This window comes from Phoenix dactylifera, chromosome 9 (genome assembly GCF_009389715.1).
Source record: "Phoenix dactylifera cultivar Barhee BC4 chromosome 9, palm_55x_up_171113_PBpolish2nd_filt_p, whole genome shotgun sequence".
NCBI lineage: Eukaryota > Viridiplantae > Streptophyta > Magnoliopsida > Arecales > Arecaceae > Phoenix > Phoenix dactylifera.
In genome coordinates, this window is record NC_052400.1 from 12,899,426 (window position 1) to 12,970,875 (window position 71,450).

General features: G+C 40.1%; 6 protein-coding genes and 1 long non-coding RNA gene across 7 annotated transcripts; 2 read left to right on the plus strand and 5 right to left on the minus strand.

The window, feature by feature from the left end:
- Positions 1-10,579: 10,579 nt before the first annotated feature.
- Positions 10,580-11,644, minus strand: LOC120112050 (transcription factor HEC2-like). The gene has a single exon (XM_039130640.1). The coding sequence runs from the start codon at positions 11,481-11,483 to the stop codon at positions 10,755-10,757; it is 729 nt and encodes a 242-aa protein (XP_038986568.1). The 5' UTR covers positions 11,484-11,644; the 3' UTR covers positions 10,580-10,754.
- An 8,460-nt stretch (positions 11,645-20,104) lies between these two features.
- Positions 20,105-27,334, minus strand: LOC120111902 (probable BOI-related E3 ubiquitin-protein ligase 2). Its single transcript, XM_039130084.1, has 4 exons — positions 27,180-27,334; positions 26,963-27,048; positions 26,558-26,856; positions 20,105-20,775 (listed from the first exon to the last, which is right to left on the minus strand). Exons 1-4 carry the CDS (start codon positions 27,233-27,235, stop codon positions 20,248-20,250), a joined length of 969 nt encoding a protein of 322 aa, XP_038986012.1. The 5' UTR covers positions 27,236-27,334; the 3' UTR covers positions 20,105-20,247.
- Positions 27,335-28,796: 1,462 nt separating this feature from the next.
- LOC103701820 (selenoprotein K-like) lies at positions 28,797-34,252 on the minus strand. Its single transcript, XM_008784010.4, has 4 exons — positions 34,054-34,252; positions 29,793-29,896; positions 29,193-29,355; positions 28,797-29,110 (listed from the first exon to the last, which is right to left on the minus strand). Exons 1-4 carry the CDS (start codon positions 34,070-34,072, stop codon positions 29,073-29,075), a joined length of 324 nt encoding a protein of 107 aa, XP_008782232.1. The 5' UTR covers positions 34,073-34,252; the 3' UTR covers positions 28,797-29,072.
- On the minus strand, positions 29,989-33,935 carry LOC120111903. The gene is made up of 2 exons (XR_005513313.1): positions 32,796-33,935; positions 29,989-32,704 (listed from the first exon to the last, which is right to left on the minus strand). It is a non-coding gene; the product is annotated as an uncharacterized LOC120111903 (long non-coding RNA).
- Positions 34,253-37,714: 3,462 nt separating the features above from the next.
- Positions 37,715-39,222, plus strand: LOC103701904 (uncharacterized protein At3g17950-like). Its single transcript, XM_039130085.1, has 3 exons — positions 37,715-37,987; positions 38,217-38,366; positions 38,549-39,222. The coding sequence occupies exons 1-3, from the start codon at positions 37,976-37,978 to the stop codon at positions 39,071-39,073; spliced, it is 687 nt and encodes a 228-aa protein (XP_038986013.1). The 5' UTR covers positions 37,715-37,975; the 3' UTR covers positions 39,074-39,222.
- A 9,138-nt stretch (positions 39,223-48,360) lies between these two features.
- LOC103701821 (protein NODULATION SIGNALING PATHWAY 2-like) lies at positions 48,361-50,543 on the plus strand. Its single transcript, XM_008784011.4, has one exon. The coding sequence runs from the start codon at positions 48,660-48,662 to the stop codon at positions 50,190-50,192; it is 1,533 nt and encodes a 510-aa protein (XP_008782233.1). The 5' UTR covers positions 48,361-48,659; the 3' UTR covers positions 50,193-50,543.
- Positions 50,544-59,002: 8,459 nt separating this feature from the next.
- LOC103701822 (junctophilin-3-like) lies at positions 59,003-61,696 on the minus strand. Its single transcript, XM_008784012.4, has 3 exons — positions 60,787-61,696; positions 59,502-59,730; positions 59,003-59,419 (listed from the first exon to the last, which is right to left on the minus strand). The coding sequence occupies exons 1-3, from the start codon at positions 61,566-61,568 to the stop codon at positions 59,255-59,257; spliced, it is 1,176 nt and encodes a 391-aa protein (XP_008782234.2). The 5' UTR covers positions 61,569-61,696; the 3' UTR covers positions 59,003-59,254.
- Between the last annotated feature and the right edge of the window lie 9,754 nt (positions 61,697-71,450).

Below are 71,450 nucleotides of genomic sequence, written 5' to 3' on the forward strand. Positions count from 1 at the left end.
CGAGCGTCGAACGCAGGCGCGGCCGAGAGCGTCGTAGGCTCGGCCGGGGACGCCGCGGGGCCTGGCCGCGGACGCCTCCGCTCGCCGTCCTCCCCTCCACTCGCCGTCCTGCCTTCGTCGGAGAAGAGAGGAGGAGAAAGGGTGAAGAGTGGAGGGAGTGAAGAGTCGGGAAGGCTCTGGAAAAGAGAAGAAAAAAAAAAAAGAAAAAGAGGGAGAAAGAAAAAGAAAAAGAAAGAAAAAAAAAAGAAAAAAAAAGAAAAAAAAAAGAGAGAGAGAAGAGCCCCTTAACGGGTCCGGCCTAACGGGACGAATCGGGGTTCGGGTCCGAAACCCGTTAAGTTTAAAAAATTGAAATGGGTTAAGTAAACCCAATTAAACTGGACCCAATCTAGTTGGGTGAGCCCGGATGAGGGATTGAGTGGGATCTGAACCCAATTGAACCTGAACCGAGCTCAATTGAATGAAATGGGTTAAATTAAGCCCAATTGAGCTGGGTCTGAACCCCATTTAGGCAATAGCAATCCCAGCAGGCCCAATTAATTTTAAATTAGGCCCAGTAAATTGACAGAGGACCCAATTGGTTAGAAAAGGTTGGACCCAATTATAAACGAGGCCCAATCCTTCAATTAAAAACCCAATCGACCCATGTGGGCCCAATCTGGTGTTAAGTCGAACTCCAAAGGCTTCAAATTGGACTTAGGCTAAATCCTTGGATGGGATCCAAGCAAGTAAATTCATAGTGTGATGAACTAAGAAATTTTATAATAAATAAATGGGGAATAATGTAATCCCTATGATGTTGTTTAGGTGATTGAGGATTAGTCACCTGGACTTGAGCAATTTGGAAAGCGAATTGATGTAAGTAATCTGTCTTAATCCTATCGTAGATCTTGTATTACGTTTTATAAGATGAACCAGTGTTTTTATACAATTTGAATTGTATGCATGATTAGTGAAGAATGTAAGTAACATGTCCTAATCCTGTTATGGATCATGTTATGTTATTAATGTTTCCTAAGCATTTATTTTAAGTATATATGTTTCATGCATGATATGTTACAATGCATAAGTAACTTGCATGATTCCAGAAGCTATGGCTATGTATGCGACATGATGATACTGATATCATGCATGTAAGTTTGTAAAATCTTAGCTAGCCAAGAGGCACTGTAATGGCTCAAAGATGCTACTGATCGAATGCAACTGAGCTGGCCTTGCTAGTGGCCGAGAATAACTTTGCTGGCCTTGCTAGTGGCCGAGAATGACTAGCTGGCCCCGCCAGTGGCCGAATGGACTTCGCAGTAGCATCCGAGAGAATGGACCACAGCATGCCGGGGGCACGGGCTCAAAGATGCTAATGATCGAATGCAACTGAGCTGGCCTTGCTAGTGGCCGAGAATAACTTCGCTGGCCTTGCTAGTGGCCGAGAATGACTAGCTGGCCCCGCCAGTGGCCGAATGGACTTCGTAGTAGCATCCGAGAGAAAAAGGACCACGGCATGCCGGGGGGCACGGTTTCATATGCATATATTATGAAAATTTTGTGATTTGCACTACTGCTTTGTTTAAATTGCATACTTTATAAAATGATATTTGAAGCATGATCATGAGGCTCGTTTCAGAGATTGGGTATATGAGGCGGGTGCTTCCAAATCCTGCAGATGTGTTTTTGGGGAGAAGCAAAATCGGTGAGGGGTGAAGGACGCTTGCGTGAAGCCCCGGAACCGGCCAACATCTGGCAGGGGAGCCCCGTGTTTCCCCCTCATGTGGGCCCGATAGTCACGTGCCCTGCGCAGGCGGGCCGTGACATTTATGAACGTGCCTGACCAAAGCATACATTGTTTTACAACGGGTTTTGAATATATCGTTATGAAATATTGTATTTTGCTATAACCGATATCTCCTTTAAATTGCATACATATTATGCCATGAAGATGATTAGATAAATATGCATGTCAGCTTCTCAAACCCTGCATAAACATGGTTACCGTTATGTTCGATCCGGTAAGATTATGTAGGATTACTTACTGAGCCGTGTAGCTCATATCCGTTCATTTACTTTTTCTTTCAGATCCTCACCACTGATAGCTGCCAGAGACACGTTAATTTGGTATCAGGGCTTCTGGGGTAAAGCAAGTATACTTTTGTGTACATAAACTATGTAGAAGCTCTGTATTTGGGTACTGACCAGCATGTTGTACTAAGAATGCTTTCATATGAAAAGATTCGGTTGGTTTGACTACCCTATTACCCAGGTATGAGGCTGCGTGCTATTGCGGGTAGTAGTCGGCAATAGCACGGCCGTGTCACGGATCCGGATCCGGGGCGTGACATACTAGTGGTATCAGAGCAATAGGTTAACCATGAGTAAAAATTTTAAGCTTTAATAAGGAAATGGGTAGTTAAGTCTCATTTAGTGAGATTCCGCATAACCGGAAAGGAAAGAAAAGATTTTATTGGTCGTATCATCGGTCAGTCACGAAAATTGCTTGACACAAATATTTTGATAGGTGATAATGAGCAACAAAAAGAAAGAAGCTAGGGCTAATACAAAGCCATTCTAGGGGCATGATTGTGACAGGTATGGTATTAGAGCTTAAGATTTAAGACTACTAAGGATTTTGGTGTTTTGAATCAGAATGCTAACGAGCCATGCCAAAATAAGAAAAAGCTATTTTGAAGATTTCTCGACGGAGTAATTTGTATTTTGGATTATGATTAAATTAGATTTTGACCGATGTTAAGTGGAATACTAGCCATGGAATATTAAAGTACATTATGATTATTTATGTATCAGTATATAGGTGATATTGGAAGTTTAACTTGGTACTGGGTACTGTGGATGATACTTCTAGTTTGAAGTTAATTATTTTGATGGCAAGATAGAGTTTATTCATAAGTTGTTTCAGGCTTGGACAAGGAAAGGTTTTATATTCTTCGAGGATGAAATTTGTATGACAATTATGCATGAAACTATTATATAGAAAGAAAGTATATTTGAGAATGAGATTTAAGAGTTTCTCCTTGTTTACTTGGAATGTGAAATACTAGATCTTTGCAAATTATAATGCAAGATTAATATTTTGATTGGAAGTCATTTAGTAAATTCTGAAAATATTTTTCAATGTTGAAGAATATTTTAGGCTCAAATGTTCTACAATGGATAAAGTGCAGTAGTTTGTGATCCTGTGATAAATCAATTAAACAAATATTAGTTGATGTTTTGACAAAAAGAAAAAAAAAAAAAGAGAGAGAGAATGATGATGACATGGGGTCATTAGGAAATGCGAGTGGAATCAGCAATAGAATTGATACGGGAACATGCCCAATAGCACATGATGTTGCAGGAGTTTGTATTAGTGATCATGCTTGTAAGATTTGAAATAAATTATTTTATCTCTAATAGAGGGGCAATTACTAAATGCCTTCGTTTATCATTGAGAAGCAAGTTTAAATTGTTTTATGAGGAAGGTGAAAAAATTATGGATGATAATTCCACATATCATCGTCTAGTGGAAAGAGTACAATAGAAGAAGATTTTTAAATAGAGATCTTACAACAAAAGTATACATCCTTTTCTTTTAACGGGGATGTGAGATCCAGAATCACCTTCTAGCAATGCTAAAGTAGGGCAGATTATTGTTCATGCAATTTAAAGATACTTAATAAAAGATTGGGATATTGAGAAATAATTTTCAGAAGTTTACATAATTCCGAGCTTAAAATGTTCTAAGATGGCTTGAGGGCTAATCTCTTATTAGGAAAGAAGGCTTATTTTCAATAAATGAAGTTGTTTATGATCTAATCTTGTGATAGATCGGGTAATCGAGAGCAGTTGATACTTTGACAAAGAAACTTGATCTTCTTATTCAGAATTAAGATGTTGATTCTATGAATAATCTGGAGAGAGAGCTGTATAATCTTCACCCATGAGTTTTTCTATTATTGGTAACTCCCGGGAGAATCTTGGCATCTTAAATTTAGTATTAACGGATTGATGGTGCCTTGGTTGGGCTTAGACCTGAAATGTTCCCTACTCCTAGCTATGACATCTTCGATCTACCTATCTAAAAGGGGTTTGAAGTTTTGCTAGGATAAAAGTTGATCATAAAATTGTAGGCAAGGTTAAGAGAAGAAAGAAGATTATAGATTATGAAAAGTATTTGATGCTAATGCTCTCACCTATTTTTGTTAAGCCGATTACGATCTTTGTGTGGACTTAATCAAAAGCAATTAATTTCTCGGGCCAAGGATTATAGCATCTAAGGTGGGAAGATTAGTCTTCTTTTGAAAGAGATCAAAGAACTCCTACGTGTCATAGATGGAAAGGTTCAAGTTTTGAGGTGCCATGATTTTGCCAAAATCTTATCAGCAAGCATTTTAAGAGGGAGACTAATCGAGAACTAGAGGGTGACTCGATGGTTGAATACTTTTAAAGCCTGAACCTTAAGGTATAACTAATTTCGAGGACGAAATTATTTTAAGGGGGGTAGGATGTAATGTCCGGGCCCACAACCTACTAGGCCCAATAAGGAATAGGCCCAGTTGAGGTTTGGGCCCAAATTTTACTGTGGCAGTATAATTACGTGATTAGAAAAAAAAAAAAAACGAGGGGATAAGACCGACAGGGAAGGGTGACCCGCACCCCCTGCTGGCAGCCGATGCCGGCGCGCCGGAGACAAGGGGGGGCGGCGGCCAGTCCCGAGGTATGGAGGAAAGGAGACGATGGGACCTCTCAGAGGGGGGTTTCATCCTCTAAATAATCATTTAAGCCTCTGCCGGCAACCCCAAGTGAGAGACCCCCTAGAACACTGAACGAGAGAGAGAGGGTTTGCCAAACCTACTTCCGTCGCCGGAGAAGATGCCCGTGGCTTCTTCCAAAAGCTAGGTAAGCCCTCTACCTTCTCTCCTCCTGATTTATTTAGGATAACAAAGAAAGAATGAAAGCAAAGAAGATGAAGGGGGAGGGGGTTACCGTGCAGGGCCAGGGACGTCGCCAACAGCGTGAACGCTGCCGGCCTCGGCTCGGCCGCAGGTACAGGCCGCGGACCGGCTGCGAGCACGGACGAGCTCATTGGCCGCTGGAATCAGCCGCGGGCGCCGCCGGCCGTGGCGTGACCCCAAGCTCGGCCTCTCCCGAGCCCCCTCATCTTCTTCCTTGTGATGGGAAGGGGAGGAGATTAGAGTAGAAAAAGGGTTCGGGAGAGCCTTCGGGAGGGAGAAGAAGGGGAGGAGACAGTGGGTTCCGGTGGGGGGCCGAAGGGCCGGAGACTTGGGTTCGGCGAAAACAGAGAAGAAAAGAAAACGGGAAGAAAGGAAAGAAGGAAAGAAGGAAAGAAAGAAGAAAAGAGGGAGAGGGGACTCATCAGCTCGGCGTCGTGTGCGGTGGCCGCCGGCTTCGGCTGCGAGCACCGTCGACACGAGCGTCGACCGCAGGCGCGGCCGAGAGCGTCGTAGGCTCGGCCGGGGACGCCGCGGGGCCTGGCCGCGGACGCCTCCGCTCGCCGTCCTCCCCTCCGCTCGCCGTCCTGCCTTCGTCGGAGAAGAGAGGAGGAGAAAGGGTGAAGAGTGGAGGGAGTGAAGAGTCGGGAAGGCTCTGGAAAAGAGAAGAAAAAAAAAAAAGAAAAAGAGGGAGAAAGAAAAAGAAAAAGAAAGAAAAAAAAAAGAAAAAAAAGAAAAAAAAAAAGAGAGAGAGAAGAGCCCCTTAACGGGTCCGGCCTAACGGGACGAATCGGGGTTCGGGTCCGAAACCCGTTAAGCCTAAAAAATTGAAATGGGTTAAGTAAACCCAATTAAACTGGACCCAATCTAGTTGGGTGAGCCCGGATGAGGGATTGAGTGGGATCTGAACCCAATTGAACCTGAACCGAGCTCAATTGAATGAAATGGGTTAAATTAAGCCCAATTGAGCTGGGTCTGAACCCCATTTAGGCAATAGCAATCCCAGCAGGCCCAATTAATTTTAAATTAGGCCCAGTAAATTGACAGAGGACCCAATTGGTTAGAAAAGGTTGGACCCAATTATAAACGAGGCCCAATCCTTCAATTAAAAACCCAATCGACCCATGTGGGCCCAATCTGGTGTTAAGTCGAACTCCAAAGGCTTCAAATTGGACTTAGGCTAAATCCTTGGATGGGATCCAAGCAAGTAAATTCATAGTGTGATGAACTAAGAAATTTTATAATAAATAAATGGGGAATAATGTAATCCCTATGATGTTGTTTTAGGTGATTGAGGATTAGTCACCTGGACTTGAGCAATTTGGAAAGCGAATTGATGTAAGTAATCTGTCTTAATCCTATCGTAGATCTTGTATTACGTTTTATAAGATGAACCAGTGTTTTTATACAATTTGAATTGTATGCATGATTAGTGAAGAATGTAAGTAACATGTCCTAATCCTGTTATGGATCATGTTATGTTATTAATGTTTCCTAAGCATTTATTTTAAGTATATATGTTTCATGCATGATATGTTACAATGCATAAGTAACTTGCATGATTCCAGAAGCTATGGCTATGTATGCGACATGATGATACTGATATCATGCATGTAAGTTTGTAAAATCTTAGCTAGCCAAGAGGCACTGTAATGGCTCAAAGATGCTACTGATCGAATGCAACTGAGCTGGCCTTGCTAGTGGCCGAGAATAACTTCGCTGGCCTTGCTAGTGGCCGAGAATGACTAGCTGGCCCCGCCAGTGGCCGAATGGACTTCGCAGTAGCATCCGAGAGAATGGACCACAGCATGCCGGGGGCACGGGCTCAAAGATGCTACTGATCGAATGCAACTGAGCTGGCCTTGCTAGTGGCCGAGAATAACTTCGCTGGCCTTGCTAGTGGCCGAGAATGACTAGCTGGCCCCGCCAGTGGCCGAATGGACTTCGTAGTAGCATCCGAGAGAAAAAGGACCACGGCATGCCGGGGGGCACGGTTTCATATGCATATATTATGAAAATTTTGTGATTTGCACTACTGCTTTGTTTAAATTGCATACTTTATAAAATGATATTTGAAGCATGATCATGAGGCTCGTTTCAGAGATTGGGTATATGAGGCGGGTGCTTCCAAATCCTGCAGATGTGTTTTTGGGGAGAAGCAAAATCGGTGAGGGGTGAAGGACGCTTGCGTGAAGCCCCGGAACCGGCCAACATCTGGCAGGGGAGCCCCGTGTTTCCCCCTCATGTGGGCCCGATAGTCACGTGCCCTGCGCAGGCGGGCCGTGACATTTATGAACGTGCCTGACCAAAGCATACATTGTTTTACAACGGGTTTTGAATATATCGTTATGAAATGTTGTATTTTGCTATAACCGATATCTCCTTTAAATTGCATACATATTATGCCATGAAGATGATTAGATAAATATGCATGTCAGCTTCTCAAACCCTGCATAAACATGGTTACCGTTATGTTCGATCCGGTAAGATTATGTAGGATTACTTACTGAGCCGTGTAGCTCATATCCGTTCATTTACTTTTTCTTTCAGATCCTCACCACTGATAGCTGCCAGAGACACGTTAATTTGGTATCAGGGCTTCTGGGGTAAAGCAAGTATACTTTTGTGTACATAAACTATGTAGAAGCTCTGTATTTGGGTACTGACCAGCATGTTGTACTAAGAATGCTTTCATATGAAAAGATTCGGTTGGTTTGACTACCCTATTACCCAGGTATGAGGCTGCGTGCTATTGCGGGTAGTAGTCGGCAATAGCACGGCCGTGTCACGGATCCGGATCCGGGGCGTGACAAGCTAGGTTTGATATATAACCAAACAGCTGATCATCTCGTATATATCAACTCATGGTTCGTTATATCTTTAATTTTTTTATTTTATTTTAGCTCATTTTATCGAATAGGATGATAGCTTTTTTAGTTGCTGCAAAATGTCTTAAATAATTTTTTAAAATAAAATTAATAAATCATAATATATTTTTTTGAAATATTGGTTTACTTGATAACTAATTCAATCCGAGCTTGGCTGGTCCTGTTTGGTTCTGAGATCGACTAGTTTTATTCTCGTTCCAAAAATTCGAGAATCAGTTGAGATTATATTTGTTTTGAGTTGAAGCCTGCACTCAGCCAAAGTGTACCCTTATTGGACCAAATGAAGTCCTATGAATTCGTTCTGAATGCATATTTAATGAACGATATTCTTAGGAATTCTTAGTGTCTAAGATTGCTAGGCTCACGTTTTCTCGTATTGCTATCATTGACACTTTTTTTTGTAGTATCTTCTCGTTCAATTCCAAGGCCAGTGTCCACGCTACATCGCGGTGGTTGGAGCATTATGGTTAAAGATATGGTTGGCTATCTATTTTAGTATTTCTGCTTTAGAGTCATTAGTAAGGTTCCAACAAGTTGCAGTACTCTTCATGCTTACCTCGGTTGAGACATTTGCATAAGCTTCTCTTCTTTATGTTTCCATGACAAGCGATTCTGCTATGCATATCCCTATAATGGATTACATATATACAACAATTATAGAAATAATTACCAATATTTGTCTAAATAATAGAAAAACTAGCAAAGTTATTTGCTCAAGCCGCTGCTCAGTGTGCTCATAGAATATCATAAATTTTTAGCTTCTATGCAAATTTGTATATCAGAAATCTTAATTTTATTTAATAAATGGATCAGATATTAGCTACTTTTTTTTTGCATATTTATTGCTTTGTCAGGATAGAATAAACAAAGGTTGTTCTTCAAATTTTATGATATTTATATGTTCGGGCTCTCAAGGAGGGCTCTGGAGTCAAATATTGTCCATTATAAATACTATTTTGGTCCCATTTGGACTTCACTTAATTCATTTCAACGTTGAAGCAACACATAAGGTTGGCATGGGCACAAAGGAGGTGCTGCTGCTAATGCAAATTGAAGTAAACGATGAACGATGCACTTTGGGCAGCAGCACCCTGGACACTCGTCATTTGGGCTAAGCGCACTGCATGGTGAGCCTCAGCACTCAACACCCAATTTATCTCCACTAGGCTCATCATCTGGAGAGCAGCAGTTTACAGAGTGCTCGATGCCCGGGCCTGGCTCAAAATTTGATGAATGTCTGCACTCAGCATCCCAGACTGATGAGCCACCATCTAAAAACTTTTCCCAACAGGTGTGGATTGTTCTCATCTTTGATGAACTGGACTCGAACAAACATATCCGAGCAGTACCCGAACCGAACTTAATTTTTTTTTAAGTTGAATCCGAGTTATACATGGACTCGATCCGACCCGAATGACTTCTTAACCTGATTCTATTTTTTATTGGATTGGATCTGAGTTCAAAATTAGAACCTAAATAAGGATTCAGATTAGATCGGGAATACTCATGATCCGATTCGATCCGACCTATTTTCACTCCTAAATCTCATTCTAATCTCGAGATTCTAAGAAAAAATATTTCTAAAATCATTCTTCCTAATGTTCAATCCTTTCTTTAATAAAAATGTACTTTCAATATATTGGATCAATTTTTTATTTTAAATGAACAAAGAGAGTGAAACAATCAAAAGCGTAAACACGATCCCAAGAGAATCACAATCATGAATACTTTTTTTTTTTATTGCCCCTTTCAAGTGCATCCCACCCTCCCCAGCACTAGTGTATAAAAAATATTATAAAACACAAGCAAGGTGCGTGCCCTCTGGGCACAAAAGCAGCAGCAACAGTATCATCATGACATCACGGGTTCCATCTTATTATTCCCGCGAGAATCCAATTCATCGACCCCTCGGATTATCTTCACGTGGCGGGCGCGGAAACCGCCGACGTCACCTTCACCCTCGTGCTCACATCGCTGAGTCCAGCCGCACGTCAGACGTTCACGTGGAAACGCCATGCATCCTATGACGTGGAAATCTCCCCGTGAGTCTTGCACACGGGATGGTTGGTACCAGGTCAATGGTCGCTTTGCGATGGCTTTGGAAATTGGAATTGGAATTGGAGAAGGCAATTTAATGCAGTGGTCTGTTGTTGGTATGGAAGACTCACACGGTAGCATTATTAAGTAGGTGGAGGGAATAATAGAGGACGGCTCTACCTCCGCGACCAGGGTCAGATCCGCTACCCCTGGCCCTGCTCTAAGATCTCTAGTCTGCGGAAGGGATTTATAAGGCACGAGGTCGTCTCCTTTCCATTACGAGGGAGAGAGACCGAGAGGAAAACAATTGGGAGAGGCGACATAAGGGAAAAATCCAGAAGGTTAAGAACCAACAAATCAATCGGTCGGGCTTAGGATAACATAAAAAACTTGTTTCAGTAGAGAAAGATAGAGAGAGAGAGGAGGACGAGGAGGAGATGGTGGTGCTGGTGGAAAGAGAAAGTGCAATAATTAATTTTAACAGAATGTATTATATATTATAGTAACAAACACATCATTCTCAGGAAAAAAAAATTCTACAAGATTTCTAGGGAATAGGCAGTCATGCAACAAAAATGAGCGCGCACACACAGATATATATATATATATATATATATATATATATATATATATATATATAGAGAGAGAGAGAGAGAGAGAGAGAGAGAGAGAGAGAGAGAGAGATTGTTACTCTTTTTATAAGCGGCTCAAATATTAATTTGTTTCTAACAAGCTCACTAGCAGGCATTATGTATGTTGAACAAGAAGGACAAAAGGAGGCAGAGAGAGAGAGAGAGAGACTGATTTTCAGTTCAAACTTAACTCCCTTCAGCACTCTTGAAACATCAACGTTCCACATGCAATTTATCATTAACACAAATACCAGTTTTTATCCATCCATACCATTGCAAGTCGATCGGCATATGAACCCCTGATCTGGTTTCTCGCACCTCTTGTCGAAGCAGAAGTAGCTCCCACTCGAGAAACCTGTGACAGCCGGGGAAAACACCAAACTGGTGGTGCCGATCCCGAGGGTCCGCCGGTTCGCGGCTGCCGCGAGCTCCAGCGACTGGACCTGGTCCTTGAGGAATTTCATGTAGCGGATGGCCTCATCGAGCATGGAGGCAGTGTCCATCCTGGTCCCTCCAGGGACAAGCCGCTGCAGTATCCTAATCCGCTCGCTGATCCTCTCCCTCCGGTGCCTCGCCGCCACGCTTTGCGGGTCCTTGGATATCTTGACGTTGCGCCGCTTGGGCGGCTTCACGGACTCCGGGTCGATGTGGATGGGCTGCATCGCGGCTATGCGGAACATCATCTCCCTCACCGCCTCCGCGGACGCCCGCTTGCTCAACTCGGAGGGGCTGGTTCCTGCCGCCAGGGTGTTCGACGCCATAATAATGGGGTTACTGCAGGGTACAGAAGACGGCGCGCCGACGAGTAGCGACGAGGGTGGAGTGTTGTTGTTAGGCGCGTTGCAGAAAGCTGCCGGGGGACCACTCGCAAACTCGGCCAATGGTTGTGGAGGTTTCGAGAAGTCGGCCAGCTTCTCCATCTCCATCATCATGGCCATCAGGTCCATTTGGACATCTGGAGGAGAATCTATGAAGTCCAGATCCATTGGTTCCTAATGTCTCTTTCAGAAGAGAGAGAATAAGATAAATTGATAGAAGAGAGGAGTTAGAAAGATGAGGGACTGGAGGGCGGAGGGATGGGGGAAGTGAGGAGAAGAGGCCGGGGTGGACTTTGCAGTGGAAGCAGAGGCTCTTGCAGAGGAGGAGGGGGGGCCGGGGGACCTAAAGAGACGGGAAAAGGAAAAGGAAAAGAAAAAGAGAAGATTAACGCTGTCTTTCTTATCGTTCTTATGTTCCTATCTCTATATATCTCGCTAACCCAACAACAGTCCAGGCTCCAGCAGTGAGGCTTTATATAGCCATTCATCTGGTGTACCTTATTTTAAAATAATATAGAATATATATCCATGCGTACAGTAATTAAGCAAAGCAGAATGATATAGATTAGAATTTCCACTTTCTATTTTTAGAAATAATATTTTATTTCTTTTATTTATCTATCTGTTAATTTATTTACTCCTAAAATTGGTGGGCTCTTAAGTTTTTCATCCTTTGTTCATGAAATAGCTTGGATGCGGTCAATTTTGTTTTTCAGCCCGACCATCCAAAAAATTCTACAGCGTCAGCAGAAAGCCGGGAGTGGCAGCAGAGAGACCAGATCGAAAGCCGAGTAGAGAACTTGCTGCAATTGTTTGTGGGTCAACAATTAAATGGTTTAAATCAAGAAATGTTGCAATCACAAGTATATGTTTCATTCTTCGATCTCCCAGCATCAGTTGAAAAGGTTTGACACAAAAGGACGCTGGATCTCATCCTGCACTTCTCCTTCTAGCATCCTCAAGGACCGGGGATCCTTAAGGATTGAAGAGGATCCTAATCCTAGTTCATGTTTGATTAGGGGATAAATTAACTTGCAATAAATGCATGCGTTAGTTTACACCCTATCCCTCCTTGCTCCGGGATAAATTACTTTATCATATAAGATGGAGTAGTTTATTCCGGGTTGAATAAAAAATGTAGCTTTACTTAATTTTTGAAACCTCAACTTTATTCCTCGAATAAATACACCAACTCTTTAGTATTTGATTGATTAAAATAAAATAAGTGGAGTCAAACAGCCTCCGTTACATTTCACACTCCATTTATAACCTGCAAGGCTGTTAGTGATTGGACAATTGATGCCCTCGCTCAAGCCAGATTTGGAGCTATGCAACAAGTTTGGATAGAGATAACAATTTACATTTTGTAAAAATATTTTTGTTAATTAAAATTTATTGTGTATATTTATTTATATGAAAAGAAGCACAACATAGGTAAAAAGACAGACAAACAATAGCAAAAACAACCCATCAATAACAACATGCAACATCACAATTTGTAGTTCATAATTTTTTATGAATAAATTGTAAATATCATGAATAAACACAGAATAGTGGAATCATTTTTGACTAATTTATTCACCTAAAATAGTTACAAGAATTATTAATTCAACCAAGGAAAAAATGAGAATAATTTATATTTTTTGTGACTTAGAAAATATTGATACTATTCCTATGATATAAAGGGTTTACTCAGAGATACTCTTGAACATAGTATTGAAAATTTAACAGATTTTAGTAGAGGACAAGAAGCAGGTGTAATAGGTGATGAGCGTACATTTACTAATTCCATGTATGTTGAGGAACCTATATATTTATCTAATGATGACACAGCTCGGTATCGTAACTTGGTGAAAGATTGTGATCAAGAACTATATCCGGATTGTAAAAAATTAAGAAGATTTCTTTTCTTGTGCATTCATTTTATTTAAAATATTTGAATGGGTAGTCTAACAAGTCTTTCACTATGCCGCTTTAATTATTAAAGGATGCATTTCTGCAAGGTATTACTTTGCCATCATCTTCTTATGAAGCCAAGAAAGTAGTAAAAGAATTGGATCTTGGATACGAGAAGATACACAGTTATCCGATGACTGTATTTTATACCGTGGTAAAAATGTTAACCAAGAGTTGTGCCGAATATGTGGATCTTTATGATGGAAAAAATACAAAGAAGACGAGCATGAATTGTTGAATGAAGTGGATGCTGCATAAACTAAAAAAAGGGGGCCAAAATTTGGTCATGTGTTTCTCTCATAACTAGATTGAAAAGAATGTATGCATCACTGAAGATAGCTTTCTCGATGAGATGGTATGATGAAGGTCATACAAAGGATGAAATGTTAAAAAACCCAACAAATAGTTTTGCATGGAAAATATTTGATGATAGACATCACGAATTTGCTCGTTCGCAGTGTTAGGCTGGGTTTAGATACTAATAGGTTCAATCTATTCCGAACGATGAGTTCTACATACAATCTTTGGTTGGTTATTTTAATTCCATATAATTTGCCACCATGGATGTGTATGAAACAATCTTCACTCATTTTGTCAATGTTATCCAGGTTAGAAAGGCCTACGTAATGATATTAATATTTTTCTGCAGCCTTTAATAGAGAAATTAAAATATTTATGAGAGGGAATCGATGCATTTGATGTTTTTGTAGGCAAAATATTCAAATTGCAGGTAGCTTTTATCTGGACTATCAAATGATTTTTAAGCACGTGCTAAATTATTTGGTTGGAGCACTAAGGGACATATTGCATGTCTTTTTTGTGAGGAGCATTTTCTTTGATTTACCTTATGAAAAAAAAGCTCATATGCTCACCGAATTGATAGGCCCAGAGCGTTATAATCGAGTGAAAGATTATGGTGTTGGAGTTACCCCCACTTAGTTGTCTGTGGTGAGCTGCAGATATATCCAAGATGCCAGACAAAATAGTAGCACTGTAGAGTTTTATAATCTGAAGACGACGATGGAGGAGATGGGGCAGAGCCATCAAACAGAGATATAATCTTTGAGGGCTCAACTTGACTGGATTGCATCTATGTTGCATAGGTTTGTCCCTCTTAAGATAAGTAACTACATCCATTTGAGTATTTTTACATAATTATCATGTATTTTTGTATTAGCATAATGATATTCATATTCTTAACTTCTAAAATTTTTATCTTTTTCTTGTAGGTTTCTGATACTTTCTCTATTCGTAGAGATGATGATGAAGCCATCAACGCCAAATAGCTCTTAGACTATTTATTTCGGAGTTTTATATGTATATTTTTTATGTTTTTCAAAGCACATTGTAAATGTAAATTGACAATATAAATGTAATCATATTTGACAATATGAATATTTCGAATAATCTATTTGATTACGACATATATAATAATATGACTTTTGTTACGTATGTGTTTGGTGTATATATGTGTACAGAGTTTTAAATTTTTTAAAATAATTTTTTCAAAAAAAAACTCTTACGACGCTTAAAGCATCGTTATAATAAATATTAGCGACGCTTTTTAGCGTCGCTAATTAGGGACGCTTATAAGCATTGCTAAAAAAAGCGTCGCTAATTAGCGACGCTTATAAGCATTGCTAATGGCATCGGCGATTAGTGTCGGCAAATTAATTTTCAACGCACATATTGCTCATGCTTTTGCAATGTTTTATAAAGTGTTGGGAATAAAACTAACGATGCTTATAAGTATTGGTATATACAATAAAAAGTATCGGCACTGACTGATTTTCTTGTACTGCATGTTCCCATGTTCTTTCTATTTTTGTGAAGAAGAATTTTGCTTTCATTTCCTATATATGGACAATGTTAGCATTATGCCTTGCAATGAATTGTAGAATATTGTTCATATGCTATGCAATGTATACGCTTTAAGCCAGCATGACAGAGACTATGGATGTAAGAGATAAGACAGATCGAAATCCAATTTACGTCGAAGATTTATGGCTAAAAGAAATTTCCTGCTCTCTCTCTCTCTCTCTCTCTCTCTCTCATTTTGAAGACTGGATAGAAGAGAAGAACAATCTAAGAGGCAAATCAAATCCATAAAGAGACTTTTCGTTTTATTTTAGAATAATGGAAGGAGACTTTTCGATCACTCAAACGGAAATGATGGACGAATAACATATGTCAAACACTTCAGGGAGCACCTCCCAAGCTTCAAACATGCACGGATCCTCCTCCCAAACGAAGAGGGGTGACACCACGGGCTCTAGCTATTTTGTTTATCATCATTGGAGAATTTGTTCCTGCAGCTTACATTTCATAATTTAACGGGGGTAACTTCTGTCTGATTATCATCGTAAGTTTGTTGTTGTGTATCGGTAATCTGCTCCTTTAAATGACTTCACGATGCAAGAATAAAGGAAATGAGGTATCACAAATTGATGATCCATTATTTATCCTATAGTGAGAAGGAAACTAGGCAAACTTAAGGAATAAATCATTTAATTTTTGATGGTTAAAATGATTTGAATTTTCCACTCATTAAAAGAAGAAAACAGAGAAAATGACTTTCTCATGGTGTTTCCTATTGCAGATAATATATTTAACATTTCCATCGACCTAAGGATAGTCTGATGAGATTGTGAGTGGGTCAAGTGCAATTATGCATTCATGCGTTCATCCATGCAAGTGCTCCCATGCATGTCAATTTTAAGTCTCTTTCCGAGAGAGAGAGAGAGAGAGAGAGAGAGAGAGAGAGAGAGAGAGTTGTCTCTTTCTTTCCGTGTAATGTAGTAATAATATCGATGAAACGTAGCACTAAATTACAAAGAGCAAGGAGTGGACTAGTAAGCTTGGTGCAGCATCCAATGCGTAGCAGTTGTTAGGTAGGACGATGGTGCTGTTGCTGCGCTTTTCTCCACACTTCAATCCCAAAGAGAAACCCTTGATCCTCCCGGCCTTCAGACAGACACCTATTTCCCCTCTTGATGAGCCTCTTCTCCTATCCATTAATTGATCGAATGGGTAACATGGCATCCATAAAGAGACATGTTCTCTGCTACCCAGAACCACGGATTGGATGGATTCATGGATTCCAACTTCGCCCTTGCCCTTACTTAATTTATTCATTTTCTTCCCCCTCCCCATCACTTTCACAGCTTATCCTCTCCTCCTCCACCCCATATAATATACACGCCTGAAAAGGAAATAAAAGAAAGCCATAAAGTAACTGTAACCCTAGGAAGTAAGCTGCAAAAGAAAAATACTGTCTGGCCTGTTCTCTTTCCCTCCTCCCATCGGGACTTGAAGTAGCCAAGGCTGAAGTTGGTCCCCCACCTCTCTCCCTCCCTCCCCAACCCACCCCCCTCTTCATTTATATCATCTTTTTGGATTTATAAAAGCTTTTACATTTTTGTTGCATGCTATGCATCAACCTCTGAAGGCATCTTTTTTCATGTTACCCAGCGGCATGAGGAACAGTGGCACCAAAAGGCCGCGGTTCTTTGGGATGCTGGCTTCAATCCTTCGTGTTGCTCTTGTCACCAAGTACACCGCCAGCTTTTTTTTTTCTTCTGGTTGCATCTCTTTTCCTGTAAGCTATTACTGCTCTCTGTCGACTTCTGCTTTCCATAAAACCATTTGGTATTGGTTCTGTGACCATTGCAGCATAGTTTAATCATTCAATAGTTTGCTAGTAGTCTGGAGATATACTGTGTGCCATATAGTTTCCATATGATATCCGATTGCCACCTTTTGGTTTCACACCACATAAAAAATATAATATGTTCCCTCTCACTTTGTGCATGCATGCACATGCATGCAGATGTTTTCATGTCTTCATGCTGTTTGTCATGGCCGGCACACCTGCTCGATATGTCGATACCTGATCATATGGTCTAGATGCAAGGAGACAAAGCATCGTTTCAGCTTGAGCAATCGTTGTTACAGTGCCATCGGTGCCATCGGCTTGCAAGCAGGAGGAATACAGGTTCAAAGAGTATGGAAGTGAGTCCGAAGTCATGGAAGATAAGTGCACATGCTTTAATTTACATTCTAAGAGCATGTAGTTGTCGAAGATCAGATCTTATGCCAACATGTCTGATTAGCAACTCAATATCCTTGTAAACGATATGTCTGTTCACGTAGATCACCTCTTTTCTTTCCTTCCTTTGTTTAGCGCACAGTCGTAGTAATTCTAGTGCTTGAGAATGACTAAAATATATTAAGGTGACTACTGTTACTCTGTAATTCTCAAAATGTTTAATTACAAAATCATTCTAGAGTTCTATTTGTATATGATTTATTACTTTGGATTAGTGCGTGCAAGTTGATTTTTGTATGCTCAAACTAATATCGGTTGTTGTGGATTCCTTGACGGTAATGTTGCATGTAGACATTAGAGTTTAGGTCCCTTGGCACGCCAAGGCTTGGGCATCAAGCACAAGGTGTCAATCCCAAAACTTTTTCATGAGGGCCTTGTTGGCTGTTCTAGTTCAGTAGAACAGGCTGTTTGTTTTTCTATATAGCTAGACCCTGTTGTGAAGTATGGACGGTTTCATTTTGCTAGTTTTCTGTGTTGAGCATTGCTGGAAATCTTGATGTTTGATGTCATTTAGTGTGCACACATTCAGTAACTTCGCTGGAATGAAATTGCAGTAAAGAAACCTAACGATGTCGGAATATGAGGGGTCAAGGGAAGAAAATACTTCATAAGATTTTGATAATGCTGTTAGTTTTTTCTTGCTTTGTGGATGGCAGCTGCTAGAGCAATTAAACAAGAATTGAATAAAAAAATGACAGTGAGCAATGGAAGGTTTTGCTTAAGTGCTTATTAACGCTATTAATGATAAGTTTCTTAAATGTTTGTGTCAGATTCTTATCATACACCTGTATACTTATGAAGTTCTATTATTGTCACTTATGAGATTTATGGAGAGTTGAACTTTTCTATTAATGAGTTTAATCCTCTATTTTCATATTAAAGTGGGTATTTATTCTTTTTAGTGATTCGTCAAGGATGTTGCTATTGAAATTAGTCTGCAGAATATTACTTTTTTTTTTCTCATATCCTTAAGTTAATTAGGAAGTATAAGTGAAAAACATGTATCCTTAAGTTAATTGGGCAGTATCTTAAAATATAATTTTTCTTACTTATTCTCGTATCTCCTTTTCCCCCTCCTGCCGAGTTAGATACTTGGAAAGTTTCTTTTGGAAAGTTGGTTCCACAAGAACTTACTTTGGGAAAGCAATTAGGTTGAATAAAATAAGCATGGCTAGTAAGTACGATGTAAATAAGTTTACATCGGTGTGAAGGTCACTCAAGAGTGCATGTGGTGCCTAATACCAATAGTAGCATTTTATAAACTTGTTTGATTCATCACACATATGACCTTCATCTATCATGGCGCCGGTTAATTGTTGCTCATATATTGGTTGCTTCGCCGAATAAATTTGCATGTAAACTTGAAAAGAAATTTTCTGCAGGTGGCACGTTGTGCAACTAAGATGGGTATCGCGATTTTGATGTGCCGACCTAATTTCAAATGAATCTGCATTTTTTTTAGCTAGTCATATACATTATTTTATTGGTAAGCAGTCATATACATTATTTACATATATACAAGCTTGCATAAAGATTTATGAAGTACAAATATGCCACGATTGTCCGGTTTATCAAGGATTTCCATGTCATTCTTCCCAAATTTGGCACATGTATCATGGGTAGGTGACAATGCTACACAAAGAGATACTTTTTGCTGATAGCATAGAAGGCAAGTTGTTATAGTATATGGTTAAGCTTTGGGTTGGAAGATGACTAGGTTGCTTTTAGAAGATGGGGTCAGTGGGAGAATTTATTTCAGATTCCTCCACTTTCTGGTTGGCTAACTAATCAAATTTCTCAGATTTTGTTGAATTTGTGGCAGATGAGGGGATGATGTCATCTTGCTCTTTCACCAGCTAGTCTGCAAGATTTGTTTTAGGTGGGCGATGGGAAGGAAAACTAGTGGGTGAGAGTCAAGGGGCTTGACACCATTTCATAAGTTTCGTGAGAGATTAGCATTTGCAGATTTGTTCCGTGACCAATTGAACTTGATGGAATTTTGTTGCTTGGCAACATCATTTCCAGTACCATTGCTTGGCGCAAGATGGAATTTTGTTGGTCTCAAGATTCAAAAACAAATACTTTACGCTACCTAAGGTGGCACTATGCTAGAGGGAACTCGGCCACGGCCATCAGTTGGATCTGAAGGGCCCAAGAGGTAATGGTTGCGTCCACCCTTTGCTCCGAGACATCTCGGTATTGGTGAGAGATGGAGGAGCCTTGCAGGCCAAGCATATTTTCCGTGAAGCCAATAGAGCTGCAGACTGGGTGGCTGATTATGTAGCCAATCACTTTGGCAATACTCTGTAGGCTCAAGATGGGAAGCTGCCCGTGGCACTCCGAAGTTTTTTTTTGATTTTATTAGGTGCATCCATAGTCGTCTAGTATGATCTACCCGTCTTAGTAGCCAAAAATTATAAAATAAAAAAATAAAATAAAGCACTATGCTCTCTGTCTCTTAAAATTTTATGCAGTACTTTGGGCCTCATGGGGCAACTATAGTATTGACATGCAACAAATTTAGGATTAGGTAAAGGATGCTTCAAATATACATGAGTTTGGACCCATGATAGCAGGTATATGTAAACATTTTTTCGAATATAGAATTTCAAACTAAAACAGAAAGCGAAGGCTTGAAAATAATTATTGGAAGCCAAAATGAAACAAACAGATTATGGGAAAGTTGGACTACAATGGCACATCAAAAACACATTACAGTATGGCATTGAAGTCCAAGAATGGTGAATGTATTGCATATTCATTGAAAGTTCTTTAATTTAAGTCTCAGAGATATTCACAGCAACCAGTCAATGATGATCAAGGGTAAAGCTAATGGATGAAATGGAGTTCCATCACAACAATATATCATTACATATAAATCTCCATGCCTAGAAGCTTTGAGGACTGACACAGAGGGCAGAAACTGAGCCTACTCTCGCACTCCTTGCACAGGCAAAGATGTCGGCAGGGCAACAAAAGCATGCATGCTTCATTGCCTTTGCATATCTTACAAGCCATCGACTCCTTCAAATCCTTGTTCTCCTTGCACATAAGCTGAAAATTGACGACCCGACCATTGCAGCAAGAGGCTGTGTCATCTACCTCACTATCGCCGCACCCTTCTTTGTTATCCCTGCTCTGGGCATACACCTGATCGAGACTATACTTGAGGTGAGAAATCGTATTCTCGTTGTACTTAGCACGATGCTGCCATGTGCCAATTTCCATGGCTAACTGTTTCATCTGTTCCTCAAGCTCCATGTTCCTCTTATTAATCTCCTCGACTTCTGCTTCTTTTTCGCGTATTTTCCTGAGGATGTTGTCCTCAACATTAGCCAATGACTGGAATTGTTTTGCCTGAAGCTTTTCCAATATCAATTGCCTCAGACGTTCAACCTATGCCACATATGAGAAAAATAAGTACCAGTTTCTTCTGTCCATGTTTAAGAACTACCTCTGCAGGAAAACTATTTCCAAGAACAAGATATAGTGAAAGTTGGGATGATTACTGTACGCAGCAGCAGGAAAATGGTATGCCCTTTCAAGATAGCATAAAATTATAGAAAATTTTATCCCCAACATAGGTAGGAACGGAAACAATAAAAACAAGGAGTTTTTTACTTTTTTTCATCAAATCCTTAGCAAGCAAGACTAACAAATCAGTTTAGCCTAAGAAAATGAATGCAAATAATGTCGGTGTGCAAGAAAAGGCAAATTGTTCACTAAATGCCCTCTAAAAGAAGCTTTAATTACAGAAAATTTATCTCCATCTTAAGCAGAATTGAGAACAATAAAATCAAGGAGTTCAATTTATTACATCCTAGTCATGCATTAACAAATGAATCTAGCACAATAAACTAGACATGAATAATGTCAGTATACAAGAAAAGACCAATAGTTCATTAATTTTTCAGAAAACAAATTTTACTCAATGCAGACAACTTGGATGGGCTGAGTGGTTCAGGGATTCCGGGTTTAAACATGACCTTTGTATTATGCGTTGGGTGACAAGTTGGGCAGGTTGACCCTTTGACCTGCCTCTCTGAACACTATTTTTGCAATTACAGCAGCACCTGGGGGGGGGGGAAGAGGGGGGTTATTTAATGGTAGTTCATGCAAGGAATGTCAGCTAGCTGACTCATGACTATGATTATTATTATTCTGGGTTAGGATGATGAGTTGGGCCCCTTGAAAAAATTGACAAGCTTGTCTGCAAGGCGTTGACATCCTTAGGCAGGGCTTGAAGCATCTTAGTGTGGGTAGTGCGCTGCTGGAAGTTAAATTGCGTTAATTGATTTTTCTATATGTTTCTAGCCCTAATTGCTTTCGAACCAGAAGAGAAGAGGAGGAAGAGAACAAGAAAGCATTAATCTACTTCCATTCTCCTTCAATTTACCGCCTTAGATCTACATTCCTCCTCCCTCAACCCATGTTGTCTGGTGGCTGGCACTCTCCAATGCCCAGCAGACATATGGATATGAAATGAAAGGGCTGTAGCCATGAGAGTATCATTGTCATGACTCCAATGAGCTGGCTGCTTTTTGAGATAGCAACAGGCATTGCAAGCAGAGCATCACCAAAGCAGATGGCTCAAGAGAAAATGCCATAATGAATCAATGGAAGAAGTATGAGCAAAAAGCTATGGGGAAAGTGGGGTTTTTCTAGAGTTTATTTTTATTTTTTTAACCCAACCAGGAGTTGAACTGAAACTATTTGACTGGTTTGACTGATCAAATTGTCTAATTCAACGATGTAGAATGGGTTTTGTAATGTTTTGGAACCAAACCTCACCTAACCCATGATTATTGATAGGTGATGCTTTGAATGGGCTGACTTGTTCAACCCAAGATACACACACACACACACCAGCTATACTACTGTCATACTTTGAGAAAAAAAAGTTTGAATGGGATCTATTCCATGATCCAAAGTAAATCCACAAGCCCCAAAATAAAACAAAAGGGGAAGAGTATAGATATAAAATAATAAGTTATTAATTTTTCTTTTTCGTGTATATATGACCTGTTGCAGACTTGCAGATGTCCCTACCCCTTCATATAGAAGTCTAGTGATTTATGCTCTAAGAAAACTAGACCTAATCTTTAGCATTCACTTAGCAAAACTATCCACAGCCATTAAAACAAAATTATGACTAGACGACAATAAAGACATCCCCGAACCCATTTTAGCCCTTTCAAATCATGATAATTTATAAAAAATAAATCCACATGTTGCACCTTACAATTGCAAAGTTGCATGGGTAAAGAGTAAAGTTAAAACGCGTTTAAGAGTATTGTCCCAAATGTTTTTCATGCAAAACCAACAACAGCCTTTTAAAATGGAAATATGAAATCTACTTGACCATGGCCTAAAATGTAGAAATGATACATTTTGGTAATCTCCCACCTATACATCAAGGGGACACAGAAAGCTATCAAAATTATCCATCAATGTTCCTACATCTTGGATCAATTGCATGAGCCACTTATCAAATACTCTTTGTCACCATTGACAATGAGGAAGCAACAGAGGCTCTCAAGACACATGAGATAGGGTAGATGGGAGAGGGCAAACAAAAGAGAGAGTGCGTATCAATTATTGACCACAATATTCCTCCTTTTTTTTTTTTTTTGGAAATCATGATGATCAACCTCCAGGAAGAAAGGTAAGACCATTTCTTTATACTCCAGGTCTATCCTTTGTTTTACTTTTGTTTTCTCCAACTTCATACTCTGCCTCTTATTCTTTTCTTTTCCCTTAAGAATTCATCTTCCTCCGAGTTGTTCTCCTTATCCAAAAGCTCTTCTTTGAATTTATATGTGAAGCTAAACATTACAATAAGTTATTACATAATTTTAACTCTAACTACCCACCTAAATACCTAGGCATTTCTTCTACATGGACACCCAGCCAGTTTGACAACAAAATTCGATAGTGCACTATGATAAATGCGACACCCTTACCAAATTCCAAGTAACATACATGTTTAGCAACCATGGACCACATTACTTGCAAACTCGTCTAAGTACTCAACACATCAAAATAACCCTTAACTGTAGGGGCTAACAGATATGACTTTTTCCCGATCCCCCACACATAACATTATCGCATGCACACAATCACATTCTATATCTTGTTGTTTACTAAGCATCTTGTGCATGAGATCAAATATTAAATTCATGGAATTCTTTTATGTAATCATCCATCTATACATTCCACTCTTTTTTTTTTTTTTTTTTTTGCTAAATCAAAAAGGGAAGGGGGAAGGCAGGGACGAGCCCACCCCCGCATAGCAGCCCCCATTGAGCTCCCACCCCGCCAGGAGAATGTTCGATGTGGGCAGAAATGACCGTGTGTTGGGCACTCCGGCCGGTTTTATTCATACCCTCCCCACCCGTGGGCCCGACTCGGATATCCCTCTGGGCTCCGGCACGAATCCTCTGTGTGAGTACGTCACACCTGGCACTACCGAGGCTACCAGCAGACCAGTAGCCCTTCCAAACCCTGTGTCCGAGCAGGGAACATCCGATCTCCATAATTTAATCGACGCCCGCGCGTTTCGAACTCGAAACCACTTGGTTGGAAGTAAGGCCCCGTTCCACTGAGCTACCACCTCAGTGGCTACATTCCATTCTTGAAGGGAAAAAAACTTGTAAGAGGTTTTCTCGTAATTAGGGTTGGGTCGGGCCAAACTAGGTCATGTTTCTATGTAGCTCGAGCTGAGCCTGAAATAATTATTCAGGCTGCGAACTAGGCAAAGGCCAGAAAACCTTTTCCAAAATTAGGTTCGAGCTTAAATTCAAGCTTGGCTGGAAGCCCAAACGAGCCTAACTTGAATTGGACCCGAGCTCGAACCTGATAAAGAGGATCCAATCCTAGCTAAGAAATTCGAAGACGGGGTTGGCCTTGATAATAGAGGCTGAAGCCCTTGGGGGGGTGTCAAGGCGAGCGGCAATGAAGAGGTAGGAGAGGAAGAGAAGGGTGAGTGGGGGTAGAGAATGGACAGGAAGCGGGAGAGGGTGGGGGAGTAAAGGCAGATGGGACCAACATTGACAATGTGGGGAATGGGTGGAACTGCGAAGGTAAGGGGAGAGAGAGAGAACTTGAGATCGAGAGAGGAGAGAGGCGAGAGAGAAAGATCGGGAGATCGAGAGAGAGGATATATAAAGGATCGAGAGATTAGGAGAGAGGAAGAGAAAGAGAGAAAGGTGAGAGAAAGAGATTAGGAGATTGAGAGAAGGGAATGGACAAAGGTAAGGAGAGAGAAGATAGGAATCGGCTGGCTCGAGCCGAGCCTAGGCTGGGACAAGTGATGACTTGAGCCTAGCCAAAAATTCGATCAGTTTTTAGGCTCAAACTCAACTTGAACTTCCTCGAGCCAGACCCAAAGCCCAATTGGAGACCAACCTAGCTTGACCCAAGGTGGGCCCAACCCGACAGGCCTTAGGCTGGCCCAAGTACATTTCCAGTCTATTTGTAATAGACAAAGAGAACTATGTTCTTTCTTGGACATTTTTGTACATTGACATCTCAATTGGTGCTTGTCCCATTTCATGCTACTATTTCTTCACTACACCAATAGGCATTTTGCTTCCTTCAACTTAGTCTTGACAGATTTCACCATTTTAATTTAGCCATGTATTACCTATTAAAATAATCCATCACTTCCATTATCTAATCAAAGGTTATCGATGGAATCAACCCCTTATCGAACTTGGCAACCTCCAATTGCACTGTTTTGGATTATACTATTTACTATCCCATATATGTATCTACTTCTCTGCAATGCCCTTATAAAATAGTCGACCATTGTAGGTTGATCATACCATACTTCTAATGATACCATTAAAGATTATTATTTGGAGAGCAAGATTTTGAAGAATTGAAAAGATCTTCTTGAAAGCCATGATCCATTTGAGTTATCAATGTATAGAGCAGGCTCTGAATATCTTCCACCCTTTTAAGTAGGTTTGAGAGATTATAATTTCATTAATCTAATCAACAATGTTTGTGATCCTTGTATTTGTCTAACTTATGTTGCCACCTTACGATAATTAACTTTGTTGTCTAAACAAACTTCAACCACTTCCTCAAGAGGATCTCAAATCACAAAAGACTTGCTGACACTCTTAAATATGACCAAAGATGATGGGATCTTAAATTGAAGGCATGTGTCCCCTTGTCATTCCACTTCTCCATTGGATGATCAGTCTTGGATTTCCATCAGCAATAACATTAATGTCATTCACAATTAAAAGTGGAATAAAGAACAAAAGTAGGAGAAGCAAGACCGCAATTTGGAAATGGTCTAAAGAAAACATTTGGCTACCCCCAAAGCAAAGTGTAAACATAATCAAGCCTGACAAAGAGGATTAGCATCTTAAATAGAATGTATAAAACATCTCAAATAGAATGCATAAAACATATCTAATGATGGTTAGAAGGAGAATGATTTGATGCTTATAGATAAAACAACATGCTGGAAGAAGTTTCCCACATACAAGTCTTTCAATACCTGTTCAAGGAGAAAGTTTGTCATGCATGTTTGGTACAGAACAAGACCAGAGCCTTATCTTAATCGCATTCATTATGGGTTTGGCCCAAGAAGGTTCACTTTCCCTTTTGTACTTGATTCTTGCATGAAGAGCATAATAATATTCCAAGTTCATGGGATAAACAATACAGATTTGTTTTCTCAGTTTTCCTCATTCTGTTGTGGGTTTTATTGCTTAAGACATCACAGTTTTGGACCCACTACTCCTATTAGACCACCTTTTGTGTTTTGTATGGACTCAAAGTAAGCATACAAACAACACAAAGTGGACAGCACATCCAATAAGCAAGAAAGAATACTTGGAAGAAAATAATATGTAATCATAATAACTGGATAGAGGCGATTGAATCAACTTTCTCCCAATTCTCTCAAAAAGAAGCAAGCTTTTCCCTCCTAGTATTCGAAAAAGGGGGAGGGGGGGGCGGGGGGGTTGTAAAGAAGAAGCAAACTTTATGTCAAACCACAGCAAACAAAACATATAAATTTAACTTAAGAGAGGAAGCCCATCACAACACAAGACAATATCCTTCAGTTTAGTTTTATCTTCATAAGTGTTAATGAAAAAATAGCAACAGAAAACTAGAGAGGACTTTCAATATCACAGAGCCGTAGAAGCACGCTAACCTCGATCTTGATGAAGCGGTCCATCTCGGCGTCCACCCTCTCAATCTCTCGATTAATGTCCTCATCAATCATAGGAAGGAGCAGCGGTGAATCCCCAGAGGAAGCCGCCACCCTCCGATCATCCAATGACAACCCCAACCCAGTGGACACCGACCCGGTCTGCAGGAAATCGATGGACGATATCTGCGAGTTCTCCAGGAGGTCCTGCTCCTTGACCTTTTTCCTCCTCGGCTCCCACCAGTTCGATCCCCCATCAGCCGTCGGAACGGAGCCCGGGGCGAGTCCCATGACATGAACGACTACAAAAATAAGATTTTTAAGAAAGACTCAGGCCAGTAGGAAAACGTGGATGAATCGAAACCCTAGCGATTGGGGGAAATGGCGGGATCAGGGGAGAGACATTACAGGGAGGTTGGGATTGATCGGGGCGGCTCGTGGGGCACAAGAAGGCGATCGGTGCGGTGGTCTGGCCATCGGCAGGCGCAAAATTCCTGCTTTATTCCACGGATTGGTTAGGTTTCTTGAGAAAAAGAGAGGGAACGGCAGAATAGAAAGAGAAAAGGGGAGGAAGCGAGATGGGAGAGGAGATAGAGTTTTGAAATTTGAGAGGATTACATTATACCTGTAGGGATTGGGCGGCGGCTGCTGGAGGTGATGCTGCTGGGTGAAGAAAGCCATGGCCAGAGAACGCGGAGAGCCGCGGAGGGGGTAGGGGAGGGGCGGGGGTGAGAGAGAGAGAGAGAGAGAGAGAGAGAGTGAGGAATTGGATTCTAAATAGGATGAGGAAGGAGCTGTATGGTTCGGACAGCAAACATGCGGTGTTCGTAAGCGCGTTGTGCGTGATTGCGGGGTGAAAAGGCTGCAGATGTGGGGCCCACGTATCCAATTTGGACGGCTGACAAGCATCTGGATGCTTAATTTGTATGGGGAAGCCGTGGGGGCAATCCTTAGTTTGTCGTATATTTTGACGCTTTCATCTAATAATTCATTTTACCTAGCTTTCATGATAGGAACAACATTTGCCAAAAAAAAAAAAAAAAATTATCGTCACATTTTCCTTGCATAATTGATTCTCTAAATTTCTCTCCACAAACAAATCAATTAAGAATACTCCAAATATCTAAAAAAATTTCAATATTAATATATTACAATATTTCTTGACAAAATGTTTGCAACTATTTAAAGAAATTTCATGCTGTTACAAAGGGTGTTCTTTTTTTCTTTTCTTTTTTTTGCTGTTTTCGTTACTTGCTTCTTCCATACTTGTTTTAACATGAATTTATATATAAATACTTCAAAAAACTTTAGTTTAAAAGATATTAGTTTGAGTTCTTTGGGCTATCCGACGAACTGTCCTTTTTTTTTTTCTGAATTTGGGATCACTCCCAAATTGTCGAATTTTTCAATGGTTTCAATTCTTTCACACTGCTTTTTCCTTGTGTGCCCCAACAATCTCATCAATCTCTGTCAGGTATTGAACTGATGAGTTTATGGCCATACAAAGTACTGCAGGCAGTTTCAATCAAGCAGGCATAAACTAGCTGCAAATATTGAAACGCCTAAGCATATAATCAGAACAAGAACAAAGACATCCATCACATAAAAAACTCACCCAATGATCGAGGAAAGAATGCTGCCATGCATACTTCAACTTAATAATTCATCTTTTAGAAAGGGGTGATGAAGTTGTTAAATAGTTGACGTATAATCGTAGCTGGGGAGGAACAAAAGATAATAAACAGACACAAATAACTATAAACAGCTCACATTCCTAAGAAACAATGGATGATTCGAACAACTCGAGCTATCATGGAGTATTTCTTGAACGCTTTTCCTATCACAGCCTTGAATCTGAAGACTTCCAGTTGATAACAAAATCAATGACCCATCCTGATATCAAATATTATTACCAATGTCCAACTATTGATTCAACCACAGAGCCTCATCCACTATTAGGTGAAAGATAAATGCTAGTAATTTACCTCCTCAGGGCTGAGTTGAATTCAGTACCAGTTAATTGTTAACTAAATTAAAAATTAAAACAATTGATACCATTAAGGAATCTGTTGGACAATGAATGTATGATGTGGGAAACCTAACACGTTAGAATCCCTCTGTAACAGAATGGACCAGCTGATCGTTCACAACAAGAAGTAGCATTCACAACCTCCGGGGGAAAAATTGGGCAGTTGGAAAGCTAGCTTCTATTCCACACATCATTAGTGCTTTTCAGGGAATCTCCAGATGAATGTAGAATTGGATTGTAGAAATACTCCAGACAAGGTCAAATTTTCCACACATCAATCTTGTTTTGCGTGATCTGAGTTGTATTAGAATTTTACACTAGAAATACTCCATATAAAACCAAAAACCATAACATGCTACATAACCACAGCCTGAATTACAAGTTGCCGTGACAAGCAGAGCCATTTCGAACATATTGTCTTGATACAGAGCAAAGCAGAAAGTCTATTTCAGCAGGTGACATATGAACCAGAAAGGGGTACTCTTGTATTTAGCCTCCACAGCAGGATCCACATGCAGGAAGAGAACCTGAAATTCAAAGTTGATGATCACATAGTTTGAATTACAAGCACAAAAAATTACTAGTAAACAATAACAACAATCGGCTCACTATGATCATTTGATCTGAGATCAGCCAATGTACGTGGCCCACGAGGACCACCACCACCACCATATGGACCCCTTCCATGACTACCTCCAGGGCCTCCACCAGGGCCACCATCCCATTTCTTACTAGAGCCTGACCCTTTCTTGTATTCATTTGATTTTTCCATCTGCAAGACCAGAAGCATCCGTATCAGAAAAAGCTAAAGCCGAACCAGACATTGAAGAGGGAAGATTTCCAACAACCGTGATTCTAATTATGAGTCTTTTGACTTGCTAAGGAAGAAGGGCTTTTTTTGTCAATTTTTGGATGAAAATTCAATCCGAGAGGATCAAGATTTGCCGTACTGGCCGATACCCACATTGATACCAAACCAGTACACAGTCTCATATCGTCCCAGTATTTGGTACGCCTCATCGTCTTGTACCGTACCGCATGCTAGCACTCGGTACGCCTTGCCGTCTTATACCGTACTGTGTACCGACACTATAATAGGATGGTACTAGTATGGGATCCGGCATCAAGATGGCAAACCTTGGAGAGGATTGTCCATTTAATGACTCGAACGATAGAAGAACCATGAACCAAGGCTTATCAAGCACATACCGAGAACATTGTGACAAAGAATACACCAATGAAATTCACAATAGCCCAGAAGAAATCTGATATTATGCTCAACCTCCAAACAGTCCGCTTTTGTTTCACAACACCTGTAGTACATGTGCAAAACAATCTGAGGCTATATAACAATGACCAGCAATGCATATTTTAAAAACTTTTCACATCATCATCATTTTTTAAAAAAAAAAAAATATTTACTACACACTTCAAGAGGCTAGAATCTTCCCATGTTTTGGTAAAATATTTACACAGATCATATCAATATCATTCGAAAAGATAGTTCCCAGTTGAACATAATGGTTACAGAAAAGTGATGTTATATGACAATACAAAATAATTAATTACTGTCAAAAGTGTCTTGTTCACAAATAATTGTTTATAAAATAACAAAAAAATCCATGCCTCCACCATTCTAATATTTTAATTGGCTCAACAATACGAGTTGGATTAACTAAATGCAAGCCCTGATAAGAAAATTGAAATCAAGAGGTAATTCACCATATTCAAACATTGCTTTTCAATGATAAGGATACAAACACTCAACTCTTACAAATCATAGTTGTCAAATAGCCGAGGCGACTATAGGCGATAGACTAGCCTATAGCCTAGGCGGTCACCTAGGCACCTAGGTGATCGCCTAGGCACGGACTCAGCACAAATTCACTCAATCATTCTATGATCAAGTACTTCATTTTCACAATTGGATTTTTAAATATACCTTAAATTATACTGTTGTAAACATAAACAATTAAGTCTCTCTCAAAAAATACTAGAATTTGACTTTTACTCGATTTATTATAAATATAAAAGAAATAATAACATATATTTTTGTTGTTTTAGCTCAGCTGGTGGAGTTTCGTGAGCTTCCTGAGCCATCTGTCTTGCTCGAGATTGGAGTTAGAAGTTGCAATTGTTGAATGAAAGGTCTTTTTGTGATTACTTTAATTTATTATTTTAACATTATAATTTTTATTGAAGCCTAGTTCAAGTTTCTTGCTCCCTTATCACTATACATGTGTCATACAAAAAAAAGATTGCAAGAGAATACTTTATATGGGATATGTTTTCGTATACATATTTAGTTACATATATGTATGAATTCTAGTTATATATACACAAAAATATGTATATAGGTGCGTGGATGTTTTTTGTTTTAACCTATACTTTATTTATATATACAAATTATCATTAAATTTGTTCATATGCATTCATCCACAGTACATAGTCACACATGTATATATAATGTCGATATAGTTACATTTATATAAGCAATCTAATTCATTTAAGTTTATAGATTGAACCAGTACAATGTGTGCCCAGATCTCACAAACCTATTCAACACTGACATTCCTGAAAACTAAACCATCTTTAATTTATAAAGAATATACCTGTATAACATAGCAAAAATCATCTATACTGAAATCTAAAGGTAAATTTTCCCGTGAAGAAATCAGTTCCCATTATGTAGTCATGTTCTGGGCCAAAATTGAAATATTTTAGGTCTAACTATGTTGGCAGGAGGGTGACAACTAGTGCACTTGATGAAGTCTTTGGCAGTTGGTACCAAGGACCCGCATGCAAACCCCACCCTCACCCCAATTTTGGCTAGGATTACTCCCGTCCTGGTTCTTGTTTAAAAAATAAACAAATAAATGAATTACTCCTTACTTAAAAACCTTCTTAGATGCCTCATCTCTGAATGGCCAGCCAATCCAAGAGATTCAGTGTGCTTTATTTTATTGTCCACATCACCAGTTTTCTATAGATTGGTCATCCAGAACTAGTACTCTATCAAACTGATGACAATTTAACTTACTTAAAAGAGCCACAAACCAGACTAACCTATTTCATCCTATACAGAAACCTAGAGGAAAATCAGACCCCATGTATAAAGCTAGAAGCAAAACAGATGCATCAATGAAGATTGAACTTGGTCTAGGTTGGGCTACAGATTTGTTGTATTCTGAATCAGAAGGGCTGACGTATAAAATCAAACAACGGGCATTATGGTTGTCTTCTACATGATATGCACCATTCACCAACTTTCACCTTTCCAAGGTGGATAGCTTGCCCTAGGAGTACCACTTCTCTCAACCAAGACAGCTATTCAAAGACATTCCAATGACCAAAGATAAAGCCACCACTGTGGGACCCGAATGCACATTAGATTATTTTTTGGCAACTTTGGGCTTCAGAGTAATTTAGAGGAAGTACTTTTTGACATTGGCTTGGCAACCCTAGAGCTTAGATTTATAAAGTATTTAGATTTATGTATGCTAAATTGTCATGGAGGATGATGTAAAATATAATTCTTTTATGCTAGGAAAAAAAATAGAAACATATGTACATGCACATGTTCATCCTATACATATATTGTTTCAACAAGAAACCACCAAAACAATAGGCCTACAAGATCCCAGACAATGCAATATATTTTAAATGAAATTTGATTTAATATGTTTAGTTGTTTGTTTCGCAATTTCTTGTTTTACTTATCTTTAAATTTTTGGATTTTTTCTTGTATGAAACTATTAAAACTAGAGCTCAGACTACCCAGAATGCTGAAATTACCCAAATTGAAACCCACTTGACTCTTTGAAACTGAAAGTAAAACTGAATCTTCAATCTTGAAGAGATCATTATCATCAAACCACTTCTAGGAACAAAATGCAACTAAATTATACGATACATAAATGAAAAAATAAATAACTCGAAGAATGATTAAGCATATGATATAGCTGAATGAAAAGCAATCAAAGAGGTGGTTCCATGACACCTCATTATGGAAAGAAATTGCTAGTAGTACATCCTTTTCTTGCCACCCAGTTTAGTAAGACCATTTTCATAATCATTGAATCCCCCATAAGCATACTCGGAGAAGAATAGAGTTCACAATACTTGCAAGATTAATATATGAATTAAATTTCAATTTGGACCCTTGGAAAACCTTGATTTCCTCGATGATAAATGTAGTTCCCTATATCGTACCATACTTTCTTTCTTCCATGTAGACTCTTCATATGTCCAGGGGGATCTTGATGGCTGCTCCACATTACATTTGCTTACACTACATGACCAATAATGGAAGGTTCTAAATGGCTCAAAGTTGCCTGTTAAGAATTTAAAATGATGATGCCAGAATGAAACTAGACTGTAAAATGTCCCGAGCTTTGATAGCAACCTCTATCCACTAAGCTGACACCCCGCCGATGAAATAACTCATCTCGGTTTTTTGGTTTGCCAACAATTACAGGACAGAATTCCTTGACAACATCCACAGACCATCCAATTACAAATTAATCACAATTTCACCATTTAATTTATCCGATAAAACGGTAAATCGCTTATTGTATTAAGAAATTGACGAGAAAGAATAAACTTCACAGCTTCACATTTCCTTAACCCTCACTGGCATAGGGAACAACTTCCTTACATGTAAGGATGACTTCTAAAACCAGACAAATGCCTACAGGTCCTAAGTTGCCAAAGGAGCAGAAACCATCTTTCAACACTAATTATTCATATCACCTTGTAATTTAATATGCAAGGAAACTATAAATGCAAATCCGCATCTGCATGCATATACATGTGGGAAAAACATCAGTAAATCTTTTGTCTGGCTCGAGCATGATGTTACCACTATATAGCATGGGAGGTTAACAAGACATCAACAATGTACCAAAAAAATAGATCTACAATCTCTTTTTTACAACGATCGCACGTTCCCTTGGAAAGCGGAATTAAAATCAATGAAAGAATCAAATAGCATATCTTCAAGATGGGGTTTTCTAACTTTCTATTACCATAACCTTTTCCATCATTCTCCGTCCATATTTAGAGGGAACAAATTTTTCAATAATAACGCAATACGAGCAAAAACGACCATCACTAACTCCGTGCAGATTTATGATCATAACGATTAAAGGCACCAGCAATGGACGGATAAGAAGCATCATGACCAAAAACTTAGAAAAGAAAACATATATATAAATCCACAAAAATCAAGTCTCCGAATCGCAAACATCGGTCTCAAACCCTAACAAAGATGTTGATCAACAAAAGAATTAAGCAATTCGCGAACAATTATCCCAATCAAAACGAAAGAAACCCAAATTTACATCAGGAACAAGATTTCTTATGGAAATCGATGATTGTAGTGGCAATCCGTAGGGAATCACAAGTCAGATTCGATTTTCCGAAAACCAATTTGGCCAAAAATGAAGCTTTTTGAAGAAACAAACCATACCATTCTCGACGTAAGCCATGGTTGGCTCTCCCCAAGGTCTCCGGATAAGTCTTTTCCGCGGAAGAAACGGAGAATTTAGCGGAAGGGTCGATCTCCGAGGCCCTTTTAATTACCGACGACTTCGCAAAACTTCCACGCCCGGGAAGGGGGAAAACTTAGGAAAGGCCAGCTCGGCCCGGCCAACCTGACCCCGGTTCGCCGAGAGTTCTCCTTCCCCTGATTTGTTTTACTATTAGACTGTTGACTTATTTTTCTTATTATTTTATACCCCACACTGTATGATACCTATCCATGGAGAAATTGAAAGTAAAACATGATCAAATTATAAATTCTCACCATAAGCCAATCTATATCTTCACTTCTTTTTTTTTTGGTACACTATCTCCACTTTTTTGCATGTGTGCAAATAACCCATCTTTAGACTTCAGCACTTTTTCTCCAAAAAAAAAAAAAAATCAACATAATGATATGCACTTTGGAGGAAATATAGAAGGTTGAGATGGTCTTTTTTTTTCCCCCTTAAAAATGATATGATTTGTCATTTAAATAGTTATTATGTTATGTATGTAAACTTATCTTAGTCTTGATTTGGGGTTTCGCATGCATACGACCTTCTTGTGTACAAGGGTTTTTGCTAACTCAGCTAATAAACTGTGTGATGTTGCTAATCAAAATTGAGTTTTGTTTTTTGCTCCAAAATAGCCTCTAATGTAGAATCTTTTTCATCGACAATGCACTACCTTGATTACAATCTAATTTGTTGTTGGTGCAAGCTCTTGTTTCAAGACTCAACTTTCTCCTGCAAGACAACATATACGAACTTATGGTAAAATATCTATGATTATTTGTTGCACAAAATTAAATTTCACCCTCCATTGGGCCACTATTTATACCAACTTGACAGCCACATCTAACTTGTTTAAGAAAATACCTTGATCTTTTACCATACCCATCCTAAGAGCAACACACGGTTCCTATTGGTATCATTTTGCATCCACAAACAATTTGGTCCCATTAATGAATGCCCAAGGGCATTCATTAAGTGCAACACCCTCATTACTTTATTAAAAAATTAAGTTTTTATAGTATTCCAGAACAACTTATATTTATTAATATAAATCATTTACAATTTTTATCTAACATTATTATTCAAATCTATCGTACATGTTTCACTAAAACAAAAATCCTAATTATTCATATGCTGAGAAATAAGAAATAACGCAATACACATGCACAGAGATTCTGTGGAAGCAATTTTAGAAAGTAGGTCATTCGCAAGGAGTAATTAACTTATATTTAGATGACCTATGAGAGAAAGATCAGCTTAATGAATGCCCTAGCAAGCTTCAGCATTCATTAACATTTAAATTTGTCTGCACCAGAAAAAACATTCAAATTTCTGTCACTTCTAAACTTCAGGTGCCCGTTCTGTGCACAGGGATGTTCCACCTGCCACATGGCACAAAAGGATTGGTGTAACTCCTGCGAGTTAATGTGATACACAATGTTTCTTGACTCTTAAGTGGCCCCATATTATTTTCAATTGCAAAATAAACTTGTCAATCCTTAAAATAACCATGCAATGGTTTGCTTAGTCAGCTGATCTCGATAGTTTACTTATCTCTGCTGCAACTCCAAAGACATCATGATGATACCATTAAGCAAGCTACCAACTAACCATGGAATGTGAATAGAAACAGATTTGCGCTAATAACAGCATAATACTCTCTAGTGTATACTGCTAACCATCTCGAACTTCACATACATAATTTCATTCATCAAGTAACCTTAAAGAGGTAATGACATTATCATTGGCAAAATCTGCAAGAAGTCTACTAGAGCAGCGAGTACGGTTGTCTTCTCAAAAACAATAATTTCAATTTGCAGAAAAAAATGAACAATTTCGGACAAATATTTCTCTGATATTCAAACCAATTGCAGCTAGTTAACTCTCCGTCACACGTCAAAGATCACTTGGATTCTCGACGGTGTATTTTGGAAGACCGGTAGCATCCAAGCAGTGTCCTCCAAAATATGGCTACCAGTAGCTGTACTGCCTTGGGTAGCCACTGCAAAGGTCAGAAGACCAGCTGAAGTAGCAAGAGTTTGGACTTCCAGGAGTGCCTGAATATATCATGCTCATGGACAGCAACAACAGCCATTAGCCACTTAGAAGTGATGGATGAGCCATATAGATTCTTCTGATAGATTCATCTGCTTGAAACAGCTTCATAATTTCACAGCAAGATTGATTCTTGATATTGATACCATGGTTCTTAATAAAACAGACGAGTTCCAAAGCGTAAGTAATTATTCCTTCAGTCTCGCGCTTGTGGACCTTGCGGCGGCAGCTTCCGATGAAGAGAGATGAGTCTTGGAATAGAGGAAGCAGGCAACCAGAAATTCAGAAAGAAAGAAGGGGATTCAGAGGTGGTGGAGCTCAGTTGTGATGGCATGTCGGCCGCCGAAGGTGAGGGAGAAGAAAGGGAGGGAGCTCGATGGTGGATCAAATGGAGGGGAAGGAGGGATTTTGTAGCGATTTTGGATGAGGCATAAGCTCCGATTTTTGCACTCGCCCGCGATCATGGCAGCGGTGGTATACAATCCAACGGCCGACAACTGTTCGAACGACCCACGGAGTTCACCGGCCATAATTCTACGGTCTTATCCTCACAATAATCAGCAAATTGGGTAAGAAAATGCAGTTTCTCTATTTCGATCCTGTGAGGACCCGTGCGGACGTGTGTTTAGTCCCACATCGGTTATTCGCTAGGTAGATCTTGGGTACTTATACAGGATCAAGGAACCCAAATAATAACTTCCGGCTAGCCATTTAGGGTGAGATTCTGGGTTGTTACAAATGGTATCAGAGCGGACCCAGCCCATAACCTATGTGGACTAGGGGACACTGCAGCACGGATCTATTGGGGCTGACTACGGGCCAATCATGGTGTTTGTGATTAGATTTGAATAGATATGAACCCTTAGCCTGACGAGGACGTCAGGGCTTGAACGGGGGGAGTATGTGAGGACCCGTGCGGGCGTGTGTTTAGTCCCACATCGGTTATTCGCTGGGTAGATCTTGGGTACTTATACAGGATCAAGGAACCCAAATAATAACTTCCGACTAGCCATTTTGGATGAGATTCTGGGTTGTTACAGATCCATTTTATTTTCTTTTAGTAATTTTCGAATTGAAGACGGTTTAAGTGCTGCGGACTTCAACCGGGATAGGCCTTATAGGCCAATTCTCACAAAAATTTCGGCATTTTTTATTAAAATTCAAAAATTATTTTTTGAAATAAATAATGATCATAACTGTTATAACTGTTTCAGCGGGGTCTATTGTAATGGAATAATGTTTTATTACAAACCTTGTCGTGCCCCTCAACCACTTACCAGCCTCGTCTCCGTTGATTTTTCCTTTCTTCTAGTTGTTGAGGCACAATTCACGCTCCTATCACGTCTCCTTTTGCTTTTACTTTTCTTTTGTTTGGTAACGCGCCTCCATGATTCCCTCTTCTTTTGAGGGGCATGGTCTTTTTTTTTGGTTGTTTTTTTTTTATGAAGGAGGGTTATACTCATATTTTTTTTCCCCCGAAGAGACGCTATTCCTCTCTCTCTTTCAGGTGCAAAAAGGGAGGGGGATGGGCCTCTCTCTCTCTCTCTCTCTCTCTCTCTCTCTCTCTCTCTCTCTCTCTCCATTGTCCATATGATAAGGCTCACAATGGAAATCCACCACCAAAAAGAGTGGGTGTATATATTTACCCTTAACCTTTTCCTCTGCTCTGCTAATGTTAGTTGTGTCAACAAACTGTGGAGAGCACCGAGAGTTAAAAGTCCCTTGTTTCCTTCTACAATATGCTCTTCCTTGCATTCACTTTGATCATCTGACTCGACTAGATTTCGCTCTGGAGAACAAATGGCCCAACAGGTGCATTTGGATCTCCATGCAAATCTTTCTGCCACCCCTGTAACTGAAGCTAATTTTAAGCAGATCTCTGGGCTACTAAGTTTTGTCTCTTAAGGACAAGGACTGAGCTCTTTTCTTGTTCACACTGTCAAATCCTTGATCTCTTTCTTTTCCTTGATGTGATGCTGCAATGCAATGGAATGCTATTCTTATCTGACACTGTTTTTTGGGAACGATGACTGAATGACAGGACGGAGGGTGGCCTCTCGGTCTGCAACCACTGAGTCTGAGAGTTGGGCTGACAAGGGGCTCGGAATTTTCCGGTTCTTCTTCCTTCAGCACCGTAATCACTGGTTCCCCCAGGACATCTTCTGCTACTTCATCAGACTTCGACGCAGAGGTCAGAGGAAAATAAGAATCAAGTACACTCTATTATAATCAATTTCTTATCTTAAAAACTTCTCATATCATCGATCGTTCCTTTGGGATGGCCCACGGTATTCTATTCTGGACCTTCCATTGCATAATATCTTAGAAAATGACCGAGTTGCGGCCATGATATCTGAACTCGTTTTGTTGCAGTCCGCTGGATCTTTCTTCCATGGTCGGAGCATCACGCTCGGCAGTCTAATCGGCATCACCAACTTTCTGGAGCAATCTTTCAGGTCCCTTGGGAAGAGCAGGAGACAAGAGAGTTCAAAAGGAAAGAAGTCCCACAGGGCCAAGACTTTCTTCTCTCTCTGCTTAAGAGCCCATCTTGTTAAGGAAACAGCCAGCAATGCTCCATCCCTCGGTCACTATCTTGAGGTGGAGAGAACAGCCGGAGCCAGTGATGCCCACAGAAGAACTCAAGCTTCAACCACGTATGAGCTTGATGAATCAACTGAAGGCCGATCTACTCCAGTGCCCAACACTCTCTTCTCGGATGGCTTCAGTGTTCCTTCTCAGATGAATGGAGACAGCTCCTTGGTTGTGGCTCGGGCTGCTAAGGAATCAGGAGCATGGGTGGGTTCTGATGATGAGAGGAGATGCGATAAAGACTTAAGCCATGCCAATGGCTTCGTGTCTTCCTTGCTGCTTCCTTGTATGGGTGGGCGGGCGGTCTAGACGCTGACAAGGGCTGCATTAACACCAAATTAAATTGCTGGTGTGAGTTTGATTTTCTGAAAAACAGAGTTCAGGTTTGAGTCATTGTATTAGCTTGAATGACCTCAGTTTGGGAGGCTATTAAAGAAATAGTGGCTTGGTTTGTTCCAGATTTTTGAGGGCAAACATTAAGGAACTCTGCTAAGCTCACCCATAAATGAGCAATAATCTGAATCCACTTACATGACAATTGCATGATGCAGGAATTAACGCAATACCAGAAGCAAGCAATTGATAGCATCAGCCTCCATTGTCCCAGACCTTATCCATGTTAAAGAATTCAGACCTTTGATAGCATCACAATGAAGTCATAGGCTCTGAATTAAAGCAGTAACTAACTAGGATGCCCAATTTGAGCTATTAATCTCGTACTCCATGAGGAAAGGAAACACAGAGGTTTCACCAACATGAGAAGAGCTTCAGCAACATGAACTGATCATTTCGACCTGTTATTTTCTAAAGTCAAAATCCACACTCTTTTTTCTCAAAAATTATGATCATGCCGAATCTTCTTTTATTGTTTGGTTATACTCGCATTCCAATTTGTGCAGCATCTCGCTCTTTTCTACGTATATTACATTTAGTCTTTTGGAGAGGTCTTGATTTAGGATGCTTTTCTTGAGGGTGTTCGCTCAAAGGGAAACACTCGAGGGCAGTCTTGAAGGTCATATGTCCATACAATTACCATTTTGGACCCCAACTTCATATTTTGAGCATCATTAAGAGTTACAACGGTCAAAATTGCTATTCTGAATTTCTGATGCAACAACCAACTTCTTTATATGTCTCCAGCTGCTTCGTTTTGTTGGCCAAAGGCTTTGAAACATTGACAAATAGTAATTTGTAAGAAAGAATCCACCTCATGTAAGTTCCAACCACTCGCTGAATTCCTTAACTCTCTCTCTCTCTCCTTGTCCGTGGAATCATTCGGTGACAATTAGAAATGCCAGATTGTGAAAGATGCTGGTTGATAAATCTCTTTCAAGACCAAACTCTACCAAGAAACTGGTAGAGTCCATTGATCCTCGTCAAGGGGCTGTCCATTTAATTAAGTGTGGGTTTTGCTTTCTTTTAAAAGGGAGAACGTAGGATTTCTCAATAACTTTCTATGACTTTTGTACTCGAGAAGCCAATTTGAAGTCACTGTTTCTAGTTTTGTCTTTGCTTGTCCTCGGGAACCTGCACTCGTATCATTAGATAGTACAACTCAAGGGAATAATGTCGTACAGATGATTAACTTGGTTTCTTTATTGCTAATCAAGATGTGGTGAACAGAACTCTATCCATTTCAATTGCTCGTTCTTTAACTGAACAACTTTGGTGCCTTGCAGCACCTATAAGACTCCATTTTACGAAAATTGAAACTATCACATAGTTTGGAGCTCCACCTTATTAATCTCTGCTCATTTCAGAAAATGTTTGATTCACTTTATGCAAATATTTACAAGGACATTAGTGCAATCTTTAAAATTCTGAATGTTTCTAATAAGTACGCGATATCTTTTCCAGAAAATTTAATATAAGATATCAAATTAAGATATATGGCCGAGTTGTTAAGTTGACTAGGCTCGATCAGAACTACATGTGATTACCTTTTGGATGGGCAAAAAACTATTGCTTTCAATTGTATTGGATGTTGCTAGCCATCTTCAGCTAGTTTGTTTTTTTTTTTCCTCCAAATAGTTTTCTTCACATTTCATGAAGTAAAACATGGTGACTTGATGCCCATTATCAAAAAATGATGCATAAGAAAAATATAATTGCCATGAAACTTGTTTTTCTGATGCATCAAGTCATTTCCAAAGCAGAGTGAGGGAAACAGTAGGTGAGATGAGACAAGTGGTACCCACCAGCTAAGAGGTACCCAATACTTTCCAAAGGGTCTCTTAATGCTTTACAGCCCATTACCTTCATTCTGATCAACTATTTCCCTCTATTTCCCTAAAAAGCAGCATCAAAAACTTTATTCCAATTATCATGATTTTTATTTTCTTATTCACTAAAGGCAGACAAGAAGTTAATGGTAAAAAGCAAGAAAAATAAACAAAAAAACATGCAGACAAGTAGAAAGAACATAAGATTCCCAAGTACAATACAAGAGAACCTTCAAACCAGTCTCAATGAGAGGGACAGGGATGGTTACTAACCATAGTCCTCTTGGATTGCTATTCTATTACTTCCTCAAATAAATCAGGTGGGTCATTGTCACGGATGTAGCCCATTACCAGATCCTTGGTTCATTCATTCAAAAAAAAAAAAAAACCCACTTAATAATTGTATCTATGATGATTCCATGGCGGCATCGGACCTACACATGAAACAATACAATTCCATAGCCATCACCCCCTTGGACTCGTACGTGAATGGCTATAGAACTTAAAACAAGTCAAGGAAGGTGGTGATCCCTATAGCTTAATTAGTAAGTGTGATGAGTCTGAGGTAACTGACGTCGGAGAATGCCGAGTTCTGACAAGGCTCCAAGTGTTGCCTTTTTGTGCTCTGAGGTATAAAAATGGGGTTGGAGGACGGCAGCCAAAGCGCATGATGTAGAAGATACGGCGAATGACGTCGGGTGCAAAGCCACATTTGTTGAGCTTCCACTACGTACTAATGATTCTTCACTCCTTCTAAGTATAATATATGGCTTTAAGAAGAGAGAGGATCTTGATCCTTGCAAAAAGACTGCTTGTTGGAGTCTCTGAAGGTCATGGTTTATGATTGAGTCATAGTAGGTCTGTTCCTTAAAATGATTATTTTGATATTCTTTGGTGATGACCAAAAGCCATAATAATTCGGTTTGAGCATTGTGGAAAGGTTTCCTCCTATCAAAAATAATGTACGTTCCTTCCAGTCTCTTGTAGCAGCTCTACTTTGGTGTTAGAAAAACAATGCAACATACATTTTGAGCTGAATCACACCATCAACTAGCTGTTGCATAGATGATTTGGCTAGCTAATTTAAATATCCTACTTCAAGAGCATTGTAGATTTAAAGATCCTAATTTAAAGATCCTACTTCTCTCTCTCTCTCTCTCTCTCTCTCTCTCTCTCTATATATATATATATAGAGAGAGAGAGAGAGAGAGAGAGAGGGAGAGAGATGTAGATTTTGATTGGATGATAGAAGTACCAAATTAATGATCTGAGCAATCGAATGTAATTTATGATCTCTAAAATTCTTATATATTCAAAATAATATAATTTGTAGATTTATAGACTCTGCATTAAATGGTATTAAAAAATCTACATTGTTTCGTGTTATTTAAACTCTATTCAAAACTTATTTTGGATATTCTTGAGAGAGAGAAAGAACTATTGATAGTTTTCTTGCGTAAAGCAATGGACCTCGTCCTACTATACACAAAATTTATTAACAAGGTAGGCCGGAGTATATTACTGCATTCTGAATAATTTATGGGGCTGGTCGGATCATCCCAACTACTGTTTATGATGTTGGCATCAAAGAGACCCTGTGCAGCCAAGTACATCCCATTCCCGACCAATCTTCGCCTGTTCACCCTTCCAACCAACTTGTCTTTCTTTCTTTCAGCTCATCCCTTGTCTGAATTCTAAAGCCCGCGTCCTGTCGTATTGGCCGACTTTGGTACCCCCAGCCACCTTCACAGGCCGGAAGAGATGCCGACTACTGTTATCCTGGAATGGGTCTCTACCTGGAGAACCTGGGAGAAACGTATGCGAACGCTCCCTTTGAGCTCTGACCATGACATGATAAAACAACTATTTGATGGCTTGACATTATATAATGGCCATGAAAGCCATTGTTTAAACTTTGTCAACTTTTTAGTAATGCTTCTGAAATGTATCTATAATATGTTTCAGAAATAAAATATAATCTTCAGTGTACGTTTCTTTTACGAAAATATGCCTGCAATGCCATTGTTTTTACTAAAGCATTACGTGGTGATATATGATTCAAAAGGAACTTTGATTTTTTTTTTTTTTTCAACGAAACAGCCACTTGTGGTAGGAATTTTTGGCCATGGCCATTAATTATAGCCATGGCAATGTCTTTAGAATCATGCTTTTGATGAAAGCGGGAATGCCAGCATTTTCTTCCTTGAGGAATAATGGCTACTTGTAGCATGCATTAATCCTATTTGTCGGCCTTAGAAGGTGTTAACATAAACCATGCAGAGTAAACCAAACAGTACTGCACAAACTGACCGGAAAAAAAAGGATCAAACAAGTTGGGACACTTTTGGATAAAATTATTTCCAAGCAAGCTCTAAGTTCTCTCGCTAGTGAGGACAACAAAGGAAGCCACGAATTTAAGAGACTAATACAATAAGATTTGCAGTAGAAATAGAAATGGACTTTATTTCTCTCAAAGGAAAGAAGATATCTACTCCGCCAGACTCTAAAATTAATAATAGGTATCTCAATTGAAAATCTACATCATTAATCATGATTTATACCACTAAAAATATTTAAAATTTAAAAATCATGTGTTTTGTTAGTCTATAACATGTGCATCATGTGGATATTATAACATGGATAATTTTCATTATGCTAGTATGCTAAAAAATATGATAATATATTTAAATTGAAAATCCTCCTCATTGATCATGATCTATATATATAGTAAAATATATACATATTGAAAAATAAATATATTTTAATGCTTAGATTGTAATAAATATTATTATGATATCTATCATTTTATTGTTCATTTTTGTGTCCACATAATACATATATTACAGAAAACCAAAATTCATGATTTTTAACTTTCTAGGCATTTTTTTAATAATATAAATTATGACCAGTGATATAAATCTTCAATTTAGATATCGGATTATTAATTCTAGAGTTGAGAGAAGTAGATACTTTCTTCTCTCGAAAGGAGCTAACTCTATCTATTTGAAATAGAATATTCATAGAAAATTATATAAATATATTTTCAAAAAAATATAAAAAGCATAACAACTAAGCTAACTTTGGGTGACTTGTCTCCCCATCATTATATCAAGAAGTGTGATAATAACTTGATAATTTGTTGGTGCTTGCTTTAGATGAAAACTTGTATTGTTGGTCTTTGCCATGGGGTACCCTTAATTTTTACTAATTAATCTGGGAGAATCATTAGTTTTGATGTTGACCACTTTAATCACTATAGATACAGTTGGATAGGGTCTGAGAGCAAAATTCGCCACATCAAGAAGCTGAATCATATATTAAACTTTTAGAAGCCATAACTTAATCATATGACATCCAATTAAGATGATTTTTGTTTTAAATTAGATAACTTTTATAGAATTACGACATGGAGCGACCTCTTAGAGAGCCATGTAGCCAGCAATTAGGTCTAGATTCTATCATTTGGGCTTCGAAAAGGGCAAATCAAACTAAAAATTTTATTTTTGAGAAAGATTTTGATTGGGTGCATCTTTCAATCCAGAAAAAATAGGCAAAACGATAAAAGACAAAGTTAATATAGAAATCAAGGTCTACGTCCTATACTCCTATAAGATTTTAGCTTTTTCATGTTTATTTCTACTAATCATGTCTATTTTTGAAAAGCTAATTCTATTCGAGTTAAGAGAGGAATTTAATCTGAATTATGGTAGGACAGACTTCACTATTATATATAAAGGCTATATATCTCAGTTTATCAATTATCAATAAAAGAATATGGGATCTAATGCTTATTTTCATCTATTTTCTGTTTTTTTTGTTTTTTTTCTTTATGAGATTCAAGTTGAGGATATTTTTTCTTCTTCCTAATCGAAGCATTAGTTATTATGGCTGTGTGGAGTTAATCTTGTACGTCTTTCCTGCCGCATGAGCATTAAAATGTATAACTAACAATGATGTAGGAAAGAGTTTATGCCGAAGCATATACTTCTTAGTACCAAAAGCAATATAGAAATGTTCAAAGTGATCACAATAAAATACAAAGGTCATGTACCTCATCACACCGTCATGTGCTCAGATTTGTTATATTTTTTGCAGGATGTCTTAAACTATAATCCTTCTAAAGAATCTCAACCTATATCTATTTCCCTAACTCCGCCTGATCATCCAAATGAAGTGACCTAAGCTAAAGCATCCTAAGAGCATCTGGAGGGTGGTGGTTCGGGTCTTGTTACTATATTAAGTTTGTTTATGTTTTTAGTCAAACATAATGACTTCCAGATTCTCTTTCTGGTATTATTTATTTATTTATTCTAAAAACTTGTAGAAGCACTAGAATCTAAGATAAAAATTTAGAATATGTCGCCGTTGGGAATCGGTCTGACCGAGGCACTGAGTTAGTTGAGTTGCTGGAGAGGTCGCATGATTGCCCGTTCGGACCATACAGGATGGCCAAAGGTCACGATGTGTCACCGAGGAGGCAATACGGTGGTTGCTGTACTCGGATGGTGATAGCTCCAACGTTGATTACTCTTCGATGACGAGATCCACCCAAAAACAACAAAGATGAAAAAATCCTCTTACTAGAGAGGATCCAGCAGGGGATCCTTTATTGTCTAAATCAAACAGATTCTCAAAGAACAAGTGAGATGTTGTGAGAATGGCAGAGTGATAGCACAAAAGTGCAAGAGAGCTCAAGAACATTTACTTGAAGGATACCTGGGAATTGATTTGTATAGACGGGGGTCACTACCTGCTGCCAAGGGACTCGGGTGTGCGGATTGACCGTCTTTGGTAGCCTATTATACGTCCCGAAAGTCGTGGACGGGCGTTTTATTCACATATCATGCTCCGCACATCTCGCCATTGACATTGAGGAAACCACTCGTGATCGTAGCTTAGGTGTTGCCAGTTGGAAAAAGAATTTGAAATTCGAGGAGCTCTCCGTGTGCCTTTATGACGAGCTCTAGTTGGTCGGTCTGCCATCTCAGCTGTGGTCAATTATGATGCATATCAGGACCAAATAATAGAGAATCTCATTTATTGATTACACTATTGTATTCTACGATTCCCAAGTTCATCTAACTTATATCAGCAAGTTTTTTACAATTTGGGTTTAGTTCAGATTTGTTGGTCGTATCAGTAAAAGAAAAGTTTGAGTTTCTTGCTCCCGTGGAGCAGAATGAGATTTTATGACTACATTGGAAAACCTATTTTTTGCTCTCTTTCTCCTTGCCTAATGAACTGGATTGCACCATAAAGAGATGGAACACAGGAACGAATTTAACGAGGTGATATACGAGAGTTTGATCTATGGGTTACGATTCTGGATTATTTAGTTCTCTTTCTTCTTCTTCTTAGTCCATACTGTCTTTCGTTAGATAGATTCTTTTTAGTACATATTTTCGTATGTCAAATGGTGAGAAAGGTTTTAGATTTTACAGATAGTATTATATTTTTAGCATAGATCATTTGTTCATCCATAAAAGAAGTTACTTTTATTGGCTAGCATAGGAATTTGAATTTAAGCAATTATTTGTTTAGATGAACAATAAAAATATTATATAATGAATTTTTGTTATACAGTAACTTTTATACTGAAAAGTTAATCATCATTAGAGAGCACTCTTTTCTTAAACTCTTATTATTAACATAAATAACATATTAGGAAGAGCCAAAATTGTTAAGGCAGCTATGATTAAAATAAAAGAAAAATTTAAAAACATAGTTCTTTATTTGATTATTATTTTACATTCAATCTCTAGCCTCATAATCAACATCTTGTATTTAGTCCTAATTTAAAATCTCGAGCTGGCTACCACTTGGAATTAGTTTTGGACAAAGAATGATTTACCTTCTCTCACCATGTTAACCGTTGGATCGAGCAAAACCACTTTGACACCTGTGCCAAGAGATGGAAGAAAAAAATTGAAAAACTTTAATATCTATATAAGATGCGATCCAATATTTAGACATTGCGTGAAAACAATACCCATTCTCTAGCACCGTCGGGCTGTCAGCTGCAGGGGCAGAGCTCAGGGCAGCTTGGAGGGTATTTTTTTTGCAAGACGGAGATTAAAAGTAAAGCACATTATCCTGAAGGAGGACTCGGCCATAGTAATAGATTGGATATGAGAGAAGGAGTAGAGGGGGAATGTGAGCCCTCTACTCCATGATATCAGGCAAACGATAGAAGGATGCAACGCTTTTCAGATAGTACATGCCTACCGAGAGGCGAACCGAGCTGCAGACTAAGTTGCTATCTATGCAGCTCAGCATTTCGAAGAGATTCTTTGGACTCATCAGGAGGTCTTTTTTGCACCGTTCTTGATTTGGTTGGCTACCCTATTAGGGTAGGATGAGCAGCCATTGTGTAAAATTATAAACAAAAACAAAAAAAAAAACTCTTTGGAACTGCGGATGTATGGGTCGCTTAAAGAATACTCGGAGAGGGTGGGACCACCGAATGGATTCCACCACAATTTTGGTAAGTGGGACGACCGAATGGATTCCACCACAATTTTGGAACATACCAGTGGTCCAAGAATCCAATCACCGAACGGACCGCACAGGTTGACTGTCCCCACCACCATTCACTGCAGGCGGACCAATCACGAGCCAAGGAACAGCAACTGGTTACAATCCATCGCATAACAAATGGTTGGATCTTTTTCGCATTGCGACACCCTGTCGCTGTGCCACCAAACAGGGCCCTCTCCTTTCTCGCCCCCATTAGGGACCTTCTTGTCATTAACTCAAAGCTCGGGGGCTCCGGACGGCAAATATTCTCTCAGTGCCGGCAACTTGACCTGGCTGGCATTTGTTCTGCCGCGATCTATGTTGTGATCGCTGTCGGATCGCTCCTCCTCCGGCCAGGAGCTGACCTCTTTCCGGTGACCGATTCGTAACAGCCACCAAGGACAAGCTATGAATTATTATAACAGGCCAAGTAAAAATTTTCCTGTGGAATCTAAATATTTTTATTTTTTAGAAAAAGAAATGATTATTCACTTGAGTTTAGGGTTGCAAATAAAGTAGTAAATTGTTCTCAAATAGCTTCTTGATCTTGAAGCTTGATTAATTTGCTGTGAATTTTCAAGAGAATCAATTGGTGATACACCTGAGTATAGGTTTAAGAGGCATGTTAAGAATATAATATAACCATAACTTTTTTTTATGTTATTTAATTTAAGTAAGCTTTCGTCGCCTATTTAATTTCCCGGCGGGACGAGCCTTGTTATTTCAAAAAGAAAAAGACTACAGGTGCTTGAAGAGCTTGCTAGAAGGATGATGGTGATAACGTTGTGACAAAAAGCATTTGAAGAAGTAATCGGATGATTAATTTCATATATATGCCATGCTAGAAATACTCAATGCCACATGAATTTTAATTTCCATGCTCTTCGTTTGGCGGAGAGTTCTCTTCTCCCAGTTCCTTTTATACATTATTAAAGTTCTCCATTGTTTTTTTTTAAAAAAACTACTAATTCCCAAAGACTGCAACCTCCATCGAATAATATAAACCACAATCTTTGGAGTTAGCCCTCTTAATCTGATCTCATCCCTCCTAACTCCCATGTATAAATAATTCTCAATTGTGTGTGTGTGTGTGTGTGTGTGAGAGAGAGAGAGAGAGGAGGAGAGAGTTTAGGTGGACAAAAAAATAGGCTGCAAACATGGCAGTGGCTATGGAAGAAGCAGCAGATCTCGAGATCTCCGGCTGCAACTCCAACTCCACCATCGACGACAATGGCTGCGCATGGACTGACTGGTCCCCGGTCATGGACTGGGGCCCCCTCTCCGCCGACGATGACTTCCGAGGCCTCATTGAGTCCATGATGTGCGACGACCCCACCGGCCTCGCTCCCACATCCTTTGATCCATACTGGAATTCGAACCCGAGCAGCACCACCACCAGCGTTGGCACCTCGCCGGTGCAGGAGCCCAGGAACGGCGGCGACGATAACGAGAAGGGGCTTCGGCTTGTGCACCTACTGATGGCGGCGGCGGAGGCCCTCGCGGGATGCCACGAGAGCCGGGAACTGGCTCGGGTGATATTGGTTCGGCTCAAGGAGTTGGTGTCGCCGGCCGGCGCCACCTGTGGCGAAGGAGGGACTACCATGGAGCGGCTCGCCGCGCACTTCACCGACGCCCTTCAGGGCCTGCTCGACGGCTCCTCCGCCGCAGTCGGCGGTCAGCCAGCGTCGCACCGCGACGACCTCCCGTGCGACGTTCTGGCCGCATTCCAGCTGCTCCAGGACATGTCCCCCTACGTGAAATTCGGCCACTTCACCGCCAACCAGGCGATCCTGGAGGCGGTGGCGGTCGACCGGCGGGTCCACATCGTTGACTACGACATCGCCGAGGGCGTCCAGTGGGCGTCGCTGATGCAGGCGCTCGTCTCCCGCAAGGACGGGCCACCGCCGCCGCACATGCGGATCACCGCCGTCACGCGGGGCGGCGGCGGGGCGCGGGCTGTGCAGGAGACGGGGCGGCGGCTGGCGGCATTCGCGGCATCTCTCGGGCTGCCCTTCACATTCGGGCAGTGCCGGCTGGACGCCGACGAGCGGTTCCGGCCGGGAGGGGTGAAGGTGGTGAAGGGCGAAGCCGTTGTCGCGAACTGCGTGCTGCAGCCGCTGAATGCGGCGGGGACACGGCGGGGGCCGGGGTCGGTGGCGTCGTTCCTATCAGGGGCGGCAACGCTGGGGGCGAGGGTGGTGGCGCTGGTGGAGGAGGAGGAGCAGGAGGAGGAGGAGGGGGAGGGCGACTTTGTAGGGAGATTCATGGGGGAGCTGCACCGGTACTCGGCGTTGTGGGACTCGCTGGAAGCCGGGTTCCCGATCCAAGGCCGGGCGAGGGGGCTGGTCGAGAGGGTGATACTGGGGCCGAGGATCGCCGGAGCCGTGGGAAGGGCTTATAGGGGTTGTGGAGAAGGTGGGTGGGGGGAGTGGATGGCAGGGAGGGGATTCGGAAGAGTTGGTATCAGTTGTTTCAACCACTGCCAGGCCAGGCTGCTGCTGGGGCTCTTCAATGACGGGTACCGGGTGGAGGAGGACGGGCCTAACAAGCTGGTGCTGGCTTGGAAGTCTCAGAGGCTCACCTCAGCCTCCATTTGGTCTCCTCCTCCTCCACCTCCTGCTCCTGCTGATCTACTTCCTGTCGGTGCAGTTAGCAACAGCATGGAGGATTCTTATCTCTTGCTGGATTGATTCCTTCTCCACCTTCCTTTCTTTCGATTGGTTTTCTTCTGGTGCAATGGATTGTATCCTCTCTCTTTCCTTTCTGGTCACTGTTTCATTGTAGCAGCGATCGGTATTCTTGTTTATGTTTGATGTCAACAACTTTTGTCAAGTGCCAAGTGATGATGGATAGCTGAAGGGAAGAATAAAGGACGAGGTATGATTCATCATTCAGAAAGCTATCTGACTGGGGAGAATAGAGCGCAGCATACTACTTGAAAAGAATTAGGAAGGGAAAGGATTCAATTATAGTGCTCTTTTGCTTCAGCAATTTACTCTTTCAGATGCCGAAATCTAGTTGAAAGGATTCAATTATATCAATCCAAATAGTTGATGTCTATATTGTTCATATGTGTTTATGCGCTGTATATGCACCTAACTTTACTGCGAAGTTCTAGAGTCTCTCCTATTTGGGGGACCACGAAGAGTGGCGCGTCATTCCATGGCGAAGCTATAGAATTACGAAAGGCACGCCAACAACTTGTTCGTTGTCTCTTCCTGGGTATCGTCCATGAGAACTTTTCTTTGTGTGTATTTTAATCTGGATCCACGAGGACGCCATTAGCGGATGCTTTTCATGGCAAAAACTTTGTGCTCGCAGATGTTCGGTAGCTAAAAAAACTGTTATGATGATTTAAGAACCCTTTTGTTGAGAATATTTAGAGAATATTGCGGTATCTTCTCCTTTCATGATCTTAATCTGATGAGTATATAACATGGAGTGGCATAAGATATTTTGGTGTCAGCAGCGGCTATGAAAAGGAAAGAATACAATTTTTATTTCTTTCCTCCCTATTCTTTCGTTCTTACCTTTAAATATATGGCATAGAGTCATTTGCACTCAATGGCAATTAAATATATATGTCTATGAGCTGTTTGATTTGCATACTTATATAATATATATCCGATCCATAAGTATGAGCTAAATATTGTATGTATCTATGCGCAATAGTTCACAACAGCAAATGCAAACGCTTTTTTTTAAATATTTTATAATTTAAAAAAATATAGGACTTGCCGCATTGACTTTTCGAGTATCATTGTTTTATCATCTCTTCTTTTCACCATTCATCAAGGTGAGGTGATGAAAAGGGACTCCTTTCCCCACCCTTGGTTTTTGGAAGGCTTTATGTTAGTTACATTTTCACAGTAATTCTAAGTTGATAAGTTGTTATGGCTTAAGAATAGACAAGCAAATGATTAGGTGCTTTCTAGACGGCAAAAATCTCTCGGTAATATTTCAAGAAATATGCTTATGTTTTTCCCTTCTAATTCTGTAACCATATCGTATTTTTGTAAATTTTTGGAGCCGTAAATGATATATTTTTTCTTTGTAAAGAATGACATTTTTTTATTAGGAGAAAAGTAACATTTCTTTGACAATTTTTCATGGTTTTAAACTACTTCTATCACATTTGTTTTCAGGTTCCTCTATTGCATCTAATATATATAGTGGCTAAATAGCATACATGGCCATTAAATATATACTATGATTATTATTATGAATTAATAATAATATATAGTGATCATGAAAGTTGTTATTTAATAATAATAATATTTTATTAGCTTTCATAATTACGTATACAATTCTAATGTGAAAGATAGTATAATTTGTGGTGAGTTTTAAAACAACACTATTATTATTATTATCTGCCATGACACAATAATGAAAAAATATCAAAAATAGTTTTTGGAATTTCTAACCAGGTAACGATTCATGATAATCATATAATTGATAACAACTCGGGGCTCAAGCTTTACTATATATTTTATGTTCGTTCACTAGGAATGGGTTTTCCGTGCATGGCATGCACCAATTCATGCCTCATTTCCAGGCATAGAGAAATTCAAGGTTGGCTGCTAAAGGCCAGAATGTGGCTTTGGGGATGCGAATGGGCAGGGCCTGGTGAGATTAGGATATCAAAAGCTTTGTTAGAAAAGGTATCTGGGTCATGGTCCAGTCCATTTGCATTCCTTCACGGCTTAATATTTGCAAGGAAGTGTTAGAAATTCTGGCTCCATTTTTCTCATCAAAGACAGAAGGAGAACTGCTACAAAACTTTATGGGGATCACAAAAAGAATAATAAAAATGACAATCTTATGTTTGCACGAGAAAAAAAAAGAAATATGTGTCAGTTTTTCCTGATTTTTGGGTGGCTTATCAGCTAGTTATATTCACATTTTTTTTGGCTTATCCAAATTTTGGTTTCCATGCATGGCTATGAGCTATACACAAATTGGAAAGCAAAAGTTTTTTCCATAACGGTATGTTACTTCTTGTATGTCGGCTTGCTTCTCGGTCGAATATTACATGCAAATCTCATCTGAGTTCAGGTAATCAAACCAATTAAAATTCTTTCTCGATTGTTTTACAAATGTGAGAAGCAAAGGGTTTATAGCAGACTTTCTTGGACTTTGTGTGCATTTCTTTCATCCAAAGGTTTCAATGTTTAAAAGATAACTTTTTACATAAATTATTCATCGGATAAGGATAAAGCCTTTTAATTTGCTTCCAATGTACATGCTTCAAGTCTTATAAAAAAGACTTAGGATTGAATTTATTTATTTCCTTGCAGCCTTAGCGAGTTACAACCAATTTGATCTAGTATTTACTTTTATCTTCCAATTAGCTCATGTCTTCCCAGCATTACGTTTAAAGATCACACTCATTTTTTGTGATCAATATCGTATGTATTTAGGTCTTTTCTACAATACTTATTGAAATGGTGTTGGCTTGTTGATTTCTTATGCATTTACCGCTTAATTTTGAGGAAGAGGATAACCATGAATGTAATTCTTCATATACAATCATATTGCATGCAAATCTAAAATAAAATCAAATCAGATATTTGATTATCAATGGGAGATCGATTTATGCAAAAGATCAATTCACCAATGCATAAAATTAATCCATAAATCTAGATAAAATAATAATTATTTATGAAGGATTCTAATCCTAGCATGGAGGCTCTGATACTAATTGTGACAACATAAATAATAACATGCTAAGATTTAGAATCACAACAATAGTGTATTCAAGTTTGAGAGATATACCTGCAGAAGACCTATTGAATACGATTTTTCAATCATCTGGAATAATAGCGGCTGGATCTTTCCTTCATTGTTCCTCACAAAAAATAGCCGTCAATGGGGCAAGCTATCAACCATATGGAGAGGAGAGGGGGACTTAGCCTTTATATAGGAAATATAAGGGAGTCTTCCCATTAAATTAAAGGTTCCAAAATCCTAATTGGGTTTTCTGGCCTACATACCAAAATTACTACAATAAATAGGACTCAATCTTATACATTCAAGGTGCACCAAAATTCATAAAACAAAATGATCGCACATTATATTGGGCTTAACCATAGTACCATTCTAACCCATACGTCTAACCCGTCTTATAAAACAAAAATACACAATCAGTGTAAGCCCATATTTTGAAATTATTCTAACAATTGAAATAATGCTAAGGCGACTTAAAAAAATCACTGGCCTGGTTTGTTGTATTGTCATTGCTCCCCTTGAATTGCCATTGTGAAGTATAATGAAGCAAAGTGAATGATGCAAGATACATGAGTGATTTTTCTGAGTTATCATAGCATTGCTCTATAGAAATAATGAATGACTGAACAATGGGCATTATTTGTTTTCGAAGAAAACCTATTATTGAATTGCTTGTGGAGATATTATTTTCATCACCACCTTATGCCGCGGCGTGCAGAGATGAATGCAAGACCTATACAACAGATTTAACAATAGCCATGTTGGCTTCTATGAACCTCGAAAGTTTCAATCTTGATCCAACCTATGTTATTTGAAAGTAGGTGCGTATAGAGGACAGTGTGGCCATAGCTCACCACAGCAGCTGCTGATCTGTTGGTTTGAAGTGGCAGGAGATCAAGAGATCAAATTGTGGACAATGACTCTTCAGATCATTTGTATATTTTATCTTGTAATTTTTATTCATTCAACAATGAAAGAAATATTCTACTCCTTACTCCATGTAGATTGAAAATATAATGAATGTAATATTTGATGCTTCTGCTTGATTAAAACCATGTTTTGTACTCTCGATTATGATGCCATTTCCAGGAACATAGTGGCCAATATACAGAGATTCGCATGGTAAAGAAGGTCGATACAGACCCATAAGAAAAACAGAGCCTCTCAATTCTCAAAGGTTAATTCCACTCCACCAGAACCAAAAGCTGGGAGCAAACCATCATTTGGTACAGACCAAGAAGTAGGCTTGTTGATGTGGTAGGTGGTGATGTTTTCATGGTGGATGTCTCTTTCTGGCTTCCATATATTGAGCCTGGTGCAGTATCAGAGGGAACTTTGGTTTCTCTGGAGACCACTTCTCAAAGTAATTGTCCAGAGAAAGTCCTTTCATCACGTACGCCAAGGGAAAAAAAACAAAAGAATGAAAGGAGGAAGAAGAAGAAGAAGAAGAAAGAACTTTTTCTTTTTCTAAAGTTACATGTTCCAATTATCTAATTCGCTCTTACATCACCTGCCTGATATCAAGTCAAATTCCTCTCCTTTGAAACAGCTGAAAGCTGCCGAAACACATGAAAATAGCCTCCTCCGACAACGAGATACACTTGCTTCACATGAGTCACGAACCGATGCCTTCAAGTATATAGTCTGAAACAAAGGAAAGAAAGGACAAAAAAAAAAATCCTCTGTAAAGGTTTCTACTAAAAAAAAATCAAATATGATGGCTAAACACATTTCAAAAGAAACCCAAGCAGCAGAGAAGACATCGTAAGGAGTTTATGGATCACCAAACTGCTCATTTGGTTCATTTTTCTTTCAACAATCTGATGAGAACAATATTCTTTAGGGTAGGTGATGGTGGATCTCCATCAAAAGAAGCACAAGAAGAACAGCTTATCATCTTGGTCGCATATATGATGATGATTTCGAGACACATGCCACTGCTGAAGGCCACTTGCCGCTGAATGTAACAGGGCGAAGAAAGCTTTTCTTGTGAAGGGTGTGGGATGGACATGATGAGAAAAGAAAAGCACAAGGCATCCTTCTGAGATGTAGGTCCTTCTCAACATCACCAAACCTGACAACAGCTTAGCGACAAGTCCTAATCACCTTTGAGATCTCCATATCAAAATAATTTTAGGCATCTCTTTGGAGGTCAAAAAGGTCGCGCGCCGTCTTATGGAATCACGTCACCACCCATTTACTATTGTAACACTCGTGGAAAGTTGCAGCTGGGAGTGGTTGGATCTGATTTGAACTGATACAAAGAAATGTAGGAGTGGTGTATGTTATTTAAGGTGGAAAACCTTCAAAGAGGACTTTGAATTACCAAGTGGTTGGTAGTGTAATAATTTGAAGAGGTTCGGTTACTTGGAATATGGATTTGAAGCTTATATTCCCATTCGTGCTAAGGGTTTTATATTTATGCCGGCATTTTAAAATAATCCCCTGCATTTGAAAACAGCTCAATGGTCATATTAAGTTTTACCTCCCATCAAATGAATTGTGACTTTGTCCTAATTATCACACGCCTCTGCTCAGCATTCAAAGATTCCAAGTTCGACTAAGTCTATAAGTTTTCTTATTGTAGCCGTGCTTCTTTTTTTCCCTGAGCCCTACTTTGAACATATTATTGACATTTTAAGTATCTCCATCTCAAGGTGAACTTCGATGGTAGTGTGTCAGCAGGTAGAGACAAAGGAGGAATGGATTTTGTGATCTGAGATCACAACTCCAGATTGATTGATGCAGTAAGGCGGTGCACTTGTAACATGACAGTTATAGGAGCGAAGCTTAGGGTAGCATAGAAAAGTATCACCTATGCAAGAAGTGTTCTAGGAGCTGATAGCATCTTCCTAGAAGGTGATTCTGCTATAGTGATCGATTGGATTCGAGATGTAGAGCGATAGAGCCATTGTCACTCACTGTTTAAGGATATTCAAAGGTTAGTGAGAGACCGTAACTCGTTTCAAGCTGCTTATATGTATCGAGAGGCAAGCATGGCAGCAGACTAGGTCGCCTCCTTCGCTGCTTATCATTCTGGAAAGGTTCTTTAGACATGGTCTGATACCACCTTCCATCTTTATGTCGTTTCATTTTTTTTGACTCTACTGATTATACTCATGCTAGACTGATGTGAACAATCGTTATACCAAAAAAAAGTATCTGTTTCAGATACTAGTTATTAGCTAACCGTAAAATTTAATATTTATTGAAGTACATGGCATGCTAATTTCGATAATACCTAGACACAAAATGCAACCATGGTATGATATCCATGGTTTGATCATAGATTGAAATTAAAACTAGCTCGATCATATACGACGGTAAAACAAAGGTTTTAAATACTATTATCTACAATGTGATTTTTCCATTTCACAAGTCTTGGTAGTAATTTAATCCTGATTTGTTTATCTTAGTGAATAAATTGGTTACTTAGAAGAGAATACCAAAGGAACCTGGTACCTTGGATTCTAATAAACTTCATTGAGCATGGAACAGAAGTGTGTGGCTAAGCACTTTTTGCACCCAGTGCTGCGCAAGTGGGACTTTATAAATGAACTCGCATAATTTATCCAACTTGCAGCACTCTTTCTTCACCTAATCTATCTCACTCTTTTCTATCATGGAGACACCCAAAATGCTGCATATGGTAAGTAAATATTTGTCCAAAATCTTTCCATACCACCTCCCCATAAGTGTTAAAATCACCCCTTATCCTAAAAGCTTAAGCTTACAGGAGAGGTAGATTTATTTATATATTTTATATTTTCTTACACTCATCCTCACATGTGGGCCAAACTTTGCTTTAATGGGTGAGCCCAACATGTGAAATTTTTATTAATGAGGTTAAAGAATGCGGAGACATGATTTGAACTCAAAATACCATGTTGAAATTACCACTTATCCTATAGAATGAGGTAGATTTATTTATATATTTTATATATTCTTCCAATAAGTATATTGCAGTTATTAAAATCTATGTATCAATAAATAATACAAATACTCGCTTTGCTACAACGAAATCCAGTGATAATTATCTCCTTATTGGTTTTATCTCGATCTCGTGATCCAAATAATGGAATAAGAAAGCCGCCATTGACTATCTAACAATCATAATCTAAGGAGACGTTATGAGCTGGTACAAGTTACAACTGGTTCTTAATTGGTTTACAAATAAAAAAAACAAATCTTATCTATTGGCATTAAGATATTGTTTGATCTTAACAAATATTATGAGCTGCATGAGGGCTTGTCTTGGTAAAATAATAGCATTATGGGCAACTAATAATGGAACTATATTATTTTGTTTCCAACTAATAGTACTCCACAGTTCACTGCAGCAAAATGGCCATTGCAACACCATAAATCTGTACCAAAAAGCATCTCTCCCCCTTGCCTCTGTGATGGCCGCTTTTCAACTTAGACAGGCATCTCTCCTGAAAGTATCATCAAATGCTTTTGGCACCCCCCTTCTTCTTTCTTTTTTTTTTTTTTTTTGTTTATCATGCGGAAAGCTTTTTTCTTTTGCTTCATAAGTCGTAGAAAGACTATCTGAGCAAGACAAATCTCCCTGAGAAGATTGTTTACCTTGAAACTCTGTATGCAAGCCGCATTTAGTATGTCAGCAAACAGTTTCCAAGACAAAATCCTGGTATTTAAATCTAATGAAAGGTCTTGAAGAGTAGTTTAATTGTGAGGTCCCACCTGTCGACAAACTATGCCACCCATGAGTGGATGCCAAGGGTGGACCTCTGCCCGGAAACAAAGGTAGCCTACTCTCTGAAGGCTTCTTTTCCAAGCAAACTTGAAGTGCTAAGAACATTCAAACATAATTAATTAGCAGAGCATCCATCCCATGGACCACCTCACTGATCAAATTTTTATCTTTCTGCCCAACAACCTGCCCCTAATGATAAGGCCAGTCCTGCAGACCAGAATGGCCTCTGAGACCCAGCAGAATAGTTGGTGTCTCTCGATGGACCTACTCCAAACAAAGGCCTCAGAGACTTTAATCAGATGGCAAATTTGGATAGACGCAGTCTACTGGAATCATGAACAAAATTTTTGGGCAGGAACATTGAATCTAATGCCGCAGATATTTGATGAAAACACCATGCATGGAAACAAAGACTTTAAATAAGGGGTGTGGGAAGGACATGTGATGAGATAAGATAAACAGAGAACAACAACCAAATGAGTACTCTTCAGACATGTAGTTCTTTCCTAGATCGGCGAAACCCGACAACATGTTTGCGACAAGGCTGAGTCACAATGAATAATCAGCAGGTCAATCATACATGCACCAGAATTTTCAAATCTGGATGCTTCTAAACACACCTAAAATCCAAGGCAACCCCCACTAGGGGTCAAAAATATCACAAAACATATTTAGGAGAACGAATCACTATTCGATCGTTCTCCTATAACATATTTAGGAGATTGAAGGAGATTGAGGGAGTGGTTGGAGCTGATTGGAACTGATACAAGGAGATGCAACAGGAGCATAAAGATATTCTATTCCCTTTCAGATCCAAGTTTTGAGATGGTTTGGATTTCATACAAAGATTGGAAAAAGAATATGGCTCAGAAAAGGCTAAAGGTATAGGTGAAGCAATATAAAAGTTCCTAAAACAAGTGAGAATCCACTTGGTGCTCCAAAAAGCTTACTGTTTCCCATGTGCAGAACCAAAGGTAATCACTATCAAGGATCACAGCACATGAGCTCCCCACCATCACTACTCTAATTTGATTTTGACTGCAACAGCACAAGTTGTTGAAAACAAGAGAGCGTGAACAAACAAAGCAGCTCTGAGAGACTCATATTCAAATCATATGTACATTTTACAGTCATGGGAGGGATGTGGGTCTGTAAGACCAGACCCCAAGCATCTGCTGTCAGTTTCTTCTCTCTCAATCTTCCTTCTTTCACTCAGATCAGGCAGGTATTTGCCTGCCCGATCGGTAACTCTCCGACAACCTTATAAACTAGTAAATAAAACATACAAATTAAAAAAGGCGCCTGACCTTACACATCTGGGTCACAAAATTTTCCATCCATATGGTTCTGGACAGCTTTGATTGCAGCAACCCTAGCAGCAGTGGCTGCTCTATTTGCAGCAGCGACTGCCTTATTTACTTGGTCGTCTACCCGGGGAAGGAGATTAGCATTCTCTGCAGCCTTTCTTGCAGCCTAGTGGAAAGTAAATTTTTTAAGAGTTAGAATGCCGACTGAAGGTAGAGTCGAATGGATGCAGTCATGTAAATAAGAATACCTGAATAGCTCGTTGCACTGAAAGATCTGATGGGAGGAGTGGGGTCTTTAAAACACCACAGTCCCACTCCCCTGATCTCATCTCACCATTTCGGAATGTGTATGTTCCAAAACCTTGTCTCCGGCCTTCATGCCATGAACCTTCATAGCAGTGGCCATTAGCAAAGCGATAGACTCCAAAACCATGAATTTTGTCTCCGAAGTACTCACCGCTGTATCTATCACCATTCCTACATCAAACCAAGTTTGATCATTTTCCATCCCCACTAACACGGGATATACCTTTAAAGTTGAAAATCGAGATTAGCATCGAAAGTACAATAAGCGAGCACTAGAACTTTCTGCCAAACTCGGTATGAGAAAGTAAAAGATAGCTTTAAAAATCTCAGATGTAAAGCAGAGCAAGAAAAGGGATGTCATTAAGAAAGTATTAACTAATCTGTACACTTCAATAATTGGTGTTCAGTTCACACATATCATAAGTGAAACAAAAAAGGAACCAAAATTGTGGGAAAGCATAAGAAGCGATTTAAAATTCACAATTTCATTTAAAGAAAACAGTGAATATTGTGCACAAACTAAAGCAAGATGAAAAATGGAGTAAGAAAATCTTGTTGGAAACTCACAGGGTCATCAATGAAGGCCAAGTCTATGAGTTTTTCTTCTTCCCCCTTTTTTTTCTGAGAAGATATAAGAATTAGCATCTCATCCCAACACAAAAAAAAATTTCGAACCATCTGATGATTCCATTAAACCTCCCAATCCATTCTAGCTTGCAAATGGTTCAAATAAAAAATCTCAAGCTCCATCAAGAAAATTTAAGATCCAAATCAGAATCAGAGAAGGGACTATTCCAACAGAACTAAGTCTCCAATAAGAAAATATAGCAATACCATACTAAACTCCCTCCGAAAAGCCACAAACCGAGAACAATTAGACCAAACAATGATTGACCCCATGAACAAAAGATGCGGGCATCCTCTCCAAAAAGAAAAGGAGAAAATCAAAGCAGAACCCAGATCCCATCTGATCAGTGTTTCGATCCCAAACAAGCCAATCACTAATCATTAATCCAGCACAAAATTCTATTGTTCCATCCATGTGAATCAACACCTAGCGGGATCAGCAAAACCAGAACTCGATCATTCCAAGCACTAACATGTACACAACTAATCCATGAAACAAGGTGCAAGTTTTACGATCTCATAAAGTGATCCAATACATCAAAACCCACGAGAAAAGTTAAAAGACGCATCAAAATCTATAAATCAGTGTGCAATTGTTACCTGAAACTGTAGCAGCCAAGCCCATGCTTAACTCCACACTTGAATTGTCCCGCATAGCAGCTACCATCAGAGCAAGTCTGAACTCCACTCCCATGGCTCTGCCCACCGAGCCACTCCCCGGCATAGCCATCGCCATTATAGAACCGATACGTCCCGAAACCATGCCGCAGTCCCTGACGGTACTGTCCCCTGTATCGACTCCCCCTCGCCCAGCTCTCGACCCCATACCCGTCATACTTCCCATCAACCCAATCCCCCTCATACCCCCCCTTCCCGAAAAACCTATACACCCCGCTCCCATTACACTTCCCCTGGTGGAACTCCCCCTCAAACACATCCCCATTGCCGTAAAACTCCACTCGTTCCCTCACTATCCTCCCAATCCTCCCCCTCCCCTTCCTCAAAATCCTATCTTCATCGCCGATAAACCACTGGACCGAGCCACTCCGCCTAGCGGCGCGGCCAAAGCTGAAAACTTTCCACAAGAGGGCGATCACGGATGCGACGGCGACAGCGGCCGAGGCGAGGAAGAGGTTCTCGGAGGGAAAAAAATCTTTAATTAAGAAGATGAGGAGGAGAAGGAGAAGCAACGGGAGAGAGAGGAGGAAGGGGGTGAAGGAAGGGGAGGAGCGGGCGGCGTGGCGCGGTCGGGTGGGCTTCTCGTCGTCCGGGGCCTCTTCCGCCAAGGTTGAGAGGCTGTGGGGATAGGAGCGGAGGGTGGGGGAGCGGAGGAGAGAGGCAGTCCGAGCTAGCTTGGACCTCGGGCTCTTTTGGCCTTCCATGGCTTCTCCTCTCTTCTCTCCCACCACCCTTAGCTTCTCCTCTCTCTAAGAGGAGTCATGAGATAAAGGAGAAGAGAGGTAGAGAAGGTAAAGGGGGGCGAAAGAGAGAGAAGGGAGGACAAATTACTTGGGGAAGGGGAGGGGAAGAGAATTTTATAACGGAGATCACACGGTAGAGGGAGCGTCCCTCAACGGGCGGATTTTCTTTGGACCAGGCTTGGAAGCTTTGAGCTCGAGAAAGGGACTGTCGACTTCGAATCAGACGGTCGGCAGGCGGTCGTTGGTCGGTTTTTTTTTTTTTTCTGTGGGTAGTGGGAGCGGTGTTTTGGTTTGCATTGGAGTCATCGTCCTCGCGTTTGGGAATTTTGGATGGATGGATGGATGGATGATGGGAAGATTTCTGGCCGTTGGATCGGGTTGGAATTTAGATGCAGTTTCATCGGATCTGAAACGGGGGCCATCACGTGCAAGATGCGTGGCTTTTCTGTATGTGCGCATAGAGAAACTATGCGATCTCAGATCTGCTATCATGTTTGGAATTGACTGAGAATGCTGGGTCTTGCCCCAATCTTCACTCATGTTGTAACCAAATCGAGCTCAGGCTAACCCATTTCATCTTAAATAAAGTTGATCCGCTTGCAAATATCTAGATTAAGAGGTCCGGTAAAAACCCGAAACTCCTTAAGTATTTCAACTAATTCCTACCAGTAAATCTTAATATTGTAGGTTAACATATTCTTTTATATGCATCGGTAATTAAAAACTTAATATGTATGTGATACTAATTCTTGATAGTTTTTTCTTATGGAATGTTTATAGGCATTGGAAGGAGTGGAATTCAAGAACATTTACATTTGACGTTAGGGTAGAACTCATATAATTAGAGGAAAATTAATTTTCTTCCCCCTTCCAAGCTAGTGAAGTTAGGTGATCTCTAAAAAAAAAAAAATTCTGATTTTTTTCTCTCACTTTTACTGCATTTCGTGTGTCTATTATTGATTTAATGAAATCACGGGGGATACCTTTCTCATCTATTTCTCGAAAAATATAATATGAAAGATAAATTCTCATCTACTGAGAACAAGTAAAATATCATGTAGTATAATAAATAATTATTTATTTTTATTTTGAGCCACCGAAGCGATGAAAACAAAAGCCGTTTATCCCGTATAGAACACTTTATGCGGTCGCTCGGAAAAGAGAAATGTCCGGATATCGGCGGGGTTAGGCGATCCTGGCCGTACGGACGGGCGGTATGATGCGGAAAACGTTGGGGGAGATGGGGAAATGATGGCCGTTGGATTGGGTGGCTAGCCCAAGGTTGGACGAGGGGATGGGACGTGGGTTCCGAAGCTCACGTGGCAGAGACTGGGGGTTGGAGGCACGTGGGAGAGAGGACGGTCGATTTTAAGTGGAGCCAAACCCAAGATGTGGATTTGGTCTAAACACTGGTATTGAATCCACAAAAAGCGGTATTCAAAAGAGAGCAGTTGGTTGGTACCAGCACGAGGGATGTGGAAAAGCTCGCTTGGTGTTTGGAAGCAATAAAGTTTTATAGTGCATGTGGAGGAGGGTCATTAACACAGCTAGATATGGGCATCCAGCCGTGCCTGAGCCCGCCGGGCTACAGGCTAAACGGGCCGTGCCTGGCCCGGCCTGTTACTAAACGGGCCGGGCCAGGCACGGCCCGCTTAGCCTAAAAGTTCAGCCCGGCCCGGCCCTAGGCTCGTGGGGTGGCGGGCCGTGCCGGGCCCTGGCACAAGACGGGCCATGTCTGGCACGGCCCGTATGGCAAAAAAAAAAAAGATGTAGAAGTAGAGGAGGGCATTGGGTCGGGCCGCCCATGGTCCGGCACGAAGCGGGCCGTGCCGGGCTCGGCCCATGGGCCAAGAATTCTAAACCCAGCCCGACTCCCTTTTATGGGCCGTGCTGGGCCATGGGCGGCCCGGCCCAATGCCCACCTCTAAACACAGCCCCCGAGCCTCCTTCACAACCAGTAGCCTTTGCGGTGCACCGCACAATGCTGTGCAACCCTCCATGATCTCCATAAAAAATGAGCACCCTAGTGCATGCTCGTAAATCGTAAACTATCTTATTAAATGACTATCCATCTTCTGATGGCAGTCGTCAAGAGCTGCACAATATTTTATGCTGCAGTGCAGTGCGGCAGCTATCCAGCCTGCACACCGCAAAGCATCCCTTAGGCTTCTGTTTGCTTAACGAATCTATGATAATTTGGCTCTAATTTTTATCTCCAACAAGTTTTAATGCCTCATAGATCATCCAACTCCGAACCCAGAGTATAATAGGTGCCGCATCCTACATGATGGACCATATAAGTACACAAGACTACAAATCATATTGAAATCTCAAAGCAATAATAATTTTTTGATTCTTGAAAATTTATTTAATCATGACCTGAAACAAAATTTTCTCATAATCAATTACTCCAAAGAGACATAAGTCAAAATATTTAATTCAAATAAGATGTTTTAATTATACAAGTCTAAATAGTCTAAACTAGAACTCTAATGATTGTGAACATCTTCAGAAAATTTAGCGCACTCTCTTAAGTTCCGAACAATCATGATTTAGGATATGAAAAAGAGAGAAACAAAAATAATGAGCTACACTAGCCCAATAAGTAAAATAACACCATAAAGTGAGGTTTAAGCATGCTAAATAAATAGTAAAAGAGCTGACCGAAAATAAATCAATTTTTGAATAATGTATATATTTCTTTTGAATTTACTATTATTTTTATAAACAAATACTAGAAATTCGACGTCAGGCTATGGCCACGTAACCTAGTGGCATTAGTCAGATATAAAATACACAAAGTGCCAAATACCACTCTAATCACTGATGGTTTGGTGTCGAAATCAGTTTCCCAGATTACAAATTGATAGAGCGTATGAATAATCTCCATTAGCGGGGCTAGATCATAGCCATGTTGAAAATACATATATATAAAACAAATTTCATAATTTACCCAGTCATATTTTTAAATTTTATAACATAATACATAACATGCCCAACCTATTTGACCAAGTATAAAACAGATATCATATTTAATAAACTAATTATTATTTTACAAAATTTAAAAAATATACTTTGAAGTATTAGGTTACTTACCTCTTCTTTTTTCAAAATTTTACTTGAGTTAGGTAGGTTAGATTCACCTATTTTAATATCATTAAAATACTATTAATTTTATCATTATCTTAGTAGTCGAACAAAGTTATAAATTAAAATATTATTGGGGAATACGATCTTATGCCCAAATTAGGGTGAAAGAAAGGCAAGGTCAAACAGGGGTGATACATGAGCTATGATTTAAGTAGCTTAATAAAAGTCAAGGATAACTAAATTTTTGGGGGTACCTAACAAGGTTGAGGTATAGAGTCGGTAGATCACCAGGTACCGAGGCGGTTCAAGGCTTCCACCTTAGGGTCAACTTGGATTTGAGCAAAGGGAGTTAGAACTTTGAACTAAGATCCCTGGATTTGGCTTAAAGAGAGAAAAAAGAAGAGGAGAGAGAGTCTCAGTCTGGGTTCAATCAAGGGTCTCAGTTTGGTTATCGGTCCAGGTTGACCTGGATCAATCAATATGTTGACCCATGAGTCAAGAGAGAAAAAAGAGGATTTGAGATATTAATCCATGAATAAATAAATAAAATGGAAAGAAAAAAAGAATTAGAGGAGAAGAGCAGGAAGAAAAGGAAGAGAGGAGAGAAGACCGAGGAAGGGTGGGTGCCGATGATCTGGCGGCTAAGCATGGTGGAGCTGATGATGGCATTAGTGGCCTCAGTGACGACCAAGGACCATAGCTGGAGATAGTGGTGACGGCTGGTGGGAATGGTTATGCTTGGCCAAAATAGAAAAAGAGGAGGGGCAAGGTCCCTAGCTACCTCGACGGTAGCTTCTCGGCCATTGCGGTGGTGCATTTCGGCATATTGCGATGATATAGGTCTCGAAATAAAGAAAAAGGGCAACAGAAAAAAATAGAGGAGGAGATTTCGAACGGTGATGCTTGGTCGAGGTGGCACGCCGACCACTGGAGAAGAATGAGGAAGGAGAGAGCTTCATGATAGATCGAGTGGAGGAGAATTGGGGTTTTTATAAAGAATTTTAGGGGAAGAAGATAAGCTTGGGTTATCGGCGAATCCGGCCGGCTATTCGTTGGTTGCAGTGGCCTCCAACAACTACCAGTTGTTCGTATCGGCTCGACGAATCTCCACCGGCCATAGATGGGGGTGGCCTTATCCCAACAACCCGGGGATCAGGCAGAAGAGGAAGACATCCTCTTCTGTTTCGATCCCAAAAATTTATTAATTTCTAATTGAAGTTGGTGGGCATTGCTGACTTCAATCTGGGATAGGCCTAATTGGTTCGATTCCCACAATTAGTTTTAATGAAAAGAAGACTTGGGGTTTTGCCCTCCTCAAAATAATAGGACCAGCAATTGTTCGCCCTCCTCAAAGTAATCATGGCCCATGGCCCATTCTCTCCTTTCGAAACTGCATGGTGAGATGGACGTCTTTTAGATCTGCATACTGTTATGTTGATTTATTTTTCTGACAATCATCGGTGGCAATTATTATGATGCTAAAATAAAATAATATATAAATAGGTTTTTATTTGAAAATTATTTTTTTACTGTGTTATAACAGCTGATAGCAGTTTCAACTTATAGCAACTTCGTTCATATAACATTTTTTTCTTTATTCCTTTACATTTTCTATTTTTTGGTAGCTGGTAACCAACTGTGCAAATGAATCAAACTGTTTATGAGCAGGTAGGGCTCGGACTTATCAAAAGGTTCACTTGAGCTCAACTCAGTTAGGAAACGAGCCAAGCTCAAACATGTTTCAGAGCTCAGCTCATAAACGAACCAAGCCGAAATATCTATTATTGGGATATAGTGAAATAGTTCGGCCCGGCTCAACTAAAGCTCAGCTCTAGGACATGGTCAAGTCGAGCTTGAACAAATTATGTTGATCTTGGCTCGAGCCAGGTTGGAACAGCTCCTTTATTTTTCAAGTTGAGCTTGAGCAGAGTAACTATAGGCAACACTTATGCCTTTCTTTAAAAATCACAAGGTTGAGTTGGCATGGAAGAGATCCCATATCATGTTGCTGTTTGTTGAAGTTTTGATGAAACACAACAGGAGAGGGCCAAGTTCAGTAGCACTCGACATGCACTCCGTCCGAAAAACATGAAAATGGCCAAGTCCGGTCACGAGTGAAGCTTGCTTTTTCTCTTCTTCTACTTCTTTTCTTCTTTTTTGAAATGGGCATTTCATACATCACAGATATGAATACACTCAATAGAATCGGAAAATAAAATGTCCCAAAGTGCTCCAGGCATATTTCACTCTCCAGTCCATATTCCATAGGGTGCCTCCGGAGTGGCTCGCGACATATGTTGGGTTGGAAAATTTTAAATACGCACGCAGCCCGAGAATTCGGCCGCGTGCAAGTTTGAATTTCGTGAAACGCTCGTTAGGGCGTTCGTGAAATCACGGCGGGCGCATCCGTGGAAGGCGCGGATGCGTCCCAAAAAGACCGAAATATCCTTGCTCAAATATCCCTATAAATACCCCCTATTTCATTCTATTCTAAATACGAAGAATTAGAAAAAAATACCCGAAAAATTCTGGAGAAAAGTTCTTCCTCATAGCCACTTCTAATTTTCATTTTTGCAATTCTATTCGGTTTATTTTATTCTTTTTGTTTCGTTCTTCACTGGATCTGTAAGTCCGATCGAGTTTGATTTGGCTTATTCCGAGACATACCGAAGAAGAGGTTTAGGGTCTTCATATCTCTGAGGAGGATTGTCGGGAGATCCGTACATGGGGGCAAACACTTCTTTGATACGCGCTTCGACCTGCCTTCAATCAGGTAATTTCCTCTTACTTTTGTTTTAAATTTAATATTAGTAGATCTATAGGATTTGTATTTTATGATTTGAATTTATTAAATTAATAGATTTATTTTGTGCTAGGATAGATTTCTTTTGTGATAAAATAGATTTATTTTGATACCGAATAATATATATATATATATATATTATTTCTTTTAAGAATTTCTATTAATTATAATTATTGGATTTATTTGCTTAGTTAGGTGATATATTGCTAACAAGCCGCCACCTAGTGTGCCGCCCTATTAGCCTCATGATATAGAAATATAGTATGAAATGTAACTCCCTCTCTCACCAGCATCCAAATGTCACAAAGCAGGGAATGAACTTCTCCGTCACTGCTCGAGTTCCTATGGACCCAGCCAATCACCGTGGCCGAATCATCCTTCAGTAGAACTAAACTCGCCTGAAGAAACCGTCATGCATAATGCACGCCCATCCAAACCGCCCGCAACTCTGTCTCAAAAATCAAAATATCGAAAATCTGATAATCCTCTACTGCCACCATCCTAGAGATCAGACTTTCGGCCCCTGCTCTTTTGCCTCCATTCAAAGATCAGGCCATCAAAATTGCCTCACACCCGATTCAATACAAATGACAGGTAACTAAAAGTAACGTTGGGGCGGACGCGGTCAAGAAGAAGAGACAAACATGTCCCTTCTTCTTTTATTATATAGAAAAGAAACGGGCCGCAAATTGCCACGGCTTGGAACACGGACACGTTTACACCACCTCGGCCTTGTCGGACGACCGATAAAGGGATGCGCTCGGCCCTGGACACGGCCAAGAGATGGACAACCAAGCCGAGAACGGACGAAGAAAAACGAAAGCTTTGTCTCGGCTCAGAACCTCTACCCACCGGCCTGAGCGGTTGGCCGTAAGGCCGGAAAAATGAAAGAAAACGAGCCAAATAAAAGGGTGGGTCCTAGGCCATTTCTCTGGGCTTTTCACCCTCAAGATGCATGATAAAGAGATTCTCAGAGTGTATAGAACAGAGAAGAGTTGAGATGAGAAGAAAACTAATGTATTAGGCTTCTCTCACTGAAACATTATATTCCTCTCACTGGTACGAGCTACAGTGCTCAGCTACAGTGTCTTGCTTCAGTAAAAAATTAAACAGTGCTTACAGGAATCAGGTATTTATAGGCTTGTGAAGAACTGCCCTGCTGAGTCTTGCTCTGGAAGAAACCTGGTAGCTTACAGGGGAAGACAATCTTGGTATCTTGCTGAGGAAGAAGAAGAAGCCAGCTGTCAGCTGAGTAGAGTGTTCTAGAATCAATTCTTCAGCCGGCTGTGTTGCTGATAGTTGATAGGCCCCCTCAAGCCGAGGAGACTGGAAGAATCCGAAGCTTGGTTGTAAGAAGAAGATGACATTGAGTCGAAAGGGGCTTCGTGAATATGTCAGCCGGTTGATCAGAAGAGGTGATATAAGACAGGTGAACTTCTTTGGAGAGCACCTTTTCACGAATGAAATGATAGTCTATCTCTATGTGCTTGGTGCGAGCATGGAATACTGGATTATTGGCAAGCGACATGGCTGAAACGTTGTCACAGAAGATTTCAGTAGGCATTGTGCATTTGCCAATTAGTTCGGATAGCAGCCTGCGAAGCCAAATTATTTCAGAGGCTGCTACTGCAAGTGCGCGATACTCGGCTTTGGTGGAGGACCTGGCAACTGTGGGTTGTTTTTTTGCACACCAGAAAATTGGATTAGAGCCCAGGTAGATGCAGAAGCCAGATGTTGAACGTCTATCTGAAGTGTTCTCCGCCCAGTCTGCATCACTGAATGCAGTGAGAACCAACGGGCTGGGAACATAGGTCAATGAGTAGTCCAGAGTACCCTTGATATAGCGAAGAACCCTTTTAAGATGTTGAAAGTGAACATGTAAGTGGTTATGCATGAACTGACAAAGGAAGTTTGTGGCAAATGAGATGTCAGGTCTTGTCACAGTAAGATATTGCAGTGACCCAGCCAGACTTCGATAGAAATCCGGATTGGAGAAGGGAGTGGAATCCTCTGAAGCTATGCAGGAGGATGTAGAGAGAGGAGATTGAGTGGCTTACAGTCTTGCATCCCTGCTTTTTCAAGAATCCTAGTGGCATATGTCCTCTGACTCAGGATAACACCACTATCAGTGTAGTTTGCAGAAATGCCCAAGAAATAAGAGAGCTGACCCAGATTTTTCATCTTAAATTGGAGGTGAAGTTGGGCAATCAAATCAGAAGTAGCAGAGGGATCATTTCCAGTGACAAGAATATCATCAACATATATAAGAATATAAATTTGAACGCCAGACTGCTGATATAGAAGAAGTGAGGGATCAGCCGAACTTGTTCGAAAGCCCTTGTTGAGTAAGAATCCGGACAGAGTAGCGTACCATTGACGAGGGGCTTGTTTGAGACCATATAAAGCCTTCTTGAGCCTGCAAATGTGATTGGGAAATACAGGGTCCACAAAACCTTGCGGCTGTTCCATGAAGACAACTTCATCAAGCTTCCCATGCAAGAAGGCATTGGATACATCTAACTGTGTGATCTGCCATTTGTATGTGAGAGCTAGTGTGATGAGTACTCGAATGGTTGGGAACTTTGCTACGGGACTAAAGGTTTCAGTGTAATCAAGTCCATATTCTTGTTTAAATCCTTGAGCCACTAGCCTTGCCTTATGCCTTGCAATAGAGCCATCAGAATTCTTTTTGAGCTTGAATGTCCAGCGGCAGCCCAGTACATGTTGATTTGGTAGTCGCGGGACCAGATCCCATGTTTGTTGATCCATTAGAGCAGTGATCTCCTGAGACATGGCCATTCGCCAAGCTGAATCAGACACTGCCTTAGTGAAGCAGGTAGGTTCGTCAGCCGCTGAATCATTTGCCAGTAAAGAAAAAACTCGTTTAGGCTTAAGTGATCCAGTTTGTGCTCTTGTGACCATGGGATGTCGTTTTGGATTTTGAGGAGTGAATGAAGGTGCAGAAGTGGGGTTGGATAGGGAGGAAGATGAAATGATTGATGTGTTTGTGGGATCGGAAAGTAGAGGAGATGCAGGTGTTGTAGATGTAGATGCAGAAGTATTGGAGGAACTGGAAGAAGATGAAAAGCATAGTGAGCTAGGAAGTAACAGAGGATAGGGTAGAATAGGAGGCTGAGTAGATGTAGACTTCTTAGCGTCAGAGAAAGGAAAGTGAGTTTCATCAAATTTCACATGTCTGGATACAAAAACTCGACCATTTGTGGGACTATAGCATCTGTACCCTTTATGAGAGGGGGAATAGCCTAAGAAGACGCATGGTATGGATCGTGGTTGAAGCTTACTGGTGGTGTATGGTTTAAGCCAAGGAAAGCACCGACATCCAAACACTTTGAGGAACCCATAATCCGGGACCTGCTGAAATAAAATTTCATAGGGGGATATGTGGTCCAGGGATTCAGAGGGTAGTCTGTTTATTAAAAATGATGCAGTAAGAAGAGCCTCAACCCAGAAATGTGAGGGCATAGAAGCTTGAAGAAGCAGACTGCGAACCATCTCAATCAGGTGCCTGTGTTTGCGTTCTGCGATCCCATTCTGTTCCGGTGTGTATGGGGAAGAGAACTGCTGAACAATCCCATGTTTAGAGCAGAAGGTATGAAACTGATGATTCTGAAATTCTCCTCCGCCATCAGAGCGAAGTTTTTTAATGGATGTAGAAAGCTGATTTTCAGCCATTGCTTTAAAGTGGACAAAGCAGGAGAACACATCTGACTTAGCAACAATGGGGTATACCCAATTAAATCTTGAGTGGTCATCAATGAAGACTACATAATATCTGAAACCTTTCCCTGAAGACATGGGTGAGGGACCCCAAACGTCTGAATGAACTAAGGCAAGAGGTTGCTTGGTATGCTTCTCTGCAGCTTGAAAAGGTAATTTGTGGCTCTTTGATTGATTACATGTGACACAAGATGGCATCTCTGAGTAGGGCA

Bases quoted from the DNA above. Each gene is read 5' to 3' on its own strand.
- LOC103701821 (XM_008784011.4), top strand. From the start codon at position 48,660: ATGGCAGTGGCTATGGAAGAAGCAGCAGATCTCGAGATCTCCGGCTGC.
- LOC103701904 (XM_039130085.1), top strand. The intron at 38,367-38,548 runs GTCAGAGGAAAA...GTTTTGTTGCAG, and splicing joins CATCAGACTTCGACGCAGAG to TCCGCTGGATCTTTCTTCCA.
- LOC120111902 (XM_039130084.1), bottom strand. From the start codon at position 27,235: ATGGCTTTCTTCACCCAGCAGCATCACCTCCAGCAGCCGCCGCCCAAT. The intron at 27,049-27,179 runs GTATAATGTAAT...GGAATAAAGCAG, and splicing joins CCGCCGCCCAATCCCTACAG to GAATTTTGCGCCTGCCGATG. The intron at 20,776-26,557 runs GTTAGCGTGCTT...TATGTGGCATAG, and splicing joins ACCGCTTCATCAAGATCGAG to GTTGAACGTCTGAGGCAATT.
- LOC103701822 (XM_008784012.4), bottom strand. From the start codon at position 61,568: ATGGAAGGCCAAAAGAGCCCGAGGTCCAAGCTAGCTCGGACTGCCTCT. The intron at 59,731-60,786 runs GTAACAATTGCA...GGTTTGATGTAG, and splicing joins CTTGGCTGCTACAGTTTCAG to GAATGGTGATAGATACAGCG. The intron at 59,420-59,501 runs GTATTCTTATTT...ACTTTCCACTAG, and splicing joins CAGTGCAACGAGCTATTCAG to GCTGCAAGAAAGGCTGCAGA.
- LOC103701820 (XM_008784010.4), bottom strand. The intron at 29,356-29,792 runs GTATGTGCTTGA...CTGGTCTTGCAG, and splicing joins TCTTTGTCACAATGTTCTCG to ATGGAAAAATCAAATGAATA. The intron at 29,111-29,192 runs GTGAGCCGATTG...TTTGAATTTCAG, and splicing joins TCTCAGATCAAATGATCATA to GTTCTCTTCCTGCATGTGGA.
- LOC120112050 (XM_039130640.1), bottom strand. From the start codon at position 11,483: ATGGATCTGGACTTCATAGATTCTCCTCCAGATGTCCAAATGGACCTG.